Raw genomic sequence first — 72,089 nt, 5'->3', positions numbered from 1 at the left:
ACTTCACATACCACATATACTTTCACGTATACACACTGTCTTGGCTGAATCTACATCTATCATTTTCCAATATCACAATTTAGAATTCACGTATGGGTTTAATCAATAGCTTATGAGCAACTAAAACAAGTTTATCAAGGTTTACAACATAATCTTAAATTCAGCACAAGCTGTTTTTCCTGAGCAATAGTCACTAAATTATTTATAACTGGAGCTACAAAACTCCAAATCACTTTTCGTTAATTTTTCCTGAATATAGACTCGTATATCTTCCATCCATAAAATTTCCAGAATTTTAGGTTTGGCCAATCAATACCAGATTTTTCTTAAAGTTTCCCCTGTTTCACTGTTTGACTAATCTGACCACTCTTCACTACGAATCAAATTTCTCATTTTACAGAATTCAAAATGTGTTGTATTTGATTTCATTTGAAACTAGACTAATTAAGGAGTCTAAGCATATAAATTTTATCTTATAACCATTTTTGTACAATTTATAATGATTTTCTAAAAACCGAACAGGGGATTTCGGAGTCATTCTGACACCGTCTCACACAACTTTAAATATCTCTTTATAGGAAATTTCTTTGCTTCCACGGTCTCTTTTATAAGAAACTAGACCAACTAAGCTTTGATTACATATTTTATTCAGCCTATAATTCCACACCAACAATTTATAGTGATTTTCTAAAGTCACATTACTGCTGCTGTCCAAGCAAATTATTACAATTTGCTCTTAAATTTCCAAGTCCAAACACTTATGAACTCACCATTTGAGTTTAAGACATATCATGGCCACATCATATCTTATTAAATCAACTCATCATGTCCTATTATGATTGAATTTACTCAACGCTTAATCACTTAAAACTTACCTCGGAAGTGGTCGACGATTAGATGTCCACGGCTATTCGTTTACTTTCTCTTTTCCCCTATCCGACTTTGATCCTCTTTGCTCTTAAGCTTAAGTAAAACAATAGATTTGCTTAAGTACTTAACTAATATTATTCACTTAACAATCACATTTGGCAATCACATATCATTTAATCTTTGATTGACCAATTTAACACATACCAAAATCCAATCATACATCTAACCTTTATCTCAATACCAAACCGAGTTATAAGATCATACATTATACTAAGCATATTATTAAACATACCTATTCAATTTAGCTAATTTCATAGCCAATTAATCACCTTACCCCACATTACTCAATGCCGAATATTAACCCAACATCACAAGCATAATCACCATGAAACTTACCTTAATACACATTTTATCCCATTGCCGAATACATATATATATATCATCAAACAAATCAACTAGTTTAGCATTCAAATTCTTCTAACCATTCCTCAATCATTTACTCAATGAACAACAATCCATGCACATCAAAGCATAGTCGAATGTATCATTCTTCTTAAATTCAAAAATAAATGCATGGGCTAACTTCAAAATCTATTTAACAACTCAACTTTATAAACACATATTCGGCTAGGAAGAAAGATTGATAATTTAACAACCTTAGCTTAACATATAATTTGTTGTGACACATCTTTAAGCATTCTTTTATTCCATCAACTCAATAACTAAACTCATATTCGGCAATGGCCTCCAATATAGTGACCGATTCTTCTCAACTAGCACCTAGTGTACACACATGATCATTTGTTTGATTCAAGCACCTATCCACCAAAAATTCATCCAAATTAACAAGAACAACAACCACATTCTTTGTTATCTACCATGACCGAAACCCATATTCATTCACCAAATATCAAAATTTTATCATCAATTTGACATATAAGGACATAACCAAATGTTTCTTGCAACACAAACTCAAAAATTAACACATGGGTCATGTTATGAGCATCAAAACAAACTCAACTTCACAAAAATTCCAAAAGAATCACATGATATCATACCTTAATTCCCCCCACACAAGATGGTCGAATGCCTTAGGTGTGCTTTCTTCCATTTCTTGGTTAGTTTCGGCTTGAGAGAGGTAGGAGAAGAAGATGAACATTTTTTTTTCTTTTGTTTTCTTCCTTCAATTCACGGCAATGGAGGGGGGGGAACATGGATGAGACAATTTTTTTCATCACTCCTCCCTTTGCATTATTATTTTATTACTCATACTCCTTATTTTATTTTTCCTAACATAAATCACTAACATAACATGTTTATGACATGTTTTGCCCATAACATTTTGTCCTCCTTCCTTGTCATGGCCGGCCACTACTAAATTAAGGGGGAAATTGACATGCAAGTCCACCCTTTTATTACATGCACTAATAGATCCTATAGATTAACCTATCACATTTCAAAAGTGTCACACATAAGTCCTATTAGCTGAATTCACATGCAGTCGACTAAATCGAAGCTTAAAACTTTCACACATTCATATTCACATATTTTAGACAATAAATATCATATTCAAATAATTTGGTGACTCGGTTTAGCGGTCCCGAAACCGCTTTCCGACTAGGGTCAATTTAGGGGTGTCACAACTCTCCCCCCCTTTAGGGATTTTCGTCCTCGAAAATTTCTACCGATGCATAGTTTATGATAACGTCCTCTTATTGAATTATATCCATATAAACATTAGCTCATCGATAGCAATTGTAATGCATTACTGATTTCGCATCGATCCATAAAATCATTTTCTTATCTTAAAACAAATACATAAACATTTCTACAAGTATGCACATATATCTCATTTTCTTGATTTCATAAGCAATAATCACTTAATTTAATTCACAAATGCATTTCAAACACATATTAAGCACATATTAACATGTATAATTCACATCATCAACCCACATATTTGTAACCCACATTTTCATTCATGTATAAGCTGTAATCTGACCGAATGTACACATATACTCAAACATCCCAATAAATATCCTTTATAACTCCATCATATCTCACTATTCAACTTAACCTATTTCCAACAGGAAATCAACTTCCACATACCTGAACATTGAATTCATTTAGCACATTCAATCACCGTTAACGATACCCGTATACAATCGATTTGGCATAAAGCCTCATATAGTATACCGGCATGGGATTTATTTTAGCACATAACCCATATATCCAAAATTATCAGCATTCATCAAAAATTCTTACAGACTTTCAAATGTCGAACTTAATCAAAATAATTTCTTGAATATGATTAACAAAAAAATAGGGGTCATTTAGCAATAGCACATATGATTTCATATACCAAGCATTCCATAGACTAAATCCGTAACACATTTATAACATGAATTCATTTCTTAACAACATATCCACCATCTTTTTACGTATTCACTTATTTAGTATACATGACATAATATAATATGAACTCACAAATTTTTACTTTCATTTGATTTTCACATACCTTCCGTACATACCTGTATCACTTATTCTGATCTTACTTTATTTATCATCTTAAATATACCCGTTGAATCCTTCGAAATCATTACGGATACTCATTAAGCACATATAGCTCTTACAATGTCATATTCTAGATATGGTCTTACATATTCTCACATATCGAGCCGATGCCATGTCCCAGACATGGTCTTACACACTATCTCAAATCAATGCCTTCGTCCCAAACGAGGTCTTACATGAATTCCACTTCACACACTTACTGCCCACTGACCGATCTCGCACTCATAGTGCTCGGTTAAAGGAATTCGCACACACACAGTGCCTCTAATCATTCACACACATAGTGCTCTTATTCATTCGTTATTACACATTGAAATGACTTAACCAAGTCTATAAACATCATGTATGTACACTTTTAAACATATCATCTCATTTAAATTTGAATTCGTATAGTGATGAACGCTTAAACTTTGCTCAAATTACCGGCACGAAGCCTACTAGGCACGAAGGCCCGAATACACGTCACCAGCATGATTGCTCTTTGGGACCTAGCCCGGATATAACACCAGCACGAATGCTCTTCGGAACTTAGCACGGATATATCACTAGCACGAATACTCTTCGGAACTTAGTCCGGATACATCACTAGCACGAATGCTCTTTGGGATTTAGCCCGGATATATCACTAGCACGAATGCTCTTCGGAACTTAGTCTGGATACATCACTAGCACGAATGCTCTTCGGGATTTAGCCCGGATATATCACTAGCACGAATGCTCTTCGGGATTTAGCCCGGATATATCACTAGCACGAATGCTCCTCGGGACTTAGCCCGGATATATCACTAGCACGAATGCTCTTCGGGACTTAGCCCGGATATATCACTAGCACGAATGCTCTTCGGGACTTAGCCCGGATATATCACTCTCAATTCTCATGTACATATACACATATAGCAATACACATTAGTATATCATTTACAATACTTGAATACAAACACAACATGCTTATCGACCATTCAACTTCCAGTTCCATAGCCACATACAAAAATCACATTTATAGTCATAACACTCTTTCAAAATTGCATCACTTATACCCTTATAATTCAATCCAAATCGAAATTCAAATACGAGTACATGATACGTACCTGATCAACTTAATAATTTAGGCATATTTAAGTGAAGTTATATCGCAAATTCTCATAGTCAGAAGCTTGCTACAGCTCGATCGGGATCAAGATTCATTACAATACAGCAAACACATTTTAATAGCCAAAAATCATCACACTATCATTTTATCACTTTATGGCATGTATAAATAGACTCACGCGTGCTACGTTAGTCCTAGGATCGAATAAACCGTAGCTCTGATACCAATAAAATGTAACACCCCTATCCCGTAATCGTCGCCGGAATAGGTAAGGGGCATTACCGGACTTGTAACTCATGTCAGAACAGTAAAATTTTGAACTTTTTCTTGAAATAAAGATCATTCATTTAAATAAGTACTAAGCACAGCCAGGGATAAAATTTAAACTTCTCTAAGTAAACATTCAAAAGATGCCATTTTCGCATGGCTTATATACATTAACCAAAAATATTCTTCCGCCACTAGTCTATTCTATACATACCATAAAATAATTCTAAACATAACAGTACCAGGCAGTGGATAATGATAGTGTGACTAGTTGCTGACGATCCCCGAGCCTGTAGCTTCGCAATGAGATCTATAAAATAGAGAAAACAAAGTAAACGGAGTAAGCATTACAATGCTTAGTAAGTTTTAAGCAGTGACAACAGATAACAATCAAATTATAACATAGTTGTTCATATTTTTATTTCACTTTCCCTTCGGGCATACCATCCCTTTACTGAATATGCACATCTCATCATGTACAATAGGCAGATAAACTTTCACATAAAAGTGAGCTCATGTGACATAGATATATTGTATGATTTCACATATCCTCTCACACTGATCCGAAGTCACATAATCATAGGAATAGTCTCATAGATTGCTCTCATATGCATCACATAACTACCTTATGATTTAGTTCAAATCAAGCTCAAATATAAACTTGGAGTACATACCTGTTTAACCTTTCGCATTGAATATATTTATATGCAATTCTTATTACGAAGTCTTATAGCTCTAACCTCTACTCGGATTATCGGCGAGGCCTTTAGCTCAGATGAAATCTCCATATGAAGTTATCGGGTCTTACACGGACATAATCTCCACACGTAGTCATCGGGTCTTACCCGGACATAATCTCCACACGTAGTCATCGGGTCTTACCCGGACATATTTCCAAGTTTCATGTACATTTAATAACATGTTACAACATTTACATCGACTGTCATATTTGTAATTCATTTGCCTCATCCAAAATCTAATAATACACACCTTTCACCGTTTGTCATTTGGCCACAATATATATATACACATCTCGTACATATCTCACATTAGCCATTTGGCTTTACCACATATCCATCTCATACACGTTTCGCATTAGCCATTCGGCCTTACCACATATATTCATGTTCACATTCATCACATTGGCCATTCGGCCTTATCTCATATATGCATGGTCACATTCATCACATTGGCCATTCGGCCTTATCACACATACGCATGTTCACATTACATTGGCCATTCGGCCTTATCACACATACGCATGTTCACATTTCACATTGACCATTCGGCCTTATCACGCATATATATATACAGGTTCACGTTCATCACATTGGCCATTCGGGCTTATCACACATACACATGTTCACATTCATCACATTGGCCATTCGGCCTTATCACACATATATATACGGGTTCACATTCATCACATTGGCCATTCGGCCTTATCACACATACGCATGTTCACATCCATCACAGTGGCCATTCGGCCTTATCACACATACGCATGTTCACATTCATCACATTGGCCATTCGGCCTTATCACACATACGCATGTTCACATCCATCACATAAAATCCTAAATCAAAATATAAATTTTCATGTATTCACATCACAATTATCCAAATATACTTCACATACCACATATACTTTCACGTATACACACTGTCTTGGCTGAATCTACATCTATCATTTTCCAATATCACAATTTAGAATTCACGTATGGGTTTAATCAATAGCTTATGAGCAACTAAAACAAGTTTATCAAGGTTTACAACATAATCTTAAATTCAGCACAAGCTATTTTTCCTGAGCAATAGTCACTAAATTATTTATAACTGGAGCTACAAAACTCCAAATCACTTTTCGTTAATTTTTCCTGAATATAGACTCGTATATCTTCCATCCATAAAATTTCCAGAATTTTAGGTTTGGCCAATCAATACCAGATTTTTCTTAAAGTTTCCCCTGTTTCACTGTTTGACTAATCTGACCACTCTTCACTACGAATCAAATTTCTCATTTTACAGAATTCAAAATGTGTTGTATTTGATTTCATTTGAAACTAGACTAATTAAGGAGTCTAAGCATATAAATTTTATCTTATAACCATTTTTGTACAATTTATAATGATTTTCTAAAAACCGAACAGGGGATTTCGGAGTCATTCTGACACCGTCTCACACAACTTTAAATATCTCTTTATAGGAAATTTCTTTGCTTCCACGGTCTCTTTTATAAGAAACTAGACCAACTAAGCTTTGATTACATATTTTATTCAGCCTATAATTCCACACCAACAATTTATAGTGATTTTCTAAAGTCACATTACTGCTGCTGTCCAAGCAAATTATTACAATTTGCTCTTAAATTTCCAAGTCCAAACACTTATGAACTCACCATTTGAGTTTAAGACATATCATGGCCACATCATATCTTATTAAATCAACTCATCATGTCCTATTATGATTGAATTTACTCAACGCTTAATCACTTAAAACTTACCTCGGAAGTGGTCGACGATTAGATGTCCACGGCTATTCGTTTACTTTCTCTTTTCCCCTATCCGACTTTGATCCTCTTTGCTCTTAAGCTTAAGTAAAACAATAGATTTGCTTAAGTACTTAACTAATATTATTCACTTAACAATCACATTTGGCAATCACATATCATTTAATCTTTGATTGACCAATTTAACACATACCAAAATCCAATCATACATCTAACCTTTATCTCAATACCAAACCGAGTTATAAGATCATACATTATACTAAGCATATTATTAAACATACCTATTCAATTTAGCTAATTTCATAGCCAATTAATCACCTTACCCCACATTACTCAATGCCGAATATTAACCCAACATCACAAGCATAATCACCATGAAACTTACCTTAATACACATTTTATCCCATTGCTGAATACATATATATATATCATCAAACAAATCAACTAGTTTAGCATTCAAATTCTTCTAACCATTCCTCAATCATTTACTCAATGAACAACAATCCAAGCACATCAAAGCATAGTCGAATGTATCATTCTTCTTAAATTCAAAAATAAATGCATGGGCTAACTTCAAAATCTATTTAACAACTCAACTTTATAAACACATATTCGGCTAGGAAGAAAGATTGATAATTTAACAACCTTAGCTTAACATATAATTTGTTGTGACACATCTTTAAGCATTCTTTTATTCCATCAACTCAATAACTAAACTCATATTCGGCAATGGCCTCCAATATAGTGACCGATTCTTCTCAACTAGCACCTAGTGTACACACATGATCATTTGTTTGATTCAAGCACCTATCCACCAAAAATTCATCCAAATTAACAAGAACAACAACCACATTCTTTGTTATCTACCATGACCGAAACCCATATTCATTCACCAAATATCAAAAATTTATCATCAATTTGACATATAAGGACATAACCAAATGTTTCTTGCAACACAAACTCAAAAATTAACACATGGGTCATGTTATGAGCACCAAAACAAACTCAACTTCACAAAAATTCCAAAAGAATCACATGATATCATACCTTAATTCCCCCCATACAAGATGGCCGAATGCCTTAGGTGTGCTTTCTTCCATTTCTTGGTTAGTTTCGGCTTGAGAGAGGTAGGAGAAGAAGATGAACATTTTTTTTTCTTTTGTTTTCTTCCTTCAATTCACGGCAATGGAGGGGGGGAACATGGATGAGACAATTTTTTTTTCATCACTCCTCCCTTTGCATTATTATTTTATTACCCATACTCCTTATTTTATTTTTCCTAACATAAATCAATAACATAACATGTTTATGACATGTTTTGCCCATAACATTTTGTCCTCCTTCCTTGTCTTGGCCGGCCACTACTAAATTAAGGGGGAAATTGACATGCAAGTCCACCCTTTTATTACATGCACTAATAGATCCTATAGATTAACCTATCACATTTCAAAAGTGTCACACATAAGTCCTATTAGCTGAATTCACATGCAGTCGACTAAATCGAAGCTTAAAACTTTCACACATTCATATTCACATATTTTAGACAATAAATATCATATTCAAATAATTTGGTGACTCGGTTTAGAGGTCCCGAAATCGCTTTCCGACTAGGGTCAATTTAGGGGTGTCACAAAATCAACCCCATGTATCTTCCTTTCACTGAGCTCTATCCAATATAACGGTGTTCTACATTTTCTACCATACAAAGCTTCATACGGAGCCATTTTAATACTAGACTCATAACTGTTATTGTAAGCAAATTCAATCAAAGGTAGATACCTCTCCCAATTACCTTCAAACTCTAGTATACAACATCGGAGCATATCTTCCAATACTTGAATTACACGCTCAGATTGACCATCTGTCTGAGGATGAAATGCAGTGCTGAAATACAACTGAGTACCCAAGGCTTCTTGCAATTTGTCCTAGAAACGAGACGTAAATCGAGGATCTCTATCTGATATAATGGAGACAGGCACTCCATGTAACCTGACAATCTCAGATATGTACAGTTCAGCTAGTTTATCTAAAGAATAATCCATACGTACCGGAATAAAATGAGCTGACTTTGTCAATCAGTCTACAATCACCCAAATAGCATCTTTTTTCCTCGGAGACAAAGGTAGCCCCGATACAAAATCCATAGTGATTCTTTCCCATTTCCATTCCGGTATAGTAATTGGTTGAAGTAACCCCGAAGGTACCTGATGTTCAGCTTTAACTTGTTGACATATTAAACACCTTGATACAAACTCAGAGATATCACGTTTCATTCCCGACCACCAGTACATCTTTTTCAGATCATTATACATTTTATTACTCCCCGGATGTACAGACATAGTACTACTGTGGGCCTCGCGTAGAATCTTCTGTATGAGTTTTGAATTCTGAGGTACACATACCCTACCTCTGAATAATAAACAATCATCAGAACCAATCTGAAATTCAGAATCATTACCTGACTCACACTGTGCCCGTTTAACCTGTAACTTCTCATCATTCTTCTGAGCTTCACATATTTGCTGTAAAAATGTCAGTTTAGCTCTCAATTCAGCTAGGATTAAACCATCATCAGTCAATGATAACCGGGAATTCATAGCTCGTAAAGCAAACAGAGATTTCTGGCTCAAAGCATCAGCTACAACATTAGCCTTACCCGGATGGTAATCAATAATCAAATCATAGTCCTTTATCAGTTCAAGCCACCTGCAATGTCTCAAATTCAAATCTTTCTGTGTCATCAAATATTTCAAGCTTTTATGATCAGTATAAATATGACATTTCTCACCGTACAAGTAATGCCGCCATATCTTCAGCGCAAATACAATAGCAGCTAATTCAAGATTATGTACTGGGTAATTTCTTTCATGTGGTTTAAGTTGTCTTGAAGCATAGGCTATTACTTTACCTTCTTGCATCAAAACACAACCTAAACCATTTAATGAGGCATCACTGTAAATAACAAATTCCTTACCCGGTCTAGGCTGCACTAATACAGGTGCTTTCGTTAATTGGTCTTTCAATCGGTTGAAACTTTGTTGACATTCATCAGTCCACTCAAACTTTACATCTTTCTGCAATAATCGAGTCATTGGAGAAGCTATCATAGAGAATCCCTGTACAAATCTCTGATAATAACCAGCTAAACCCAAGAAACTTCTAACTTCAGATACATTCTTCGGTGGACTCCAATTGACAATAGTTGAGATTTTACTTGGATCTACTCTGATGCCTTCGGCAGATACAATGTGTCCAAGAAAACTCACTTCTCGAAGCCAAAATTCACATTTACTGAATTTAGCATACAACTGTTTCTCTCGTAGAATTTGTAACACAATTCTCAAATGTTCTGCATGTTCTTCTTCATCCGTGAATAAACCAAAATATCATCAATGAATACTACTACAAATCTATCTAAGTACGGTCTAAATATCCGGTTCATCAAATCCATGAATACTGCAGGTGCATTAGTTAGCCCAAACGGCATAACTAGAAACTCATAGTGCCCGTACCTGGTTCTAAAGGCTATTTTTGGCACATCTGACTCCTTTACCCGTAACTGATAATAACCTGATCGAAGATCAATCTTTGAAAACATAGTAGCACCTTTCAGCTGATCAAATAAATCATCAATCCGGGGTAACGGGTACTTATTCTTTATGGTTACTTTATTAAGCTGCCGGTAGTCGATACACAATCTCAAAGACCAATCTTTCTTTTTCACAAACAGAACCGGAGCACCCCAAGGTGAATGACTTGGTCGAACAAAACCCCTGTCAACAAGCTCTTGCAATTGTGTCTTTAACTCTTTTAATTCTATAGGAGCCATCCGGTACGGAGCTATGGAGATCGGAGTAGTTCCCGGAATCAAATCTATAGAAAATTCCACTTCTCTTTCTGGTGGCAATCCTGGTAATTCTTCTGGAAACACATCAAAAAATTCACATACCACTGGAACTGCCTGTATCTTTGACTCAGATACCTTGGTGTCGAGTACATAAGCCAAGTAAGCATCATACCCCTTTTTGACATACCTCTGTGCTGCCATTACTGAAATCATATCAGATAACTCCTCTGTCTGATCAGATTTAACCCGGAGCAACTCACCATTCTGACATTTTAACACAATATATTTTTGTTTACAAATTATTACCGCATCATGCTAGGTTAACCAATCCATACCCAATATCACGTCAAATTCATCAAATGGCAGTAACATCAAATCAGCCGGGAAACAATAACCTCTTACTATCAATGGACAATTTTTATAAATTTTATCCACTAACACAGACTGGCCTAGGGGGTTCGAGACTTTAACCACAAATTCAGTAGGTTCAACAGATAAATTTTTAACAATTGCAAGTTTAACACATATATATGAATGCGTAGAACCAGGATCAATCAATGCAGTAATATCAGTATCAAGTAAAGAAAATGTACCAGTAATAACATCGGGTGCTGAAGCATCTTCTCTGGCACGAATGGCATATGTCCTAGCAGGTGCTCGTACCTCAGGCCTACCTATAGTATCTTTTGTAGCTCCTCGACTACCACTGACATTACCGGATGGTCGAGGTGGTCTGCCCCTCGAAACTAGATTACTCGGCTTTGATATATGTTCAACTTCCTTTTCAACCCTTTCTAGACAATCTCTGAGGAAATGGTCAAAAGAACCACATCGGTAACAAGCCCCACTCTTAAATCGGCATTCACCAAAATGAGCTTTATTACAGTACTGGCATCTCGGTTTAGGAGTGCCAACACTGCCAACACTGGTCACTGATGGAGTAGAAGGCCTTGGATTAGTGCGTTGAGAACCTTGTTCTTTGCCCGAATACCCAATGGCTGAAGTAGAACGATCCTGATATTTCTTCAATTTTTTTGAAGCAGAAAACTGGGATTTTCCCATCGGTATTTTACTAAAAATTCGAGCTTCCCTCTCAGCCTGTTTCTTTTCTTTGCTCAATTCTTCTGCTTTATAAGCTCTCTCTGCCAATGTAGCAAATCTCGAATTTCAAGAATTCCGATCAGTAACTTAATGTCTTCATTCAACCCTTCTTCGAATCGTTTGCACATTTCAACTTCTGACTATACCCATTCTCGAGCATATTTACTCAATCGAACAAATTCTTTTTCATATTCAGATACTGATCTATTGCCCTGTTTTAGCTCAAGAAATTCTTTTCTTTTCTGGTCAAGGAACCTCTGGCTAATATATTTTTTTCTGAACTCGATCTGAAAGAATTCCCATGTAATTTCTTCTTTCGAAACAACTGAAGCTTTAGTATTCCACCAATGGTAAGCTGTATCTTTTAGCAGTGAGACGACACATTTCAGACATTCTTCTGGTGTACAAGATAATTCTTCCAGAACTTGAGTAGTATTTTCTAACCAGAATTCAGCCCGTTCGGAATCATCATTAACTGCTGCTCGAAATTCTTCGGCCCCATATTTTCAAATTTTATCTACTGGAGCTTTCCCTTTTCTGACAGATTCAGTACCTGTACCTTGTGGGATCTCGGGAACCGGTGAAGGAGCAGGAGGGGGAGCTTGAACTTGCTGCACTACAGGGTTAGTTCTTAAGTATTGATTAAACCATTCATTCATCATTTGAAAGAAGGCTGTTTTTGCCTCCTCCCCTCGACCCTCTGTCTCAGGCCTTCTACTGCTAGTTTCTTCTCTTTGTACTGAAGCCGGAGCATGACTCCCAGCTTCCTCAGATTGAGCTCGGTCGAATGACATTACTATAAGAAAAACACATTTTAAATGGTCAGGAGATATCACACTATCAATAATAATTTAAATGGCATGTATAGCTAATCCCGTATTTGCTACATTGGTCCTAGAACCGGCTAAACCGTAGCTCTGATACGAATAAATGTAATACCCCTACCCGTATTCATTGCTGGAATAGGGTACGAGGCATTACCGGAGTTTACGAATTAATTTTTTTTTTCAATTCAACATATTTTCATGATAGATTCATGCATTTATATAAGATAACGTCATCACACATCTATAACCAGGTTTGTTAACCATACTAATGGCTAACTTTACATTCATTTCACGTTAACATTTACTTTGTTAGCTTATACATGCCATTGATTTCCAAAATAAAGTTTCTTTATATACCGAAATCCTGAGGTTGACAGTGTGATGTGTCTCCGACCAAATCCGACCTCCGAGCTCTTAACACTACAAAACAGGGAAAAAGGAAACGGGGTAAGCACTTTGTGCTTAATAAGCTCATGTAACAAGAATTATACTTACCTAATATTTTCAATACAATATAATAAACATTCATATATCCAATCAATGCATTATTACCCTAACATGCACAAACTCAACATTCAAGTTAGTACAATAATTTCCATGTAGCAATAATATATATATACCATGATTGATGTACTCATCAATACCATGATTTTCATTCCCTTATTATTTTTCATATTTATCCCGTTGAATTTATCGGAATTTCGATGGATTTTCAGAGGTACACTTTTAGTGTACAATTCCGGGTCCGTCAATTCATATTCATGTGCGCACATTTCCATTTCAGAGAGCACACTCCCGCGAACCTCAACCTTGCAGCGGGATTACCAGTCCAGGCTAAATCCCCTGCAATATAAACTCATAGAGTATTGTCGAGATTACCAGTCCAGGCTAAATCCCCTACAACGACAATTACTCTAACGAGCTTGGATCTGAATTACCAGTCCAGGCTAAATTCAGACCCTAATTCGGATTACCCATCCGGGCTAAATCCATTTTACACATATTCTTCGGGAGGGCTATATCAGGATAGGATCACCCGTCCGGGCTAGATCCTTTTTACCGTCAATTTCTTTTCAGAGATCAATCAAATTTTCCTTTCATTCAACCGGAATTTCTTCCCATTTTATCAAATATATCAATGTTTTATCAATTTTCATACAATGAACATTCAAATCATATTCATATAAAAAAAACATGCATTTCAAGCATTTAAGAATATAATTCAAGTTACATGAACTTACCTTGATACTTGTTTGTAAACAGTAAAAAAATCTATTAATCCCGAACTTTTTCCTTTCCTCGATCTAGCTTCGTATTTGAATCTTCTGGATCTAAATAAATAAATTTAATTATCAATTTAATACATTTCATGTTCATGTGCAACATTCTCTATAATTCAACTATTATTTATAGTTCATTCAAAGCTGTCTACTTGAGTCATAGTCGCTAAATTATTTATAACTTGAGCTACGGAACTCCAAATTAAGATCTGTTAATTTTCCCTAAAACTAGACTCATATATATATTTACCATAAAATTTTAAGAATTTTTGGTTTAGCCAATCAGTACAGTTTATTCTTCAAAGTCACCCCTGTTATGTTGTCTAACAGTTCTGACCCATATTAACTAAAAATAAATTATCTATTTATACAGAATTCAAATGATGTTCTTGTTTGTTTCTATTAAAAATAGACTTATTCAGAATTCTATACATATAAATTTAAGTCCCTAATTAGTTTTATTCAATTTTTTATAATTTTTCAAAGTCAGAACAGGGGAACCCGAATTCATTCTGACCTTGTCTCACAAAATTCATTATATCTCAAAATTTACAAATCCATTGCTTACAATATTTCATCTATGAGAAACTACACTCAATAAGATTTAATTCAATATTTTGTTCTTCTTCTAATTCGTTTCCTACAATTTTTGGTGATTTTTCAAAGTTAGTCTACTGCTGCTGTCCAAACTGTTTTAGTGCAAGCTGTTTATTACCATTTTTCCCTTAAACTTTTAATAAATGATAATTTCGTCCCTACTCAATTAGCCTCTCAATTGAGATGATTTTTCTCAATTAACATTTTATTCTATCACCTTAAACTAGTTTACAACCTTTAGGAATCAGAATTTCAGCAATAGACTTTAATTCCAAAAATTTTCACAATTAGGTCCCAAAAATCAATTTCCATTGAAATTGCCTAATAAAATCATCTCATAAACAAATTAAAGCTTTAATTTCATTCTATTTCATCATAAACTTACAGCACTCAACCATGGTGACTTTCAATTTCATCCATGAAATCAAAAACTAATGAATTTAATAGTAGGACCTAGTTGTAAAGTCTTAGAAACACAAAAATTACAAGAAAAAGGCAAGGATTAACTCACTTGGTGCAAAAATTATGAAATACCAGCTTAGAGAACCCTCCTATGGCATTTTTAGCTGCTGGAATTGAAGAGAAATGAAGAGAAATATAGATATTTTCTATTTAGTCTTAGTTTTATTTAGTTAATTTTGCAATATTCCAATTTTACCCTTAATTTATCAATTTTTCTGCTCATTTCATACCCTTGCCGTCCAGCCCAAATAACTTTTGGGTCTAATTGCCTTTTATATCCTTTCTCATTAGACTAATAAGCTATTTAATCACTCTAGCAACTTTTACACCTATTACAATTCAGTCCTTTTCATTTAATTGACTACCCAAACATTAAAATTTCCTAACGAAATTTTAATACCACATTAATAACATTTAATAAATATTTATAAAATTATTTTTGACTCGGTTTTACGAGATAGAGGTCCCGATACCTTATTTTACACAATTTCTTCAATAATTTCTTTTTCTAACTAATCACTAAATTGATAAAATTTTCCTATCAATATTTTCATACGATTTTCCTATCATATAAATTTTCAAGCAAAAATATTGAAATAAATTTCTCTTTAAATCGGATCTATGGTTACGAAACCATTGTTTCGATAACCTTGAATTTAGGCCATTACAGATATCATAGGGAATGGGGGAGAGCTGAGGCCTTTGAGCAACTGGGGTCATAGGTGGAAGAGTGATCGCGTGATTCATAATAAGTAATAAATATTTATAATGAAGATCAAACCTAGACTAACTATTATCACGACAAAAAGCAAACGCACCTATCGAAAAATAGTATAGAAACGACAAGACCGTGATATCGTACCAAAGGGAACCAAAAGTACCAGTAATAACTATATTTTTATTATCTATCCTAGGAATAAAAGGATTCGTTTATTAAAATAATTATCTAAACTAATTAACTAATTTAATTAAAGCGAAGATAAAACTTGGAAAAATACTTGAAGAGAAGCAATTGATAAAGACGACACCCAAGGAGGAATCCACCTAGATTTCACTTATTATCTGACTTTGAACGAGACGGTTTATTCACTTGACTTGATCTGTGAGACTCCCTAACCTATGTTGTTATCCCTTTAGAGACTAATAACGTCTAACCCTCAGTTGAATTAATCAAAATTTCTTTCTTAATTAAAACCCCCAAGGAAGCAGTAAATCACTCTATGGACTCCCATATTAGGTTTCACCCTAATCCGGCAAAATCTCGTAACCCTATTTCTAGGCATTCGATCAGCTCCGCTTAATTATGCCAAATCTACTCTTAGGCAGGGTCTATTCCTCCTTTGCATAAGCACATCAAATCTTGAATTAATACCCGAAATATTAACTCAAGCATTAAGAACAAATCAAGTATTTATCATACAGTTCAGATAATAATAACAAGATCCATCATAGGTTTTATCCCCCTTAGGTATCTAAGGGGTGTAGTTCATAATAAAATAAGAGAACATCTCAAAAGTATAAAAATAACAAAACATGAAGAAAACTCTAAAACCCCTGACGGAATTCTGAGAGAGATCTTCAGTCTTGGAGTAGCTCCGGCTTTTGGGATGGATCGTCTGGCTTCCTTCAAGTAATTCCTGGTGTGTTGTTCTGTATTCCAGAAAAGTTCTGGAAGAGGCCTCCTCTCTGGGTCATACTTAGGGTGTTTATATAGGCTTTGGATTGGCTTTCTTCCTCCCTAAGTACCCTTTTCTGTGTAAATTACAACTCTTTGAAAAAGGGACATGCCCGTGTGCCACGGCCGTGTGATGTGATTGCCAGGTCGTGTTCGATCCGTTAAATTTCCACGGCCATGTGGGCTCAATGGCCAAGCTGTGTGAATCGTGTAAACCTTGGTCAACACCCCCGAAGGCCACGGGCGTGTGAGATGTCGGTGTGACAAGGCTTAGGCCATGTGATCTTCTCGATTTGGTCCATTTTGTCCCTTTTTAGCTCGTTTTTGGCTCCTTTTGACTCTTGGTGCTCTACCAAGTACAAAACATGAAATAACCAGATTAAGAGCACCAAAATCCAAAAATCTAGTAGTAAACATCCATAAATATGCTAAGTATTTGGGGTAAAACTATGTATAATTTGGCGTTTATCAGGTATCACTCAAAGATTAATCTAACATACTTATTGAATACTTTACCAAAAGCCGAAATCTCACCTTAACCTTACCTTGGGCGATAAGTATAACAGCCCCTTCACTAACCACGATCAACTCCTAGATCTACACCAATCATAACTATTAAAATCAGAAAAATAGGTGCCTCATATCCAACACAGGCCTTGTAACACCACTAGCCCGAATCCAACACCAGGACAGGGCTCGAGGCATTACCGAAACTTTACACTTTCAGTACACGAACTCAGGTCACAAAATTTCATTTAAATTTAAAACCTTTCAATCATGAACATCTCGTCACTTGTATAGGCCTTTGAGACCTATAACATATAGGAGAGCAATGCGGGACAAATACGGGCACGTTTGATTTACCTTGGGCTACTTAGAAAATTTTCCTTAACATAAAGGGACACACGCCCTTGTAGGTGGGCCGTGTGGACTCACACGCCCATGGGCTCATCCTGTGTCCAAAACTTGAGCATTCTGTTAAATTAACATGGCCAAGACATACGCCCATGTGTCCTACCCGTGTGCTATTTTAACTTAAAGTTTTAGGTGTAGGGGACACACAGTCATACCAAACGCCCATGGGGATGGACCGCGTGTCTCACACGGTCTAGACACACGCCTTTGTGTGTAACCATGTGGACCTTAATAGGCTATTTTCCAAGCCTTTAGTCACCCCTTTCTACCTTTTATGCTTAGAAATTTCCAAGTTTGAGAGAAAACACAAATTTACACTAGTAAATAATCTTAATAAAACTCATTGTATGGAAACCTCATATCATTGGTTTCATACATGATAGGTTATTTCCCATTTAGTGTTTATGGGTTCCCATGCTGCATTAATCCATCCGAAATTGGCTCGTTCAAGAGAGTCATTGCCAATTGATAACAACCCATCGTTTGTAAATAAAACCATGCATAAAAATCATAGGTCATAGCCTACTTAAATTAAGCCAACTTTCATGGCTATATAGAAAGAGATAAATATATTTCTACATGCCTTTATTTGGCAAATCAAATGACACATATAACAAAATACTCAAAAATCCTATACATGCCATTAACAAAGTAGAAGTGTCCTTATACCAAAGCTTGGCTAGTTGATAGTGTGTTGCTTCTCCAACTGTCTTCCACTCCTTATAAGTCCTTGAGCTCTGTAAAATAGGGAAAAATAGAGGGGCAAGCATTTACATGCTTAGTAAGCTCGAATATCCGGAAAGTAAACTTACCAAGTAATTAGCATACATCTAGGCTCAATTCATGAAGTCCTCCATTATGAAATGATTTCCTATCACATGCACTCAATCAATGAGTTAGTCACATTTTCATATATCATGTAATTTAACTAGATGAGCTCATCATTTAATATTTTATTCACATATATATATGTATCCAATGTTAATCTTGTTGAGTTTCTAGGAAATCTCGATGGAATACCCATTATCTGTCAATTCATACGAATGATCATTCCATATATGCACTCCCGCGAATCTCACATCTCATGGCAGGATTACTAGTCCAGGCTAACTCCCCCATATCATAAACTTATAAGGTGATGTCGGGATTACCAGTCCAAGCTAAATCCCTTATAGAGACAAACACCTTTAATGAGCTCAGATTTGAATTATCAGTCCAGGCTAAATTCAGACCCAAATAGGATTACCCGTCCGGGCTAAATCCTCAATGCACATATATTCTTCGGGAGGCTTGATCATTCAAGGAACACCCATCTGGGCTAGATTCCTTTTCATACTTGAGATCACGGATGGCTGAATCCTTAATGCAACACATGCAGGATCTCATTCCACATGTAAAACATGGTTTATCCATCCAATTCCCTTTTTAACCTCAACCAAGACGGTTATCAACAATTCATTATCAAAGATGCATTTCATACATTTTCATGCAATCAATAATTGTAAATATCATGCATTCATAAATCATGCAATTATACATATTAGGGGTTTACTTTAAGTTATTCGAACTTACCTGGTATTCTTTTTGGGATTATGTTTCGGTTACTCCAAAACCTTGTGTTTACCTCGATCGACCTCTGGAATTTGTTCCTCGGGGTCTATAACAACAAAATTAACTCATTATACACTACATTATGCATTTTGAGTTTAATATCTACCCCCGATCCAAATGATCATTTTGCTCTTAACCTATCACATTTTTACGATTTAGTCCCTAGGCTCGGATAATGAAATACATACACTTTCTATCTTACCCAAGCCTAGCCAAACACTTTTTCTTCTTATGGTAGCCCACATTATCCATTAATTTCTCATTTCTGCCACACATTTACATCTTTTGAAGAATGGTCCCTATAAGGGTTTCTTATGAAAATCAACTAAAAAAAGATGTTTAACACACATTAATCTTTCATATTCCTCCATAATCTATCAAAATACAAGCAACTCATGCATGGGTAAATTTTTAAACATGAACCTTAGCATGAAATTTGGGTAGAAATGGAGAGATCAAGCTACCGGGATTTCAAAAATACAAAGAACGTTAAAAACAGGGCTTGGGGGCACTTACTATTAAGTTTGAAAATGTTGAAAACCCTAGCTATGGTGTCTCTTCAATTTTCGGTAGCCATGGAGAAAAAAATGGCTGATTTTGGCTTGATTTTTCCCATTTTAATTTCTTTAAAATTTCATGCATGCAAGCCCATTTTTGTCCAAAAATTTAGAATTTGGGCAAATTGCTCTCCAAGACGTTCTAATTCATATCTATAGCAATTTCATAGATTTGCTTCTAGAAACCAAGTTTGCAATTTATTTAATTTAGTCCAAATTTCCAATTGGACATCTTATGCTCAGAATTTCTTCATGAAACTTTAACACATGCATATACTCATATTCTAGGCCTCATAATAATCATAAAATAAATATTTTGATGTCAGATTTGTGGTCCCGAAACCACTATTTTGACTAGGCCCTATTTCGAGATGTTACATTTCTCCCCCCTTAGGGACTTTTATCCTCGAAAGTCTTACCAGAAAACAAATTCGGATATTGGTTTCTCATGGTTTTTTCCGGCTCCCATGTAGCTTCTTCACCACCATGTCGATGCCATAAAACTTTTACAAGAGCCACATCTTTATTTCTCAACCGTTTAACTTTGCGAGCCAATATCTTAACCGGTTCCTCTCCATAGCTCATGTCCGGTCGAAGTTCAATCTCAGTCGACGAAATTACATGAGAGGGATCTGATCGGTATCTCCTTAACATGGATACATGGAACACGTCATGAATCATTTCCAGTTCGGGTGGCAACGACAAACGATAGGCTAACGACCCAATTTTTTCGATATTCTCGTAAGGTCCAATAAATCGCGGACTCAGTTTACCTTTCCGATGAAATCTCAATACCTTTTCCATGGAGATACTTTCAAGAATGCTTTATCTCCAACTTGAAACTCAATCTCCTTTCTTTTCAGATCAGCACAAGACTTTTTCCTATCTGATGCCGTTTTCAAACAATCCTGTATCACTTTAACTTTTTCTTCGGTTTCTTTGATCAGATCAACTCATGAATCTAATGTTCCTTGAGTTCTGTCCAGTACAATGGAGTTCGACATTTCTTACCATACAAGGCCTCATAAGGTGCCATCTTCAAACTTGTTTGGAAACTGTTATTGTAGGCAAATTCTACCAATGGCAGGTATTTTCCCAACTACCCTAAAAATCAAAGATGCAACAATGCAACATATCCTCAAGAATCTGAATCATCTGCTTATTGGCCATCGGTCTGAGGGTGAAAAGCTATGCTAAACCTCAACTTTGTACCCAAGGCTTCTTGTAACTTCTTCCAGAATCTCGAAGTGAACCTCGGGTCTCTGTCTAAAATAATCAATAGTGGTACTCCATGCAATCTTACTATCTCAGAAATGTACAAATCGGCCAATCTATTATGAGAATAATTCATCCTTACCGGAATAAAATGAGTCGACTTTGTCAATTTGTCCACTATAACCCAAATGGCATCTTTCTTTTTTGGAGTCATAAGTAGTCCTATCACAAAATCCATAGTAACTCTGTCCCACTTCCATTCGGGGACCATTACAGGCTATAACAAACCTGAAAGCAAACCTGAAGGCACTTGATGTTTAGCTTTAACTTGCTGAAAAAGCAGGCATTTCGATACAAATTCAGAAACATCTCTTTTCATACCGTTCCACCAGTATATCTTCTTTAAATCGTTGTACATCTTGGTATTTCCCGGGTGAATAGACAAACGACTGTAATGTGCTTCTTGCAAAATCTTCCGAATAAGTTCATTGTCCTTGGGTACACAAACCCTATCTCTAAACATTAAACATCCATCAAGACTAATTCAGAAATCTGACTCAACCCAGACTTACATTGAGCTATTTTTGCTTGCAATTCATTATCATTAAGCTAAGCATAAGAAATTTCTTGCAGAAATGTGGGGCTAGCCTCCAGCTCAGCCAAAATTGAACCATCATCTATAGCTCTCAAAGCATACAGGGAATTTCTACTCAAAGCATCGACGACCACATTCGCCTTTCCTAGGTGATAGTCGATAACTAGATCATAATCCTTAATTAATTCTACCCATCTCCGTTGTCTCAAATTTGATTCTTTCTGAGTCATCAAAGATTTCAAACCTTGTGGTCTGTGAATATATGACAAGTCTCGCCATACAAATAATGCCTCTAAATTTTCAAAGCAAAAACAATAGAGGCAAGCTTTAGGTTGTGGGTTGGATAATTCTTCTCATGAGGCTTCAATTGCCGCGAAGCATATGCTATCACTTTGCCATCTTGCATAAGCACACACCCCAAGTCATTTAAGGATGCATCACTGTAGACCACAAATTCTTTTCTCGGTTCAGGTAGCACTAAAACAGGAGCTTTGGTCAGTAATGTCTTTAACTTCTCAAAACTTTACTAACACTTATCCTTCCATTCAAACTTAACATCTTTCTGTAGCAACTTCATCATCAGAGTCGCTATCATAGAAAATCCTTTTACAAACCTTCGATAGTAACCTGCTAAGCCCAAAAAGCTTCTAACCTCAGTTACATTCTTAGGCGATTTTCATTCAACAATTGCAAAAACCTTACTTGGATCAACTCGGATGCCTTTACCCTAAACTATATGACCTAAAAATCCAACTTCTTGGAGCCAAAACTCACTCTTGCTAAATTTAGCATATAGTTTCTTTTATCGTAAGGTCTGTAACACAATTTTCAAGTGCTTCGCATGCTCTATCTCATCTTTAGAGTAGATCAAAATGTCTTTAATAAACACAACAACAAACTTATCCAAATATGGCCAAAAGATCCTATTCATTAGATCCATAAACACAGCAGTGCATTCTTCAGCCCAAACAGCATGACAAGAAATTCAAAATGGCCATACCTCGTTCTGAAAGCTGTTTTTTGGTACATCTGAGTCTTTAACTCGCAGCTGATAATAGCCAGACCTCAAGTCTATCTTAGAGAATACGGTGGATCTTCTCAACTAGTCAAATAAATCATCGATCCTTCGCAATGGATACTTATTCTTGATAGTCACCTTATTCATCTGCCGATAATCGATACATAACCTCATTGAACCATCTTTCTTCTTTATAAACAACACGGGGGCACCCAAGGTGAAAAACTTGGCCTAGCAAATCCTTTATCCGTCAGCTCTTGCAACTATGCTTTTAACTCCTTCAGCTCAGTAGGTGCCATTCTGTACGGGGCAATTCTTACAACTTAAGGTTAGCCGGAAAATAATGACCTTGAATCGTCAAAGGACAATTCTTACAGACTTTATCAATTAGGACTGGTTTGCCTAGTGGGTTTGATACTCTAATGATGAATTCTAGAGGTTCAACAGATATGTTCATACTAGATGCCAATCTTATGCAGATATATGAATGCATCGATCCCGGGTCAATTAAAGCAACTACACTTGTATTAAAAAGAGAGAGAGTACCCGTAATAAGAGCGGAGCAGAGGCTTCCTCTTGAGTACGTATCGCATATGTTCTTATCGGGGCTTGAACCTCTAGCTTTGCAGCGCCTTTCATCTTGACTTGACTACCACTAGCACTCCAAGGATATCTCGGAGTTCTACCTCGTGAAATGGAAGCATTTGTCTTTTGAGCTAATTCCTCATCTTTTTCAGCTCGTTCTGGGTAGTCTCTAAGAAAACGATAAAGAGAACCACATCTGAAACATGTGCCGCTTTTCATTTGGCATTCTCTGAAGTGAAATTTGTTGCAACTCTTACACTTTAGTTTTTGATCGTCTACACTCCCCACACTAGCTACCATCGGGGAGGAGGATTTTTTACCTCGTCGCTTAGAGCTTCTTGGTCTACCCCAATATCCCACTGACGAAGTGGAACGTTCATGCAGGCTCTTGACTTTCTTCATGGAGAACGAGAGTGTCTTACCACTAGACCTTTTGCTCGCAACTCGAGCGCCTCTCTTAACTTGTGTTCTTTCATTGTTAAGTTCCTCGGCCTTCTTAGCTCGAACGACCAATGCGGTGAACTCCCGTATTTCCAAGATCCCAATCAAAAACTTGATGTCCTCATTCATACCTTACTTGAAGCGTTTACACATTTTCGATTCCGTTTGGACCCATTCAGTTGTGTACTAACTTAGTGTACGAACTCTCTCTCGTATTCCGCTACAGTCCTGTTCCCTTGTTTGAGTTCCAGGAACTCCTTTCGGTTCGAGTCTAAAAATCGTTTGCTACTGTATTTCTTCCTAAACTCTGCTTGGAAGAAATCCCAAGTAATATTTTCTTTTGGCACTACCGAGGATATGGTTTTCCACCAATTGTATGCAGTATCCTTCAAAAGGGACACAAAACACTTCAAACACTCTTCGGGTGTGCATGACAAATCATCTAGCACTCGCGTAGTGTTCTCGAGCCAGAACTCAGCTCTTTCAGCGTCATCATCAACTTTCACTCTGAATTCTTCAACCCTATAATTTCTAAGCTTATCTACCGGGGTTTACCAATTCTCACTAGTGCCATACCTCGTGGCACATCCTCATCAAGTTGGTTAGGGAGTGGGGTAGTCTTGGTATATTGGGGTTATTTCTTAGATAATCCCCAAACTATTCATCGATCATATCAAAGAAGGCAGCTCAGGCCTCTTCTCGGCCTTCTGACATCAACCTTCTACTACTATTAGATACAGCTCGTTGTACGGAAGCTGGAGCATGGCTCTCAGCTCCCTCGGACTCATCTTGTGCCGGATTGGAAGACATTTACTATATTGAAAACAATTTAAACAATTAGGAGACATTACACTATCAACACTCAAACAATGGCATGTATAATGAATTTTAACAATTCTCTACGGTAGTCCTAGAACCGACTAAACTGTAGCTCTGAAACCAATAAATGTAACACCCCTAGCCCGAATCCAACATCGGGACAGGGGTCGAGGCATTAGCTGAACTTTAAACTTTCAGTACATGAACTCAAGTCACAGAATTTCAATTAAATTAAAAACCTTTCAATCATGAACATCTCGTCCCTTGTATAGGCCTTCGAGACCTATAACATATCGGAGAGCAATGTGGGACAAATACGGGCACGTTCGATTTACCTTAGGCTACTAAAACAATTTTCCTTAACATAAAGGGAAACACGTCCGTGTAGGTGGGCCGTGTGGACTCACACGCCCGTGGGCTCATCCCGTGTCCAAAACTTGAGCATTCTATTAAATTAACACATCCAAGACACACGCCCGTGTGTCCTGCCCGTGTGCTAATTTAGCTTAAAGTTTTAGGTGCAGGGGACACACGATCATACCACACGCCCATTGGGATGGACCGTGTGTCTCACACGGCCTAGACACACGCCCGTGTGTCTAACCATGGGAACCTTAATAGGCTATTTTCCAAGCCTTTAGTCACCTCATCCTACCTCTTATGCTTAGAAATTTCCAAGTTTAAGAGAAAACACAATTTTACACTTGTAAATTATCTTAATAAAACTTATTGTATGGAAACCTCATATCATTGGTTTCATACATGATAGGTTATTTCCCATTTAGTGTTTATGGGTTCCCATGCTGCATTAATCCATTCGAAATTGGGTCGCTCAAGAGACTCATTGCCAATTGATAGCAACCCATCGTTTGTAAATAAAACCATGCATAAAAATCGTAGGTCATAGCCTACTTAAATCAAGCCAACTTTCATGGCTATATACAAAGAGATAAATATATTTCTACATACCTTCATTTGGCAAATCAAATGACACATATAACAAAATACTCAAAAATCCTATACATGCCATTAACAAAGTAGAAGTGTCCTTATACAAAAGCTTGGCTAGTTGATAGTGTGTTGCTTCTCCAACTGTCTTCCAATCCTTATAAGTCCTCGAGCTCTGTAAAACATAGAAAAAGAGAGGGGTAAGCATTTACATGCTTAGTAAGCTCGAATAATCGAAAAGTAAACTTACCGAGTAATTAGCATACATCTAGGCTCAATTTATGAAATCATCCATTATGAAATGATTTCCTATCACATGCACTCAATCAATGAGTTAGTCACATTTTCATATATCATCTAATTTAACTAGATGAACTCATCATTTAATATTTCATTCACATATATATATGTATCAAATGTTAATCTCATTGAGTTTCTAGAAAATCTCAATGGAATACCCATTATCCGTCAATTCATACGAATGATCATTCCATATATGCACTCCCGGGAACCTCACATCTCATGGCAGGATTACCAGTCCAGGCTAGCTCCCCCATATCATAAACTTATAAGGTGATGTTGAGATTACCAGTCCAGGCTAAATCCTTATAGAGACAAACATCCTTAATGAGCTCAGATCTAAATTACCAGTCCAGGCTAAATTCGAACCCTAATAGGATTACCCGTCTAGGCTAAATCCTCAATGCACATATATTCTTCGGGAGGCTTGATCATTCAAGGAACACCCGTCTGGGCTAGATTCCTTTTCATACTTGAGATCACGGACTACCCGTCCGGACTGAGTCCTTACTACAACACATGTAGGATCTCATTCCACATGTAAAACATGGTTTATCCATCAAATTCCCTTTTTAACCTCAACCGAGACGGCTATCAACAATTCATTACCAAAGATGCATTTCATACATTTTCATGCCATCAATAATTGCAAATATCATGCATTCATAAATCATGCAATTATACATATTAGGGGTTTACTTTAAGCTATCCGAACTTACCCGGTATTCTTTTCGAGATTATGTTTCGGTTACTCCAAAACCTTGCGTTTACCTCGATCGACCTTCGAAATTTGTTCCTCGGGGTCTATAACAACAAAATTAACTCATTATACACTACATTATGCATTTTGAGTTTAATATCCAAATGACCATTTTGCCCCTAACCTATCACATTTTTACGATTTAGTCCCTAGGCTCGAATAAGGAAACACATACACTTTCTATCTTACCCAAGCCTAGCCAAACACTTTTCCTTCTTATGGTAGCCCACATTATCCATTAATTTCTCATTTCTACCACACATTCACATCTTTTGCAAAATGGTCCCTATAAGGGTTTCTTATGAAAATCAACTAGAAAAATATGTTTAACACGCATTAATCTTTCATATTCCTCCATAATCTGTCAAAATACAAGCAAGTCATGCATGGGTAAATTTTTAAACATGAACCCTAGTATGAAATTTGGGTAGAAATGGAGAGATCAAGCTATTGGGATTTCAAAAATACAAAGAACGTTAAAAACGGGGCTTTGGGGCACTTATTATTAAGCTTAAAAATGTTGAAAACCCTAGCTATGGTGTCTCTTCAATTTTGGGTAGCCATGGAGAAGAAAATAGCTGATTTTGGCTTGATTTTTCCCATTTTAATTCTTTAAAATAACAAATGACCAAAATGCCCTTATGCCCTTTCTTTAAAATTTCATCCATGCAAGCCCATTTTTGTCCAAAAATTTAAAATTTGGGCAAATTGCTCTCTAAGACCTTCTAATTTATAATCTATAGCAATTTCATATGAATTGCTTCTAGAAACCAAGTTTTGCAATTTATTCAATTTATTCCCTAATTTCCAATTAGACATCTTATGCTCAGAATTTCTTCATGAAACTTTAACACATGCATATACTCATATTCTAGGCCTCATAATAATCATAAAATAAATATTTTGATGTTGGATTTATGGTCCCGAAACCACTATTCCGACTAGGCCTTATTTCGGGATGTTACAAACCCCCTTACCTTACTATGGCTATTCGGCCAACCTTAGCCAATGGAAGAGGAGTACTTACCAAAACCACAACACCTAAGGAGAAATTCCGCAATGAGCTAAGATCAGAGATCCGATACTAATTCCCTACCACAGTTGATTAGAAAGAGTGAGGGACAATATTTGATATTTAGCAAAGAAACCGATTGAAATAACAACATTTACTCTAGATTTGACCGAAGTAGAAGGAGTACTGATTGCACCAAGGGTATTCGGCCAAAGAGGTTCAACCCTTTATGATTTGTATGGCAAAAGAGGGTTATTCGGCTCCAAGGAAAAAGAAAGAAAAGTTAGCAATGAGGTAGAGGAAAAATAGAATTCGACACAAGGAAGAAGAAAAAGAAAAGAAGGCAGAGAGTTTTCGGCTTTTAGAGAAAAGAGTTTCTGCTAACAGGGTGGAGGAAATTCGGCATTAGCTTCATACCCCAGCATTCGGCACCTATTATAAGCCTTATAGCTGAATTTTCCCATGCCCAATTCCCTATTCGGCTCCATCACTTCTCCCTTCTCATCTCCTCATTTTTCTCCCTGATAACCCCTTGATCCTTTCCTTAATTTTCTCTCCTGAACACTTCCCTTGGAGTCCACTTTCACGCCACTTCCATCCTTCTAGAAGGTCAAAATTAAGCTTCTAAAAACACTAAGCTAGGATTCGAACCTTGGACCTCTTTGCTAGCTATTAACGCCACCTCCCTACACTCCATGTGGCGTCACTTAGCCACTCCTCCACGAGGATTTTTGATGCTATTTTCCCTATCTTTATTTAAAAGTCCAACTACTTGCCAACCCTGATACCTTTAATAATTAAATTATAATTTCTTCTACCCCTTAATTTGAACTCAAACCTTGACCAAGACCTACCTTTGCGTAATTAGCACATAACCGAAATTATTAAGTACAAAAAGAAAAAATTCAAGATTTCAGGATTTTTAGATTTTGAGATTTTTGGGACGTTACACATGAGGCCCAAATCACATTTATATGGCCCATTAGGCCCAAATCACATTCATATGGCCATTAGGCCCAAAACACATTTACAGTCATCCTCACATACGATTTTCCATCACATAGCATCAATTATCAATTTTTGCTTATTATGGGCCCAACAGCCCATCGGGCCCATTTATCCTATGCTGGCCCGGTTGGCCTATTCACAGTCCAAATCCATGGAATCGCCCATGGGGCCCCAAATAATCTATCGGTTTCCCCCTTACGAGTGTTCGTGCACTCGCAAGACTACCGTAGCCGAACTTTCAGCTTTTGGCATTTCGGGATTTGCCGATTTACTCTGTGTGTGTGTAGTGTATGTACACACCTTCGGCTTTATATCAAGCTCTCATAGGGTAGAAGTACACATCTTATCACCTGGAGTACTAAATATTCATAATCGCCCAAACCTTGACTAGATTGATCGACTGTGATTTGCCTATGTAACCCAGAATCTGATGTAGTCCCATTTCGCATCCAGGCAGAAAGTCCCAAACGGCTGACATCTTACGTCCCTTAAACTTGGGAGCCTCTATCCCAACTTCTCTGCTAGAACCCCCTTTTCCATCAACTAATACTTAGCCAGCGGTCACACTCTTGAATGAGAGGGAGAAAGAGAAATAAATGGAGAAATCACAGGTTAACAAAAGTATTGGAAAGAATAAAGAAAAATTAGCTTTTAAGAGAGTAGAAACGAAAGAACTTAGAAATATTTAACAAAAGCCGAAGAAGATCTAATTCACTTACCAATTGCGAGATCGCTTGCCAACAAGAAATCAAACCCCCAAAGTGTATGACTTGACTTTTAAATGAAAAAGAAACAGTCAGCTAAGTTGAAGAGGAAAGAGGTTGATTCGATTAAAATAGGGAAGAAAAGATCAAGAGTTTGGTTTAAAAAAAAGAAGAGATGTTACACGACTGAAGCACACAAAAACAAAAAATGCCCTTACTTGCTCATATGACACACATATATATACTAAAAGAAAAAAAATAAATAAAAATACAAACCTACACTCCCAATCAACTTAAACTAGTTAAATTCCCTTCAATTTCTCCAATTTTTATCCTCATCATATTCACACTTAATCCTCATCCTTATCTCCTTGATTTTAGCCAAAAATTCCAATTTGAATGAAATTCAAATTGCTTCCACTGACTGGCCATCCTTCCCTGCGTTGAGTAGCAAAATTAAATCCCCTTTTTGCACATGGAATGACTCGAACTCTTATCCTCCAACTTTCCAACACGCTACTGGCCACTGCACCGCTACCTGTCTTGTGCTAACATTCGATCACAATTAACTATAAGGCTTATGTGCCTACGCCTTAGTTCTCTTAAGGAATGAAAATTTAAACTTTACCAGGCCTGAGATTCAAACCTGCAACCTCTCATATCTATAACATGCTTCTCGCCACTGCACCACAAGCGCTCTTGTGCCATATTCCATCCCTAACTATTTTTAAGGCCTATTAACCCACAGCCAGGTTATCCTAAAAATACTTGCTACCATTCAGATTCGAACCCCCAATCTCTTGGTTGCACTATGCGTCCCTTGCCACCACGGCACCTACCTTATTTGTGTCATTCTTCCTCCCAATTATTTATAAAGTCTTTCTGCCGACCTTCAGGCTATCTAAAAAACACCCACAACGTCTGCTCATGCCGCGACCTGAACGCAGCACCTCTCCTTACTCCCAACGCCATCATACAACTTGGCCAAGCGCATCATTTGTGTCAAATTTCCACTAAACACATTTATAAGGCCCAAATGCTAGTACCCCTACTACTCATGTGCGCAATAAAAATTTTCGCCAAGGCCAGGACTCGAACCCTAGACTTCCTGCTTGCTACTAATGCCTCTTGCCACTAGGCCAAGCGTTTCCTTGTGTCAGATTTTACCAGGCCTTATTAATAAGACTTCCACCTAATGCTCAGGGCCTTTTTTTGAAAAAAATGCAAAATTTTGCTAAAGCCCTGGATCGAACCCAGGACTTTTTTCCACACTACCAACCCCTCCTAAATCACTTAACAATTAAACTAAACATGCAGTTATAAAATATTTAAACACATTTCATTCATTTAAGCCACCTTCTAACCGATCCTAAACTCAAGGCCCATTACGTCTAGGCTCAAAATTCAAGGTGTTACATAGCTAGACTCTCACATACACTATTTTAGTTCTAGAATCGACTAAACTGTAGCTCTGATACCAATAAAAGCAACACCCTTCACCTATATTCAATGCAAAAATAGGGTCACGGAGCATTACTGAACTTACAACACATTTATACATACTTTTCACATACATTTAATTAATTCATACAATCATCATTCAATCTCAAGTAATTTGTCCCTAATACGAGCCTACTAGGCCCTAAACATGCTTTGGGAGTAGTTCGGGACTAAACCATAACTTAAGAAACTTTCACGAAACTTTGAAAATTTTTCTCAAAACAAGGGACACATGCTCGTGTGTCCAAGCCGCGTGTCTCACACGGCCACCAGACATGCCCGTGTCACAGGCCGTGTAGACATTCAAAATGGAAGCACATGGCCGTGTTCCAGCCCGTGTCCTACCCAGTGTAACTCTCTGACTTGGGTCACACGCCAACACACACGCCCATGTGTCCTAAAAATGGCCTTACACGCTCGTGTACCAGCCGTGTGGTAAGCTGTGCCAAACCTGTAGGGTATACTGACTTATGCCACATGGCCAAGTCACACGCCCGTTTGTAAAGCCGTTAGAGCATGCTGACTTAATTTCAAAATCAACACCAAGGGACACATGGCCATGTACTTGACCGTGTATCATACAAGACTGAGACACACGCCCGTGTCTCTGCCCATGTGGACAAAAATAGACTATTTATCAAGCTAATTTACCACCCAAATTTATAATCACCTACATCAATTCAATTACACCAATATATTGCATCAATAGGAATTTTAAAACATTCAATTCAAGCCTAATTCATGCATGATCTAAACCATTATCTCAAAACATAAATTCTCCAAATACACCATACCATTTGTGCTAAAATTACATATACAATTAAACTAGCTAAACCTTTCTCAAACATACATCATTTTGCACCAATTCATAAACACAATTCATATCTAATATCATCTATTTAACATTTACCATATCAATATTAACAAGACTCATAATATAATCTATTCACATCTCCATTCATGAGCTTTCTATAACAACCATATATACACATATATGCACATAACCAAAATCCACCAAATTAAGCCAAATCTCGTGGCTATATTTATGAACCAAACTTAAATATTTACAATGCCAATTCATATTGCCAAATTCATTAACAGACATAACCAAAATGACTCAAAATCCCTATGCATGCAATATATTTAAAATACCAAGTTCATAGGTACTGAAAGATAGGTGGATAGTGTGAGGCGATATCCGACGATCCTCAAATCCTAGCTAGCTTTGTTATCACTATAAAACATAGAAAATTAAACAATTTAAGCTGTAAAGCTTAGTAAGCTCGTATGAAATAAACTTAATACAATCACATAACATAAATCAATAATTTGAGTACATCAATATGTAACTTTCCTTAACTATCAAACCTTTCAAAAGCTCATTCACAAAACTATATACTTTCATTCTCATTTCTTTAATTCAACGCTAAAATAGTTTATACACATACCTGTATCATCTTGTACCAACCTCATATACATTCTCGTTTCTCATTTACCCATTGAAACATTCGGTATAGAAGTCAGATACTTAAGGATCTCACACGATAAATACCTATACCATGGCCTGTAACCAAATCAAGGTAACTTATCTCCGAAATACTGATATCATAGCTCGAAGCCAAATTAGCAGATATGCATGGCCCAAAGCCATATCGGTTTATCACGCACCCTAAGTGCTTTATTATAGCCCAAAGCCAACTCAAAATATCCCTAATGACATGTCACTAGCATACTAAACTATTCCTAAGGTTCAACCAAGCTTCCAACTGTCGAATCATTCCCAAACATGTTTGAAGTCACATAATCAAAATTTACGCTATATCAAAGCATATAGAATACATTTAAAATGAAACTATAACATACGAACTTACCTGGGATGCTAAAACGATGAATCGAGTCAACCGTTCTGTAACTTTATTCTTTCTCCGATCTAAGTTTGTATTTCTTCTTTCTTGATCTAAATATATTCAAAATTGACTTATTCAATCATCTATTCATTCAATTTAGTCCAAATTAAACTTTAAAACACATTTACACTTTTTTCCTACATATTTCATATTTTTTACAATTTAGTCCTTATTACACAAAATCACAAATTCATGCAAATTTCAAGACACCCATGCTTAGTCAAATTACCTTTATACCCTAGCAACCCATATATTTTTTTATTTCATATTTCAACCAAAATGTTTTAACATTTCTTAATTTAATCCCTATTTTGCATTTTCACTAAAAATCACCTAACAAAACTTGTATATCTATCAACAAGCATTTATAATCTACAAAAAAACTTCAAAATACACATGTATTCATCAATGACATCATTCAAAGTATTTAATAGTTTTGTAAAATAGTCCCTAGCTAGCTAGTACTAGTTGCAATGATCTCAAAAACATAAAAATCATTAAAAACTGAACAAAAATGGACTTACATGCTCAATAAAACAAGGCCGAAAGCTTGAAGCTTTGTTAATGCATTCCTTTGGTTAAATTTTGAAGGACGAATGATAATAGAAGATGATACAAAATTTTGTTTTATTATAAATAACCTTTAATTTCCAAATTACCTAAATAACCTTATTAATAAACCATTTCAACACCTAATAATGTGTCCATATAAGTCCACTCATGCCATTAATGGTCTAATTACAACATAAGAACCTTAACATTAAGGTTTTATAGCTATTAGACACCTTTAGCTATTAGAACTCAAGTTTTACACTTTACGCGATTTAGTCCTTTTTATCAAATTGACCATTCAAACAATAAAATTTCTTAATGAAATTTTCACACAATCACTCAATCATGCTGTAAACATTAAAATAATAATAATATAAATATTTTGACCTCAGATTTGTGGTCCCAAAATCACTATTCTGATTTGACTAAAAATGGGTTGTTACATGAAGATCTCGAGTTAGAACGCTGAGAACCTCGCTCTCTTCCAGAATATCCCATAGAGGTGGTAACACGATCATAATAATTCTTTAATTTTTATAAGTAAATGTTTATGACTTACTCATGGTTCTTTTTCCAGAAACTCGAGCCTTTTTTTCAGCTTGTCTTTTTTCTTTACTCAATTCCTCAACTTTGTGTGCTCCGTTGGCTAACACCGCAAATTCCCTTATTTCAAGAATTCCAATCAATAATTTGATATCCTTATTTAAACCCTTTTCAAAGTGTTTACACGTCTCAGCCTCGGTTAGAACCCATTCTCTGGCATACTTACTCAGTTGAACAAATTCTCGTTCATATTCAAATACTGTCATATTTCTTTGTTTAAGCTCTAGAAATTCTTTCTTTTTTTGGTTCATAAATCTCTGACTCACATACTTCTTCCTAAATTTAGCCTGGAAGAATTCCCATGTAACATTCTCTATCGGTACTACTGAAGTTGTCGTATTCCACTAATGATAAGTTGTATCTTTCAGTAGAGATACTGCACATTTCAAACACTTAACAAGTGTACAAGATAATTCATAAAAAACTCGAATAGTATTTTCTAGCTAAAACTCAGCCATTTTTTGGTTCATCATCTGCGGTAGCTTTAAATTCTTTTGACCCATGTTTTCGGATTTTATCTATCGGAGGCTTACCAATTCTAATAGGTTGAGCACCCTGTGGTACCTCGGGAACCGGTTGAGGAGCAAGTGGGGGAGGTCATTTTACAATAGGGTTCATTCTCAGGTACTGTGTAAACCATTCATTCATCAATTGAAAGAATGCCTATTTCGCCTCCTCACTTCGGCCCTCAGACACGGGCTTTTCACTACCAGGCGCAGATGCAGCTCTTTTAACTGAAGTTAAAGCATTGCTCTCAGCTTCCTCAGATTCAACTCTAGCTTAGTTGGATGACATTACTATATGAAAAACATATTTAAAATGATCAGGAGTCATCACACTATCACAATTTATATAATGACATGTATAACTAAACTCATGTTTGCTTCATCAAATTTGAAAATCGACTAAACCGTAGCTCTGATACCACTAAATGTAACACCCCTAACCCGCATTCATAGTCAAAATAGAGTTTCAGAGCATTACCAAAACAATCAGAAACATTTACAAATAACTTATGTAAATTAGTATTCATTTATCGATATCATGCATAACGTCCCTTGATTGGGCCCTCGAGGCCCAATACGAGCATTAGAATTGAATCAGCACTTAATTGGGAACTTTAAGAATTTTTCACGACTTTTCAAAATTTTTTCAAGATACAGGGCTCACACACCCGTGTGGTCCATAGGACATGCCCGTGTGACCTTGGGACACGACCGTGCTGGAGGCCGTGTTCGACCTTGTGTAACTCTCTGACTTGCACACACGACCATGCCACATGCCCGTGTGCTAGGCCGTGTGGTTAATTAATTCAATTCAAATTTAGGTGCAGGTTTCACACGGCCAATACACACGGGCATGTGTCTAGACCGTGTGTGACACACGGCTAAGACACACACCCGTGTCTCTACCTGTGTACTCAATTTTGAGCATTTTGTTTCTCAAAATTAAGGCGCAGGGGACACATGGCCTAACCACATGCCCATGTTACCAGGCAATGTGTCACACATGGTCTAGACACACGCCCGTGTGTCTGCCTATGTGGACAAAATGAAGCCATTTCTAGCTTCATTTCTCACTCAAAATTTCACCCAAGACCTACACTTGAAACCCATAAGCAATACCAGCCATTCCAAGCATTCAAATTAAACCAAATTCTTCATTCAACAAGACATATCATTCCATGCATAGGTGGTTATAAACTTACCTTAGATTAACTTAGGCAATAACAACCTTTGATAACATATACTCAACTTAACACATGTGTATATATATATATCAAAATAACCTACTTAATCATACTAAAATAAGCCATTACTAGCCATTCCAATGGCTAGGTTATAAAACATCATTATCAAGCTACCAATAGTCAAGTTCTCCTATACATGCCATTATACCAAAATGATTTTACTAAGTATACCCAAAATGACTAGTTGATAATGTGACAATTCTCTAATGATCTTCCAACCTTCGTGAGCTTTCAAGTACTATAAAATAGGGAAAATAAAATGGAGTAAGCATTACATGCTTAGTAAGTTTGTATAATAGAAACTAAACTTACCAATCTCGTTATTTAAATCTAAACATACTAAATCATATTTTGCATCCATTAGCAATATTTCCTAAACACATGCATTCAATCAAACTTGTTAGTCACCAAAAATCCTCTTAACAATCAAGTAAATATAGATGAGCTCATCATGCAATATTTATTTTCAAGTCATTATCATTTCATCTCATAATTCTCATGTCATGTCAAGAGTTTTATGTCCGTTGAATCACTAAAATTTTGATGGATACTCAAGTAGTACACTCGAGGTATACGATTCAATAATTCGTCAAGTCTTATTCGAGGGTACCCATTAGGGCACTTAATCAAGGAACACACTCTCGAGCAACATGTCGTATAATAGGATTACTAGTCCAGGCTAAATCCTTTATATAATGTAAGCTCAAAAGAGCTCAATTAGGATTACCAGTCTAGACTTGTGACAGCTCTAATTTGGCCATAGTCAGAAAGTGGTTTCGGGATCACAAAATCGAGAACCAAAAATAATCAAATGTTATATTATGTGTTTATTTCATGTGAAAGTGCATGTTTGAAAATCCCATGCTTTGATTCTGCCATTTGTGAGTGAAATTATGAAATAGGACCTATGTGAAAATTTTTGAAAATGCTATAGGCTAATATGTAGTGGCCTAATAAATAGTAGTGCAAAATAGGAGGATTTCCATGTCAAACTCCCCATTTTATGTGTAGTGGCCGGCCATGGTGTTAAGAGTAGACAACATGTGCAAAATTTTTTTATTGAAGTTATGGCATAAGTATGGCACAAATAATCTATGTTATTTTGTGTCATAAAATGTTTAGTAATAGAATAACAAAAAGGAAGAAAAGGAAGGTTTTTGTTGATTCTTGTTCATGAAAGCTGAAAATAGAAGAGAAAGGAGAGGAAAAGAGCTCTTGAATGTTCGGTCACTTGGGGAAGAAAAATCCAAGCTCAAGAGCATAGAGGGGCAAAATTTGGATAAGGGAAAAGAGAAAGTAATCGAATAGCTGTTGTAATCGTTCGGCAACATTCAAGGTAAGTTCTTAAGTGTTTAAGCTTGATTCCTTTTTATATGCCCAAGAGTTAAATTAATATGGAAAAGGGAATGTAAATTTTATTTAGTTAATGTGCCGAATATGTAATGATTTAAGGCTACAAGCCGATTATGGCTATTATGCTTAAGTTGAATTGATTTGGAAATTTGATGCACTAAATGAGTGTTACAATGAATAAACTGTGCCGTATATGTGCTGGTGGAGATATCACGATTTGTGATTATTAAATACCTAAAGGAAACCATGATGTGTATAAAATTATTATTAGTCCTTTGTGGTAGCCGAATATGGCTTGGCACTAAAGTGATTAAATGTGAACTTCGATGAGGTAAACTATTAAAAGTATGGTGCTATAAGACTATGGCTAATACGATATGTGGATTCGTTCCGTAAAGTAAATTATTAAGGTATGTGATATGTACTTATGCATGTTAAATCGATTGGAATTGAATCATGAATGTGAATTGCGAAGCATAGTTAAAAATGCCTATGACATATATGTGAGTAAGGGTAAAACCATCGTAAATTATCGATAAGGATGGGCTATGTGCGGAACCATCTTATAATTGCTAATTTGAAAGGTTGTGTGTGAATCAGTGAGCAATATGTATATATTAGATGAATCGTGACCTTTTGGTTCTACTTGAATTAAGTTGTGCGATAAAAAACTTATGTATATGACTTATAGTCGAATGGTCACTATGGGTTATGTTTGAATAGTGAAATGGATATGTGATATTTATGAATGACTTTTGAACTGAAATGTAAACGATGGTGTTCATATGGAGCTTATACCCGAATGTTGCAAATGACTACGAATGTGTATTGTTGAATGAGATGTATTAATATATGATTAAATATGCATGATATTTGATGTGTATTCGGGTTAAATCCCGTAGGCTTCGTGTTGGTATTATATTCGGGCCTTCGTGCCTAGCAGGCTTAGTGCCGGTGATGTGTATTCGGGCCTTCGTGCCTAGCAGGCTTCATGCCGGTGATGTGTATTCTGGCCTTCGTGCCTAGCAGGAGTAATGCCGGTGAAATGATATGTTATGTGAATTCGGTGTTCCTTATAAGATAAGGGTTTAGCCGAATGTTAAAGATGAAATGATAGTGTATTGTATCATGCTTATATGGCCTAATGGCAAGTATAACATGTTGGTAAAAATGCAATATGCTTTTATAATCTAATGATAAGTTTGAAATGAACGTGAGTGAAATGTTACGCATAAGTTATCAAATGCTAAGTGTGAAAATGAGATGAAAGAAAAGTGTTTGAGATGTATAATTATATACGTTCGAATGATGTTAGTACTTAATTGATATGAATATGTTATATGGAACTTGTTGGCTTGATTATTCGAGCCTTTGAGCTTAGCAAACTATAATACTGGTGAGATACTATTCAGGGCTTTGAGCCTAGCAGGCTATAATGCCGGTGAACTGATATCGGGCCTCGAGCCTAACAGGTGAAATGTCGGTGATTTGAGAAAAGTTCATGACTAATGTACCTCGTGTTAGGTTGACAAATGAATACATTCAATACGTTAAGTGGGCTAGGTACGCATTATGTACTCATATGTGAGTTTGATCTGCAATGAATCATAAGCATGCATTGTGATACATACGTGAATAAATGTTATAACTATATCTATGATCATGATACACCGAGTCAGGGTGTGAAAGTATGTGAAAGTATTCGATTTAATTATGTTATACGAATTCAGATTAAGTGTGATAAGAATGCTGAACGTGCATTATGTGTTTGTGTGTATTCGGCCAGTTGGCAATATACCTAGAATATGGCAACTTAAGAAATTGAATAATCGAAGTATAATTGCATTTATTGGTTTGCATTTCTTAAGACTTACTAAGCTTATGAAGGCTTACTCCATTGTTACATTCCTCTGTTTTATAGATTGTTGACTTCGGTTACTTGCTCGGGTTGGAGTTCACCGGAGATATTATCACACTGTCGAGCTCACGCTATTGGTGTAAGTAAATCCTAGTATTTTGAGTCTATGGCATGTATAGGGTTTTAATGTTGAGTATGTGATATTATAGTTTAGCCAAAGGTGTTGGCGAGTTATGTTTTGGGCCTCATAAGCCCATATATGGGATAGATTGCATGTGAAAAGAAAAGTTTTAAATTGATCGAAATTTTTCGGCACTGTTTTTGTGTGATTGACTGAGTTTAAGTCGGGCAACACCTCGAACCCTGTTCCGGCGAGGGATACAGGCGAGGGGTGTTACATTTAGTGGTATCAGAGCTATGGTTTAGTCAGTTCTCAGACTAACATAGCAAGTATAAGAGTCTAGATGTACATGCCATAAGTAAAGCGTGATAGTGTGATATCTCCCGGCTCTTATAAATTGTTTTGCTCAGGTAATGATGTGTTCCAACTGAGCTATTATTAATTGATCCGAAAATTCTATTGAACTGATTGTGATATATTTGTGATATGACGGAATTGAAAGGGAATGAGTACAATCGTTCACTAATGAATTGACGGAAAAGATCATGGTTGGACCATGGCAATACATGAGGCAGATGAACTAGTGTAAGACCCATCGAGGACGTGGCATCAGCTCAACTTGTACAAGCATAAGACCTATCTGGGATAGGCATCGGCACAGCCCAGTGAGTGTTAGTGTAAGACCTATCGGGAATAGTTGGACTATGGCATCAAGTAAGCGATGTACTCAAAACCGTAAGATGTTTTCTGATTTGATAAATATTGACAAGTGATTAATACTAAAAGTGGAAACTTGATAAGACATTATTGGTAATTTGAGTAAGAGAAATGAAAGTGTGAATTGTGATAAATTCACTTATGTTTTTCTAATATTCACTTGAAATAAAGTTGCGTGTATTACTGAGATAGGCGAAATTGTATCTGTAACAAATTGGAATTTTGAAATGTTTGAATCAATGTGCGTAATATTATGATGAGTGATAAAGTTATCTGTGTATACAAATATGAAAGTTCCATTCGAGGCTTAACGACCCCACCCCCTTATCGGTGTTATTATTATAAGATTTCATTGTAGTATGATCGGAATAAATTCAAGGATAAATTCATACGATGTTATTCTTCTGTTTCTATTGAATGGTATTCCATCTTATAAAAGTATATGAGATGTGATAGTTCAAAATGAGTTCAGAGTAACAGTTATTTGATTTTGGATATCTGGACATATAAGATTTCTGTTAATGTTATTATTGTTTTGATATGGAATAAGTATACAGATGGATTAATGGTTATGTAAAGGATCTTCATATGAACTCTGATTGTGAAATGTTTGTTTATCTGGGTTGTAATAGATTATACAAGTATATGGAATAAAAGAAATCAGTGGTATTATAGAAGTGGTTGTGAGATAGAATTTCTATCCAAATTGAATAAAAAATTTTATTATTTTCTAAGAGAGAAATCTTATTCGATTATGATTTATCATCTGACGAGAAAAGATCGGTAAGATGGGGTTTGCATGTGCAAGGTTTTATTTGATGAAGTAACTAAAGTATCTATGATATGATCTGTTGGTGTAGACCAAAGTTCCGGATTTTTTTGGTAAAAAGAGATACATGTGAAGAATGGAAAATTGTGATTCCGAGAATTTTGCTAAAATGTTTTTAGAGTGGGAACTATTTCTTCCGGTAAGATTTTCGAGGACAAAAATTCCTAAGGGGGGAGAGTTGTGACAGCCTTAATTTGGCCCTAGTCAGAAAGTGGTTTCGGGATCACAAAACCGAGTCCCAAAAATAATCAAATGTTATATTATGTGTTTATTTCATGTGAAAGTGCATGTCTGAAAATCCCATGCTTTGATTCTGCCATTTGTAAGTGAAATTATGAAATAGGACCTATGTGAAAATTTTTGAAAATGCTATAGGCTAATATGTAGTGGCCTAATAAATAGTAGTGCAAAATAGGAGGATTTGAATGTCAAACTCCCCATTTTATGTCTAGTGGCCGGCCATGGTGTTAATGGTAGAGAACATGTGAAAAAATTTTTTATTGAAGTTATGGCATAAGTGTGGCACAAATAATATATGTTATTTTGTGTCATAAAATGTTTAGTAATAGAATAACAAAAAGGAAGAAAAGGAAGGTTTTTGTTCATTCTTATTCATGAAAGCTGAAAATAGAAGAGAATGGAGAGGAAAAGAGCTCTTGAATGTTCGGTCACTTGGGGAAGAAAAATCCAAGCTCAAGAGCATAGAGGGGCAAAATTTGGATAAGGGAAAAGAGAAAGTAAACGAATAGCCATTGTAATCATTCGGCAACATTCAAGGTAAGTTCTTAAGTGTTTAAGCTTGATTCCTTTTTATATGCCCAAGAGTTAAATTAATATGGAAAAGGGAATGTAAATTTTATTTAGTTAATGTGCCGAATATGTAATGATTTAAGGCTATAAGCCGATTATGGCTATTATGCTTAAGTTGAAATTGATTTGGAAATTTGATACACTAATGAGTGTTACATTGCATAAACTGTGCCGTATATGTGCTGGTGCAGATATCACGATTTTTTATTATTAAATACCTAAAGGAAACCATAATGTGTATAAAATTATTATTATTAGTCCTTTGTGGTAGCCGAATATGGCTTGGCACTAAAGTGATTAAATGTGAACTCCGATGAGGTAAACTATTAAAAGTGTGGTGCTATAAGACTATGGGCTAATACGATATGTGGATTCATTCTGTAAAGTAAATTATTAAGGTATGTGATATGTACTTATGCATGTTAAATCGATTGGAATTGAATCATGAATGTGAATTGCGAAGCATAGTTAAAAATGCCTATGACATATATGTTAGTAAGGGTAAAACCATCGTAAATTATGGATAAGGATGGGCTATGTGCGGAGCCATCTTATAATTGCTAATTTGAAAGGTTTTGTGTGAATCAGTGAGCAATATGTATATATTAGATGAATCGTGACCTTTTGGTTCTACTTGAATTAAGTTGTGCGATAAATAATTTATGTATATGACTTATAGTCGAATGGTCACTATGGGTTAAGTTTGAATGGTGAAATGGATATGTGATATTTATGAATGACTTTTGAACCGAAATGTAAACAATGGTGTTCATATGGAGCTTATACCCGAATGTTGCAAATGACTACGAATGTGATATGTTGAATGAGATGTATTAATATATGATCAAATATGCATGATATTTGATGTGTATTTGGCTTAAATCCCGCAGGCTTCGTGCTGGTATTATATTCGGGATAAATCTCGCAGGCCTAGTGCTGGTATTATATTCGGGCCTTCGTGCCTAGCAGGCTTAGTGCTGGTGATGTGTATTCGGGCCTTCGTGCCTAACAGGCTTAGTGCCGGTGATGTGTATTCGGGCCTTCGTGCCTAGTAGGCTTCGTGCCGGTGATGTGTATTTAGGCCTTCCTGCCTAGCAGGCTTCGTGCCGGTGATGTGTATTCGGACCTTCGTGCCTAGCAGGCGTAATGCCGGTGAAATGATATGTTATGTGAATTCGGTGTTCCTTGTGAGATAAGGGTTTAGCCGAATGTTAAAGATGAAATGATAGTGTATTGTATCATGGTTATATGGCCTAACGGCAAGTATAACATATTGGTAAAAATGCAATATGCTTTTATAATCGAATGATAAGTTTGAAATGAACGTGAGTGAAATGTTATGCATAAGCTATCAAATGCTAAGTGTGAAAATAAGATGAAAGAAATGTGTTTGAGATGTATAATTATATACGTTTGAATGATGTTAGTACTTAATTGATATGAATATGTTATATGGAACTTGTTGACTTGATTATTCGGGCCTTTGAGCTTAGCAAACTATAATACCGGTGAGATACTATTCGGGCCTTCGAGCCTAGCAGGCTATAATGCCAGTGAACTGATATCGGGCCTCGAGCCTAACAGGCGAAATGCTGGTGATTTGAGAAAAGTCCATGACAAAGGTACCTCGTGTTAGGTTGACAAATGAATACATTCAGTACGTTAAGTGGGCCAGGTACGCATTATATACTCATATGTGAGTTTGATCTGCAATGAATCATAAGCGTGCATTGTGATACATACGTGAATAAATGTTATAACTATATCTATGATCATGATACACCGGGTCAGGGTGTGAAAATATGTGAAAGTATTCGATTTAATTATGTTATACAAATTCAGATTAAGTGTGATAAGAATGCTGAACGTGCATTATGTGTTTGTGTATATTCGACCAGATGGCAATATATCTAGAATATGGCCACTTAAGAAATTGAATAATCAAAGTATAATTGCGTTTATTTGTTTGCATTGCTTAAGACTTACTAAGCTTATGAAAGCTTATTCCGTTGTTACATTCCTCTGTTTTATAGATTGTTGACTTCGGTTACCTGCTCGGGTTGGAGTTCACCGGAGATATTATCACACTATCGAGCTCACGCTATTGGTGTAAGTAAATCCTAGTATTTCGAGTCTATGGCATGTATAGGGTTTTAATGTTGAGTATGTGATATTATAATTTAGCCAAAGGTGTTGGCTAGTGATGTTTGGGGCCTCATAAGCCCATATATAGGACAGATTGCATGTGAAAAGAAAAGTTTTAAATTGATTGAAATTTTTCAGCACTATTTTTGTGTGATTGACTGAGTTTAAGTCAGGCAACACCTCGAACCCTGTTCCGGCGAGGGATACGGGCGAGGGGTGTTACAAGACTAAACCCTAATCGTAACGTATAGGTATTATAACAGGATTACTCATCCGGGCTAAATCCTTTCTTTAACAAGGTAATGGGATTACTCGTCTGAGCTAAGTCCTGTCCACAACAAATGCAGGACTCTATTTATTTCAAGAAAGTTCATATATTCATCGATACTTAATATTCAACCGGGACTTAACCCTTTTTCCTCATTTCAAACATGAATTGAATTTCTCGTGATAGCAATTCAAGTAATGTACATCAATATAAATCACATTCCATACAACACAACATTCAATTAAACATATTTACATGCCGGCTTAAGTTACACGAACTTACTTCGACACTTGCTCGCGTTAGAAATCTATTAATCCGAAACCTTTTCTTTTCCCCTATCTAACCTTGAATTAGTGTTGTCTAGATCTATATAAATGAATTTAACCATCAATTTCAAACATTTCATATTTAAATGGACTCAATTTAAATCCTAGGTAAAATTACCATTTTGTCCCTACCTTTTCCATAAATTTTGATTTGTCCCTAGGCCTTGAAAATGAAACTTGTGCAAATTACTCCCTATTTCAAGCATAACCAAAGCCCTATTACAAAATTTACAGTACATGTACTTATAAAAATTTAGAATTTTTCATTAAATTTTACAACTTTACTTTTAGTCCCTAAATCATGTTTTCATCAAAAATCACTTCGTAAAAGTTATTTATCTATCAGCAACCTTTCATTTTCTACCATAAATTTCTAATTTTCAGAATATACATCATTGACCCATTTTCCAAACTTTGATAACTCTTCAAATTAATCCCTCAAATAGAGAGATCAAGTTATCCCGGTTTCAAATATATCAAAATTACTCAAAACGGGACAAGGAAACTACCCAATTAGGCCTTGAAAGTTTCTTTTCTCTCACCTAGGGTTTCCATGTGTGTTAGGTTGAAGATGATATATTTTCTTTTCATCTTTTAAGTAATTAAGTATTTTGCTATTTTCAATTTAGTCCTTGCCCTTTTTCTATATTTCTATGGATGAGTCACCAAGAAAAATCTACATACTGTTAATGGTCTAATTACCGTATAAGGACCTCTAGTTTTGACTTTCATAAATATTTGATCCTTATAGCTACTAGAATTCAACTTTCACATTTTATGCGATTTAGTCTTTGTAATTAAACATTTAATCGATAAAATTTTCCTATCAACATTTTCACACGACATGCCTATTATAATACAAACCATATAATGAAATAAAAAAAAACTTATTTTTTAATCGAATTTGTGGTCTCGAAACCGCTGTTCCAACTTAACTGAAAAATGGGATGTCACAGTGGATTAATTTGAAAAGTTATCAAAGTATCAAAATTTTTCCGAGGATGAATATGCTGAAAATTTGAAATTTATGGTAGAAAATGAAAGGTTGTTGATAGATAAACAACTTTTGTAAAGTAAATTTTGATGTAATTATGATTTAGAGACTAAATTATAAAGATGTAAAAGTTATGGAAAAATTTTAAATTTTGTGAAATACAAGTGCTGTAAATGTTATATAAAAAATTTGGTTAGGCTTGGAATAAGGATTAAATTTCATGAATTTCATTTTCTGAGCCTAGGGACGAAATTGTCATTTATGAAATGTATAGGGGCAAAATGGTAATTTTTCCTAGGATGTAAATTGAACCTAATTGAATATGAAATATAATGAATTGATGATTAAATTCATTTATATAGATCTGGAAAGACTAAATACAGAATTGGATCGAGGAAAACAAAAAGTAACAAATTAGTAGACTTTTATACACGAACAAGTGTCGAGGTAAGTTTGTGTAACTTAATTATGCATATTAATATGCTTGAAATTAATGATGTTTTTGGGTGGATTATATAATTTTTTAATGTATGAAATTAATCATATGCTCGATATTACTTGATAAATGATCAGTTCTGTTGAATAATGAATTTCGATGGATACATAATTTCCCATATTGTAGTGATACTGCATATGTTTCGGACAGAATATAGCTCAGACAACAATCCTATTATAGCTGCCTTGAGCATCCTATTATATAGTTCCTGTAGTGATTTTACATGTGTTGCACACTACTGTAGCTCTTTTTGAGCGTCCTGTTACATGATTTGATCGGTTATGATCCAGCATATATTGCAGACACAAACGTAGCTCTATGTGACTGTTCTAATATAGGCTCTTATGAGCTTCCTGACAAGGCTCGCTTGAACTATCTGTTACCTTATCTGGTGCTCCCTGATAATAACTCTTCAGAGTTACCTGTAAAGCTCTATGAGCTCCCTGATTAAAACTCTTATGAGTTTCCTGTTTAGCCTGGATAAGCATCCTGTTACATGCCTGATCTGAGCATCTTGATATATGTGGCTCGAGAATATGCTCCTTGATTATGTGCCCTAATAGGTACCCTGGAACATGAATTGATGGATCACTGAGTTGTATACCTCGCGTATGCTACCTGAGTATCCATCGATATTTCAATAATTCAACGGATAAAACTCCTGACATGACAAATTATGATATCCACGAAATTATGTCTCAAATACTTCTGAAATAGCTGAAAATTTGTAACATGATGAGCTCATCCATGTTTATTTGATGTACATTTGAATTATGTGACTAACTTGCTTAATTGAGTGTATGTGATTAGGCAAATTACCAATTTGTTAGGAAGCATGTTATTATTATGCTTATTGTAACAACCCGATTTTGGGCTTAGTTGGAACAGTGATTTTGAGACCACAAATTTAAAGTCAAGAAAGTTATTTTATTAATTTTTTGGGGTTATAGCATGATTATAAGGGTGTATGAAAATTTTGGTGAAGTAATTTTAGCGTTTGAGGGCTTAATTTTGAAAAATGACTAAATAGCATAAAGTATAAAAGTCCTATTTTAATATCTAAAGGTGCCAAATAGCTAGAGAACCTAAATTGGGGGTCTTTAAAAGACAATTAGACCCTAAGATAGTGGATGGCCGACCATAGGAGACAATTTGGTCAAAAAGTCCAAGTTTGGTGGGTTTGGTGGCTAAATTGACTAAAATAGAAATAAAATAAGAAAGAGATGTTATCACATTCTCATCTTCTTCACTACCACCGATTTTTTAGCCATTTTTAATGGTTTTGAGCTTCAAAACTTTCAACAACTTGTTCCTCTTGCAAGTAAGTGATTTACATACTTTTTGTTGATGATTTTTACGTTTTTGGACCTCTTAAAGCATAAGCTTTCTATTAAGGGGACTATTTTGCAATGGTTGATAGTTTAGGGTTTTTTCATGGAAGCATATATGTAGTTTTCTGAAATTTTATGGAAGAATATGAGTATTAGATGTGTAATAAACAACTTTTGTGAAGGGATTTCTCATGAAAACCCTAATAGGGACTATTTTGCATAAGTTGAAATTTTTATGATAAATGTGTGTGATAGTGGGTTCAGCTAGGCTTTTGATATGAGGGAAGTTGATAAAAATAATTTTCAAACCTAGGGGTAAAATGGTCATTTTGCAAAAGTCTAGGGGCAAAATGGTTATGTTACCCAAGTCTAGATTATTGAGTGCCTTGATCGATAAAGTGATTAAATTTGTGAATTTTTTTTATTATAGATCAAGAAATTTAAACTCTGAACTTAGTCCGGGGGAAGGCCAAGCAAATTGATTAGACTGACTAGACACCATATTTTGTAACCGAGGTAAGTTGTATGCAAATAATACAACTACATTCTCATTATATGTGATGAGTTAATTTAGCATGACTTACTTGGCTTTGGAAATGAGAATGTATGATAATAATTTAGATAGTGGAATTCTCGTTTGAACCATAAGAAATAAATCAGATATCCATGCCATGATGTATGGGTTATTGTGAGCTAGTGCAAGACATGTCTGGGACATGCATCGGCTACATTACGAGAGCCAGTGTAAGACCATGTCTGGGACATGGCATCGACATTGAAACGAGAGCTAGTCTAAGACATGTCTAGGACATGCATTTTCCTCGAGATGTAAGCTAGTGTAAGACAGGTCTGGGACATGCATCGATTACTAGTTGAGCTAGTGTATGACCATGTCCGAGACATGGCATTGACATCCTACCCCATGTTGAGGCTCATTGAATATCTGGTAGTGTTCCGAATGGTTCAACGGTGAGAGTTATAGTTTAAAATTAAGAGAAAAGTATAACCGTGTTGTGAGTGATAAAGATACCTATTCAGTCTGTGTGAGACGCGAGTTCAATATATATTATATGATGAGTATTGGATTGTGATGAGTAAGTTTTGTTTATTCCTAGTTATATCAATAGCATGTTGATGAATGGTATAGTTGTTGCTATGTGTTTGCATACTTCTTACTAAGCTTTATGCTTACTCCCTCTTTTCTCCATTTTCTTATAGTGTTGCCTAAATAGCTCAAGGATCAACAGACTTCAGAGGCCACGATCACACTATCATTCAAAGCCCTCAGTATAGTTAGATTTCTTATTTTTGTGTATGGCATATATAGGGCTAGAATTGAATGTTTTGTGTCATTGAGAAATAGCCAAATGTGTTGGCTTGGGATAAATACATTTATTTTGTATAAGGCCATGGATAATGGTCAATGATTATTTTGATATTTATATAGAAGATATTATTTTCATGGATGAGTAAAACGCACAAATAAAATGTTGTCCATCGTGGTTAGTTTGGCTATGTGATGTGCTCTTCTTTTGGTATAGATTGATTTTATTTAGGTTATGTAAATAAGGGTGGCAAAGAGGCTTGGTAAATAGCCTTATTTTGTCCACACGGGTAGGCACACGGGCGTGTGTCTAGGCTGTGTGTGACATACGGTCTGCCACATGGGCTTGTGATCCGACTGTGTGTCCCCTGGACGTAAAATTTGCAAGTCAATTTTCATGGTAGTAAACACATGGGTAGAGACATGGCCGTGTGTTTCAGCCGTGTGAAAAGTACGGCCTAGCATACGGGCGTGTGCCTTGGCCATGTGTAATATCCTGAATTAGGGCTTAATCGAAATAGTGGTTTCGTGACCACAAATCCAAGATAGAAATAATATATTACAATGATTTTGATGTTTATGATATGATTGAATGATTGTGTGAAAATTTCGTGATGAAATTCTATGCCTAAAGTGCTTAAATTGAAAGTAGGGACTAAATCGAATAAGTTGCAAAACTTGCATTCTAGAAGTTTTTAGTATGAAATTGTTTTGGAATATTAACGAGGAGGTCTTAAATAGCAATTTGACCAATTTTAAGTTCATGGACAAAATTAGGACATGGAAGGAATTTTTGGAAAGTTTAGTAGTAAGGGTATTTTGGTCATTTAGTTATTAAAATGAATTAAAAATAAAATTAAAAGCCATTTTTTGTCCATATTCTTCATTAGGCCGAAAATTCAAGGGTTCTCCATAGCTAGGGTTTGTTTCAAGCTTCCAAGCTCCATAGTAAGTGATTCCAAGCCCCGTTTTTAATGTTCTTTACGTTTCTGGAATCCCGGTAGCTCGATTAAGCTTATGTTAGCAATAATTCAACCTAGGGTTTATATTTGGAAATATACCCATAGGTGAAATTTGTGTATTTTGATGTTTTATGATAGAATATGGGGTTTTAAATTATGTTAGACAACTTGTGCTACTCGGTTTTTAGTGAAAACGAGTAAAAGGGCTTAATCGGTAAAAATACCTAATAGTTACAAGTATATGTTAGAGAGAGAATTTGATGTTGCCATAGAAGGGAAAAGTGATCAGCATGTTATAAAACATAAGAATAAGGAATAAATTTTAATTCCCGAGCATAGGGGAAAAAGTGTAATTATGCAAAAGTTTAGGGGCAAAAGTGTAATTTTTTAAAAGTTCGTATTAAATGCTGTTTTGATAAATGTATGTATTAAATAAGATTAATTTGGTATTATAGATCAAGAAAAACGAGATTCAAGTCGTGATCGAGGAAAAGAAAAGATTGTGGACTAAATTGCAAAATCTTTATATTTTGGTACCAAGGTAAGTTCATGTGTAAATAATGTAGCATAAATGTTATTTTTAAGTTATTAATGTTAATTATATGATATGCTGATTTTTAATCGTGAAATATTATGCTTTGTGGTTAATGTTGAGTAATATGCAAATTATGTTTACTACTCGATAAATATGAATTGCTACTGAGTATCGGTTCCGATATTCCATAGAAGACGGCAAATGTGAGATCGAGGGAAAAAGCCCGTTTGAACCCTAGGAATAGATTAGGATACAAGTGACATGTCAATAGGATGGTTGAGCATCCGAACTCGTTGAGTTGAGTCCGAGTTCACTTATGGATGCAAATGTCTGAACTCGTTGAGTTGAGTCCGAGTTCGTGAAATGTAACTAGGCATCCGAACTCGTTGAGTTGAGTCCGAGTTCATTTATGGATGCGAACGCCCGAGCTCGTTGAGTTGAGTCCGAGTTCACTTATGGGCGGGTTACATGGTAGCTTGATTACATATGAGGCACTTATGTGCAAATTATCCGTGTATCCGAGTTGTATTCCGATGTGTTCAACAGGTGAAATTTCTAGTGAAATGGAAGAAGACTTAAGATGCAAGGGACGTTTTGGTAAGTGTTGTGAAATGGACACTTTGGATAGGTATGTTCTTAACCCTCGGGTTGAAAATAGATACAACAATGATAAGGTGGTAAGATGAGGAATGATGTTTAGAAATGTGATATATGTTTTGGTGATACCATGCTAAAGTTGTTGGGTATATTTGTATTGTTATGTTACTTGTTATTTACATATGAACTTACTAAGCATTTATGCTTACTCCCTCCTTTTTATTTACTGTAGTTTTGAACAAGCCAGCTCGGGAATCGAGACGGGTCGAAGGTTCGATCACACTATCCAAAGGACTTTATCTTGGTAAATGGCTAGTACAACTACTTAAGTATGGCATGTATAGCAATATACTTATTTTGTGTAAATAATTTTATGATATGGCCATGTTTGGTTGAGAAAATGTTTGATATTGATAAGCCATGGTGATGGCTAATTTAGATCATGTTTGATATTATGGAAGTTTAATAGGTTATCTAGTTCATAAAAATTCATGGAAAGATGAAACTTGCCTTAAAACAGAATATTGCTGCAGCAATGACATGAATTTGAAAAATCACTAAAAATAGTATAAATGGAACTAAATAATGAGTAAGTTATGAAATTGAAGCTTAATGAGTCTATTTTCATGTGGATTGAACAAAAAAGGCATATAAATTATATTTTATGAGATATTTAAACTTTTGTGAAACTGGGCCAGAGTGATTTCTGGATCCCCTGTTCTGACTTTAAAAATTCATAATAAATTTTACAAAAATAATTAGAAGTTTTTATTTATATGTAAAGGTTTTTTATTGAGTCTAGTTTTAAGATAAACAAACCTCATAGTCATTTAATTTCTGTATAGAGAAATATCTGATTCGTAATACACAGAGGTCAGAGCAGTCAAACCCTGAAACAGGGGAGACTTTAATTAATAAAATGTACTAATTGGACCAATAAAAAATTCTAGAAAAAAAATTAGTAAATAGATATATGAGTCTAGATTCATGGAAAATTTACGGATCTTGCTTTCGAGTTTTGTAACTCGAGATATGATTTTTCTTGTAACTCTGACGCGAGTAGCTAGAAAGCTGTGAATGTAAAAACAAATGATTTGAAGTTCTTAAATTGATAAATTATGTTCAGTAACCCCTCAAGATCGACTCCGGTGATGGTCTCGGGTGTGGGGGCGTTACATTTAGTGGTATCAGAGCAGGTTTATCGGTTCTCGGACTACGTGTTGTATGTACAGATTTTGCTATACATGCCATATGTATGAATTGTGATAGTGTGACGACTTCTGACATTTTTAAATGATTTTTACATAGTAAATGGATCCCGATCCAACTGTGGCAGATGAAGTAGAGAGTAATGCGCCAGCTCCGGCTAAAGGGGCAGCGCCGACTAAAAACCCATCCCCTACTGTTGGTCAGGAAGGAGGAGAAAGGGATCGGAAAGCCTTTCTCCAAATGATGAGTGCATGGTACACTAAGTTCGTTCGTACGAACCCAAATGTACGACCTCCCCCACCTCCCCCAATTCCTCAACCTATGCCTCCAATGCCTCAAGGAGTGGATATGATAAAATTTCACAGAACCCCCGTTGATAGAATTCGTAAACAAGGGGCTGAAGAATTTAGAGCAAATATTGATGATGATGCAGAGAAAGCAGAGTTCTGGCTTGAAAATTCTATTAGGGTATTTGATGAATTATCTTGTACACCTGAAGAATGTTTGAAATGTGCTACATCTTTGTTGAGAGATTCAGCCTATATTTGGTGGAAGACTTTGATTTTGGTGGTACCGAACGAGAGGGTAACCTGGGAATTCTTTCAAGAAGAGTTTCGGAAGAAATATATTAGTGAAAGATTTATTGATCAGAAATGTAAAGAGTTTCTTAAGCTGAAGCAATGTAATATGACAGTCTCAGAATATGAAAGAGAGTTTGTTCGATTGACTAAGTCTGCCAGGGAATATGTTCCTACAGAAGCCAAGATGTGCCGACGATTTGAAGACGGGCTCAACGAAGACATTAAGGTATTTGTCGGGATCCTTGAACTGAAAGAAATGGTAGTACTGGTTGATCGAGCTTGCAAGGCTGAAGAATTACTGAAGGAAAAGAAAAAGGTAGAATCTGAAACACGAAATTGGAAGAAAAGAAAAATGAGTAATGCACCTTCACAGCAACCCAAAAAGTCAAGAAATATGAATCCTCGTTCCCAAGTTTCAGCTGGGCAATCATATGGAAATTTTAAGAAGCAGAATGTGGGTCCTAAATCTCAAAATACTTCTGCAGCCAGTGTAGGGAACTCGAGATTTGTTAAACCCGAGTGCCAGTGGTGTGGTAGAAATTATTTTGGTCCGTGCAAAGCAAATGAATGTTTTTGATGTGGTTCTCTGGATCATTTTATTAGGGACTGCCCAGACAGAGCTGAGAAAGAAAAATTTCAGAGTGTAAAAGCTAGTGGTGCAAACTCGAGGGGAAGGTATCCGAGAAAAGCTGGAAGTGAAACAAGCAGTAAGAATGTAGCCAGAGATGCAGCAGTTAGATCTGATACAATTTCTCTTTATGATATTAATGTTATTGCTTTGATTGATCCTGGTTCTACTCATTCATATGTATGCTTGAAACTGGTGTCTAGTATGAATATACCTATTGAGAACACAGAATTTATGATTAGAGTGTCGAATCCACTAGGCAAATGCGTGATAGTTGATAAAGTAAGTAAGAAATGCCCTTTAATGATTCGGGGTCATTACTTTCCGGCCGACTTGATGTTGTTGCCGTTTGATGAGTTTGATGTTATTTTGGGTATGGATTGGTTGACATTGCATGATGCTATAATAAATTGCAAAGAAAAGGTTATAGAATTAAAGTGTGAAAGTGGTGAAATTCTGCGGGTTGAGCCAGACAAATCAGAGGCATTATCTAGTATGATTTCTTTGATGTCGGCTCAGAGATATTTGAGAAAGAGTTATGAAGCTTATTTGGCGTATGTAATTAATACAAAAGAAGTTGAAAAGAAAGTTGAATCAGTGCCGGTTGTGTGTGAATTTGCGGACGTATTTCCAGAAGAATTACCGGGTTTGCCTCCAATCAGGGAAGTAGAATTTGGTATAGATTTGATATCGGGAACAACTCCGATCTCGATTGCTCCATATAGAATGGCACCAACAGAGTTGAAAGAATTAAAGTCGCAGTTGCAAGAGTTGACTGATAAAGGCTTTGTGAGATCTATTTTTTCATCTTGGGGTGCTCCCGTGTGTTATTTGTGAAAAAGAAGGATGGTTCTATGAGATTATGTGTTGATTATCGACAGTTAAACAAGGTGACAATCAAAAACAAGTATCTGTTGCCGAGAATTGATGATTTGTTTGATCAGCTAAAAGGAGCGACATGGTTTTCAAAGATTGACTTGAGATCTGGGTATTATCAGCTGCGAGTAAAAGAGTCAGATGTGCCTAAAACTGCTTTTAGAACAAGGTACGGTCATTATGAATTTTTAGTTATGCCGTTCGGGTTGACAAATGCTCCTGCTGTGTTTATGGACTTAATGAATCGCATATTTCGGCCATACCTGGACAGATTTGTTGTGGTGTTTATAGATGATATTTTAATTTATTCAAAAGATGAGACAGAGCATGCTGAGCATTTGAGGATAGTTTTGCAAACTTTGAGAGATAAGCAGCTGTATGCTAAGTTTAGTAAAAGTGAATTTTGGCTCCAGGAAGTTGGATTTTTGGGTCATATTGTTTCAGGTGATGGTATACGGGTTGATCCTAGTAAAATTTCAGCCATTGTTGATTGGAAACCACCGAAAAATGTAACTGAAGTTAGGAGTTTCTTAGGGTTAGCTGGGTATTATCGGCGGTTTGTAAATGGATTTTCTATAATTGCTGCTCCTATGACTAGACTACTCCGAAAGGATGTTAAATTTGAATGGACAAAAGAATGTCAACAGAGTTTCGAAGAATTGAAAAAGTTATTAACTGAAGCACCAGTGTTGATACAACCCGAATCAGGTAAAGAATTTGCGGTGTATAGTGATGCTTCTCTAAATGGTTTGGGGTGTGTACTCATGCAAGAAGGAAAAATGGTGGCTTATGCTTCGAGATAGTTAAAACCTCATGAGAAGAATTATCCTACTCACGATTTGGAATTGGCTGCGGTGGTATTTGCTTTGAAGATTTGGCAACATTATTTGTATGGTGAAAAGTGCCGAGTATATACCAATCACAAAAGTCTTAAATACTTGATGTCATAAAAAGACTTCAATTTGAGACAGCGAAGATGGTTGGAGTTATTGAAAGATTACGAGCTTGTTATCGATTATCATCCAGGAAAAGCGAATGTGGTTGCCGATGCTTTAAGCAAAAAGTTGTTGTTTGCTTTGAGAGTTATGAACACTTAGTTGAAAATGTCAGATGACGGTTCGATTCTAGCAGAGTTAAGAGCAAGACCGTGTTTTTACAAGAGATTTCTGAAGCTCAAAAAAATGATCAAGATTTGCTAGCCAAAAGAAAACAGTGTGAAGCTGATACGGGATCAAATTTCAGAATCGGTTCTGATGGTTGTTTGATGTTTAAAAATCGGATTTGTGTACCGAAAAATGATGAGTTGATTCAAAAGATTTTGCATGAAGCACATAATAGCTGTTTAGCGGTTCATCCGGGCAGTACGAAGGTGTATAATGACTTGACGAAAATGTACTGGTGGAGTGGAATGAAAAGAGATATTTCCGAGTTTATATCAAAGTGCTTAGTTTGCCAACAAGTGAAAGCTGAACACCAAGTACCTTCGGGATTACTCCAGCCTATTATGGTTCCTGAATGGAAATGGGATCGGATTACTATGAATTTTATATCAGGGTTGCCGTTAACTCCAGGGAAGAAAAATGCCATCTGGGCAATAGTTGACAGACTCGCTAAATCGGCTCATTTTATTCTGGTACGTATAGATTATTCTCTTAATAAGTTAGTTGAATTGTATATCCGAGAGATTGTTAAACTTCATGGGATACCTTTGTCAATCATTTCGGATAGAGATCCGAGGTTTACCTCACGGTTTTGGAAAAAGTTGCAAGAAGCATTAGGTACAAAGTTAAATTTCAGCACTGCCTTTCATCCACAAACTGATGGACAATCAGAGAGAGTAATTCAGATTCTTGAAGACATGCTCAGATGTTGTGTATTGGAATTTCAAGGTAGTTGGGAAAAGTATTTACCGTTGGTAGAATTTGCTTATAATAATAGTTATCAGACAAGTTTGAAGATGGCACCTTATGAAGCATTATATGGTCGTAAATGTCGGACGCCATTGTATTGGACTGAACTCAAGGAAAGTCAGATTTATGGAGTTGATTTAATAAAATAAACCGAAGAAAAGGTGAAAGTGATTCGAGATTGTTTGAAAGCTGCTTCAGATAGACAAAAATCTTATGCAGATTTGAAACGAAAAGAAATGGAGTTTTAAGTTGGTGATAAGGTATTTTTGAAAGTGTCTCCATGGAAGAAAGTCCTTAGATTTGGACGAAAGGGAAAGTTAAGTCCGCGTTTTATTGGACCGTATGAAATAATTGAAAAAGTTGGACCGGTAGCATATCGACTAGCGCTACCACCTGAATTAGAGAAGATTCATGATGTGTTTCATGTATCTATGTTACGTCGGTATCGTTCGGATCCTTCACATATAATTTCACCGACAGAAATTGAACTGCGACCGGATATGACTTATGAAGAAGAACTGATTAAGATTTTAGCTCGAGAAGTCAAACAACTAAAAAATAAAAGTGTTGCACTTGTAAAAGTGTTGTGGCAAAAGCATGGGGTAGAAGAGACTACATGGAAACCTGAAGAAACTATGAGAAACCAATACCCACGCCTGTTTACCGGTAAGATTTTCGAGGACGAAAATCCTTAAAAGGGGGGAGAGTTGTAATATCCTAAATTAGGGCTTAATCAGAATAGTGGTTTTGTGACCACAAATCCAAGATAGAAATAATATTTTACAATGATTTTGATGTTTATGATATGATTGCATGATTGTGTGAAAATTTCGTGATGAAATTCTATGCCTAAAGTGCTTAAATTGAAAGTAGGGACTAAATTGAATAAGTTGTAAAACTTGCATTCTAGAAGTTTTTAGTATGAAATTGTTTGGAATATTAATGAGGAGGTCTTAAATAGCAATTTGACCAATTTTAAGTTCATGGACAAAATTAGGACATGGAAGGAATTTTTGGAAAGTTTAGTAGTAAGGGTATTTTGGTCATTTAGTTATTAAATTGAATTAAAAACAAAATTAAAAGCCAATTTTTGTCCATCTTCTTCATTAGGCCGAAATTTCAAGGGTTCTCCATAGCTAAGGTTTGTTTCAAGCTTCCAAGCTCTATAGTAAGTGATTCCAAGCCCCGTTTTTAATGTTCTTTACGTTTTTGGAATCCCGGTAGCTCGATTAAGCTTATGTTAGCAATAATTCAACCTAGGGTTTATATTTGGAAAAATACCCATAGGTGAAATTTGTGTATTTTGATGTTTTAAGATAGAATATGGGGTTTTAAATTATGTTAGACAACTTGTGCTACTCGGTTTTTAGTGAAAACGAGTAAAAGGGCTTAATCGGTAAAAATACCTAATAGTCACAAGTATATGTTAGAGAGAGAATTGATGTTGCCATAGAAGGGAAAAGTGATCAGCATGTTATAAAAAATAAGAATAAGAAATAAAGTTTACTTCTTGAGCCTAGGGGTAAAAGTGTAATTATGCAAAAGTTTAGGGGCAACAGTGTAATTTTTTAAAAGTTCGTATTAAATGCTGTTTTGATAAGTGTATGTATTAAATAAGGTTAATTTGGTATTATAGATCAAGAAAAACGAGATTCAAGTCGTGATCGAGGAAAAGAAAAGATTGTGGACTAAATTGCAAAATCTTTATATTTTGGTACCAAGGTAAGTTCATGTGTAAATAATGTAGCATAAATGTTATTTTTAAGTTATTAATGTTAATTATATGATATGCTAATTTTTAATCGTGAAATATTATGCTTTGTGGTTAATGTTGAGTAATATGCAAATTATGTTTACTACTTGATAAATATGAATTGCTACTGAGTATCAGACAAGTTTTCCATAGAAGACGAAAAATGTGAGATCGAGGGAAAAAGTCCGTTTGAACCTTAGGAATAGATTAGGATACAAGTGACATGTCACTAGGATGGTTGAGCATCCGAACTCGTTGAGTTGAGTCCGAGTTCACTTATGGATGCAAATGTCTGAACTCGTTGAGTTGAGTCCGAGTTCGTGAAATGTAACTAGGCATCCAAACTCGTTGAGTTGAGTCCGAGTTCATTTATGGATGCGAACGCTCGAGCTCGTTGAGTTGAGTCCGAGTTCACTTATGGGCGGGTTACATGGTAGCTTGATTACATATGAGGCACTTATGTGCAAATTATCCGTGTATCCGAGTTGTATTCCGATGTGTTCAACGGGTGAAATTTCTAGTGAAATGGAAGAAGACTTAAGATGCAAGGGACGTTTTGGTAAGTGTTGTGAAATGGACACTTTGGACAGGTATGTTCTTAACCCTCGGGTTGAAAATAGATACAACAATGATAAGGTGGTAAGATGAGGAATGATGTTTAGAAATGTGATATATGTTTTGGTGATACCATGCTAAAGTTGTTGGGTATATTTGTATTGTTATGTTACTTGTTATTTACATATGAACTTACTAAGCATTTATGCTTACTCCCTCCTTTTTATTTACTGTAGTTTTGAACAAGCCAGCTCAGGAATCGAGAAGGGTCGAAGGTTCGATCACACTATCCAAAGGACTTTTATCTTGGTAAATGGCTTGTACAACTACTTAAGTATGACATGTATAGCAATATACTTATTTTGTGTAAATAATTTTATGATATGGCCATGTTTCGTTGAGAAAATGTTTGATATTGATAAGTAATGGTGATGGCTAATTTAGATCATGTTTGATATTATGGAAGTTTAATAGGTTATCTAGTTCATAAAAATCCATGGAAAGATGAAACTTGCCTTAAAACAGAATATTGTTGCAGCAATGACATGAATTTGAAAAATCACTAAAAATAGTATAAATGGAAATAAATGATGAGTAAGTTATGAAATTGAAGCTTAATGAGTCTATTTTCACGTGGATTGAACAAAACAGGCATATAAATTATATTTTATGAGATATTTAAACTTTTGTGAAACAGAGCCAGAGTGATTTCTTGATCCCCTGTTCTGACTTTAAAAATTCATAATAAATTTTACAAAAATAATTAAAAGTTTTTCTTTATATTTACAGGTTCTTTATTGAGTCTAGTTTTAAGATAAACAAACGTCATAGTCATTTAATTTCTGTATAGAGAAATATCTGATTCGTAATACACAGAGGTCAGAGCAGTCAAACCCTGAAACATGGGAGACTTTAATTAATAAAATGTACTAATTGACCCAATAAAAAATTCTAGAAAAAAATTAGTAAATAGATATATGAGTCTAAATTTAGGGAAAATTTACGGATCTTGATTTCGAGTTTTTTAACTCGAGATATGATTTTTATTGTAACTGTGACACGAGTAGCTAGAAAGCTGTGAATGTAGAAACAAATGATTTGAAGTTCTTAAATTGATAAATTATGTTCGGTAACCCCTCAAGCTCGACTCCGGTGATGGTCTCGGGTGTGGGGGAGTTACACCATGTGACCCTTAAGAATACTGACGTCAAAAATAGAATGTCTAGGTTTTTGCACATGGGTTAGGACACAAGTGTGTCATGGCCGTGTGAAGGACACGGGCTAAGGACACAAGCGTGTGCCAGGCCATGTGAAAACCCCTGTATGTGTGAATTTAGAATTAATTCCATATGTGTGAGGGACACAGGCATTCCCTATATTGCTTAGGCCGTGTGAGTCACACGGGCCAACAACACGACCATGTTGAATTGGTCACACGTGCGTGTTGCCCCTCCTACACGAGCGTGTACCCCTGTAGGCAATAACATTTTTCAGGGTTCGTGGTAAGACTTGAATCATTCCTGAATGGTTTTAAATGAACGTTTATAGCCTAGTAGGCCTTTATTATGGAGTTCTCGATTTAGAGTGGAAAATTTTTTAATTTGACCAAATTTTGATGACTAAGAAACGTGTGAATGTATGTGACCAAGTTAGGTAACACCTCGTATTCTGTACCAGCATAGGGTACTAGTGTGGGGCGTTTCATTTATGGTATCAGAGCTATAGTTTAGTTAGTTTTAGGACTAACCTAGCATGAGTATGAGTCTAGCTAATACATGCCATAACTGTATATTGATAGTATGATGATTCTTGATGATTATAAATTTTATTTCCATATAGTAAATGGATTTGGATAGAGCTATGGCGGATGACGTGGAGAGTAACGCTTCGGCTCCCTCTGAAGGGACCACACCAGTTGAGAGTGAGCCCGTGACTATGGGCCAAGGCAGAGGGGCTAGAGAAGCCTACCTCGAATGATGGATGCTTGGTTTACAGAGTTTGTTCGTGCAAATCTGAACACTCTGCCTCCCCCACCTCCTCCAATTCCTTAGTATGCTCCCGTAGCTCCACAAAGAGTGAACGTGTTTAGGAGGGAGAAGCCTCCGGTAGACAAGATACGGAAGCATGGGGCAGAGGAATTCCGGGCTAACATATATGACGACCTGGAGAGAGAAAAGTTTTGGTTGGAGAATACCATCAGGGTATTTGATGAACTGTGTCGTGCGCATGAGGAGTGCGTGAAGTGTGTGCTGTCACTCCTACGAGACTTGGCCTACCAATGGTGGAATACTCTCGTGTTAGTTGTACCGAGAGAGAGAGTAACTTGAGAATTCATCTAGGAAGAGTTCTGAAAGAAGTACATTAGCCAGAGGTTTGTAGACCAAAAAATGAAGAAATTTCTAGAGTTGAAGCAAGGCAGTAAGACAATGGCAAAATATGAACATGAGTTTGTGAAATTCAGCAAGTATGCATGGGAGTGCGTATCCATAGAAGCCATTATGAGTAAGAGATTTGAGGATGGTCTAAATGAGGATATCCGGATATTTTTCAGCATCTAAGAGTTAAGGGAATTTGTGGTACTCGTTGAGAGGGCATGCAAAGCAGAAGAGTTGGTTAAAGAGAGGAGAAAAGTAGTTATTGAGTCGCGTGACTCAAGAAAAAGACAGATGCGGAAATCACATTAGTCCTCATCTAAGAAATCTATGGAACTCACTACCCGATCGAATGCTTCGGTGGGGTTCTCGAGTACGAACAAGAACCTACAGAACGTGGCTTCTAGAGCCCAGACCACTTCTGTCGCGAGTGTCGGCAATGCTCGGCCAAATAGACTGGAATATTCATAATGTGGTAGGTACCATTTCATCGAGTGCCAAGGTAAAGAAAGAGGGTGTTTCAAATGTGGGCCACTGGACCACTTTATTCAAGATTGTCTCGAGTTAGGTGACAAAGAGAAAAAGCAAGATGTGGGAGCAAGTAGTGCTCCTTTGAGGGGTAGACCACAAAGGAACCCTGGGACAGGGCTATCAGTAGATGTGCACCAAGAGATGCTGCAGTGAGGTCTGAGGGTAGAGCGCCTGCAAGGACTTATACTATTCGTGCCCATGAAGAGGCAGAGTCTCCCGACGTGATCACGAGTACCTTCTCTATCCATGATATGTCTGTTGTTACTTTAATTGACCCGGGGTCTACCCTCTATTATATCTGTATGGAACTGATATCCCGTATGAACATGCTAGTAAAGTCCATTAAATTTGTGGTAAAAGTGTCCAACCCTTTAGGCAGACATGTGCTAGTTGACCAAGTGTGTAGAAATTGTCCCTTGACAATTAGAGGTCATTATTTTTCGGCTAACTTGATGTTCTTTCCGTTTAATGAACTTGATGTAATCCTTGGGATGGATTGGTTAACTTTTCATGGTGTTGTAGTGGACTATAGGACAAAAGCTATCGAGTTGAAATGTGAATACGAGAATGTTCTTTAGATTGGACCAATGAATCAAATAACTTGTCTGTAATAATATCGTCTTTGGTTACTGAGAAATATTTGAGAAAAGGGTATGAGGCTTATCTCACTTTTGTGTTGAAGACTCAAGTGTCTGAATCGAATATTGAATCAGTACCAGTGGTTTGTGAGTTTATAGATGTGTTTCTGGAAGAGTTCCTCAGATTACCTCCAACTAGGGAAGTTGAATTTGGTATCGAGTTAGTCCCTAGTACGACACCTATCTCGATTGCTCCACAGAGGATTGCTTCAATGGAATTGAAAGAGTTGAAGATACAGTTGCAATAGTTAACGGATAAGGGCTTTGCGAAACTGAGCTATTCACCGTGGGGTGTTTTGGTACTTTTTTTGAAAAAGAAAGACGGGTCAATGAGGTTATGTATCGACTATAGACAGCTCAAAAAGGTAACTGTGAAGAACAAGTATCCTTTGCCAAGGATCGATGATTTGTTTGATCATTTGAAGGGAGCCACCTTGTTTTCTAAGATTGATTTGAGGTCTGGCTACTATCAGCTAAGAGTTAAAGAGCAAGATGTACCGAAAGCTGCGTTTCAGACGAGGTACGAGCATTATGAGTTCCTCGTCATGCCCTTTGGTTTGACTAATGCCCTGGTGGTGTTTATGGATTTGATGAACCGCATTTTTCGGTCGTATTTGGATAAGTTCGTACTAGTCTTTATTGATGACATACTGATTTACTCGCGTGATGAGGGTAAGCACACGGAGCATCTGAGGACAGTTTTACAAACTTTGAAAGATAAGTAGTTATACGCCAAGTTCAGTAAGAGTGAATTTTGGCTTAAAGAGGTTGGATTCTTAGGACACATCGTATCGAGAGATGAGATTAGGGTTGGCCCAAGCAAGATCTTGACTATTGTTGAGTGGAAACCACAGAGGAATGTGACAGAGGTTAGAAGCTTTTTGGGTTTGGTCGGATACTATAGACGGTTTGTAAATGGATTCTCCATGATAGCTACTCTAATGAAAAGGCTGTTACAAAAAGGTGTTAAGTTCGAATGGGCAGAAAAATGCCAACAGAGTTTCGAGAAATTAAAGGCTTTGTTGACCGAAGCACCAGTGTTAGTGCAACTGGAGTTGGGCAAAGAATTTGTGATATATAGCGACACCTCCTTGAATGGTTTGGGGTGTGTGCTTTATTCAAGAAGGTAAGGTTATAGCTTACGCTTCGAGACAGCTAAAGTCACATGAGAGAAACTACCCGGCACACGATTTAGAGTTGGCCGCCATCGCGTTTGTATTGAAAATTTTGGAGACACCATTTGTATGGTGAGAATGCCGAGTATTTATCAATCATAAAAGTCTCAAGTATTTGATGACTCAAAAGGAATTGAATCTACGGCAACGAAGGTGGCTAGAGCTAATAAAGGATTATGAACTGATAATTGACTATCACCCGGGAAAGGCAAATGTAGTCGTCGACGCTTTGAGTAGAAAGTCATTGTTCGCCTTAAGAGCCATGAATACTCAGTTGACTATGTCTAACGATGGTTTGGTTCTAGCAGAGTTGAGAGCTAGACTGACATTTCTACAAGAGATCCATGAAGCTCAAAAAGGTGATAAGGAGTTGCAAGCTAAGATGGTTCAGTGCGAGATGGGAAATGAATCCGAATTTCGTATTGATACCAATGGATGTATAATGTTCAAAGATAGAATTTGTGTACCCAATGACAATAAACTTATTTAGAAGATTCTACGAAAGTCACATAGTGGTTGTTTGTCAATCCACCCGGGTAGTGTAAAAATGTACAACAACCTGAAGAAAATATACTGGTGATCGGGAGTGAAAAAAGACATTTCAAAGTTCGTTTCCAAGTGTCTTGTCTGTCAGTAAGTGAAGGCCGAACACCAAGTACCTTCGGCTCTACTTCAGCCTATCACGGTCACCGAGTGGAAGTGGGATCGGATTACTATGGATTTCATGATGGGTTTGTAACACCCCTAACCCATATCCATTGCCAAACTAGGGTTAAATGCATTACCAAACAAAATCAAAACGTTAACATTCATTTCATAAGCATCGAAGCATTAAAGATCAATCATCAATATAAAGTCTCTTATATAGGTCATCGAGACCTTAAACATGTATTAGAAAGGGGTCAGGAGAAAACCGAACACATACAAAATTTCTCCAAAATTTAAACATTTTTCAAACAAGTACAGGTCACATGCCCATGTGAACAGGTTGTGCGCCTTACACGACATTAGACACGCCTATGTGTCTAGGCCATGACAAAATAAGGCATACATACTGACTTGCTCACATGGCCACAAGACACGCCCATGTGCTTTGGCAGAGGTTGAATCTGACTTGGGCCACACAACTAGCCACACGCTTGTGTGCCTTGGCCGTGCTCGAGCCTGACTTACAATTGTAGGGTACCCCAGGGGACACACAGCCGTGCAACATAGTAGTGTGTCACACACGGCTAAGACACACTTCCGTGTCCCTGCCAGTATGGAAAAAAATAAGCCACTTGAGTAGCCAACTTGCCACCCCAATTGGGTCAAACCTACAAGCACCAAACCAAGCATATTTACACAACATTTTATGACCAATTCACAACCAAAACATAAGCCATTCATGACATATCATTGCCAACCAAATTTTCATCTCAATACATCAACCAAATCATAACAAATCTAAAATAAAATCATACTAAACATAAGTTTCAATTTCATGACCAAACCTTATTAATTACCGTAGCTAACACATGCCAAAAGCTTACATATCTTACCATTTCTTATATTCATACACAAACACACGAAATATATCATATTGCCTCATAATTCATATACCAAAACCATATCATAATCGCATCCATACCGAGCCATATCACATGGATAAATATATACAATCACAAAACATAATCTAAACACTTCTAGCCGATACCTGCCATACTTTAATATATACATTTTCAAAGTACCAAAATGAGGTTCAATAGTGTGGTGATGATCCTTGACGATCCCCGAAGTCACAATAGCTTCGATATCTATAAAGCAATGCAAACACACACACAAAAGTAAGATTTCAAAAGCTTAGTAAGTTCGTACCAAAACCAACAATAGTATATAAAATATGAAACAACAACACATAAGTACTTATAAATTCTCTACTCATCTATCAATTTCATGCCAACATCATCCATATATTTACACCAATTTAGTAAACTTTATATGCATAATACCATCTACCACATAGGTATTAAACTTACCTTAGCATTCCCATATTCATTCATTTTCATCCTCACCTCTTGTTCGGATATTTTAAGACTTTTCGAAGATTAACAATGCTTTAAACATCTACACACTTAGTGTTTTAAAGATTAGCCAAAGCTATAATAATTCTGCACACTTTGTGCTTTCTCAATTAACTGAAGCTATCTCGGTATCGCACACTTAGTGCCTCATATAGTCAAAGCTAGATTAAATCACACATTTAGTGCCAAATACCATTGATTTATCATCGAATTAATCCAAACTAAATGTATATGCAATCTATGTATAAACAAAGCATCAAAACATACTTATAACATCATGTTTTACGTACGAACTTACCTCGTACTTGGAGTTGTCAACTCCGATTGTTTACTCAATAACCTTTGACTTCCCTCAGTCTAAATCCAAATTCCTTTTTTCTTGATCTTAAATTAAGCCTTGTGTGTGCCAAAACCCTAGCTCTCTTTTTCTTTTCTTTTACTATGATTTCCGGTTGATTATGAACACAAAATGACCATATTTTCATGCCTTTGTTTTATTTTAATTCATTTAATAAACAATTTACTAATTTACCCTTTTAATAACCATTATAAAATCACCCAATGGATGGTTATTAATGTCTATTCAAACTTGTAATGGTCAAATAGCCACATAAGGACCTCACAATGAATAAGCCAAATCAAATAGGCACTTTTAACATATAGCAAGCAACTTTGACATTTTACTCAATTAGGTCCCTTTATCAAAATAAGCACACAAACAATAATTTTTTCTGACTCAAAAAATAATATTTAACTATTTTTCTGACTCGGATATGTGGTCCCAAAACCACTATTCTGACTAGAGTCTAAACTGGATTGTTACAATTCTCCCCCTTAAACAGATTCAGATATTGTCGTCTCATAGCATCTTCAGGCTCCCACGTGGCCTCTTCAATACCATGTCGATGCCACATCACTTTTACTAACAAAATTTTCTTATTTTGTAGTTCTTTAACCTCACGAGCTAATATACGGATCGGCTTTTCTTCATAAGTTATATCAGACTGAATTTTAATCTCAGACAGGGAAACCACATGCGACGGATAAGATCTGTATCCTCGAAGAATCAATACGTGAAACACATCATGAATATTTTCTAACTCTATTGGTAACAACAATTTATATGCTACCGGTTGAATACGCTCAGTAATCTCACACGATTCAATAAACCTCGGACTCAAATTGCCTTTTCTACCAAATAGAAGCTGTGACAGTCCTAATTTGACCCTATTCGGGAAGTGGTTTCGGGACCACAAAACCGAGTTATAAAAATAATTAATTTTTATATTCTATGCTTATTATATGTGTACATGCATATGTGAAAGTTTCATGCTTTAATTTTGTCATTTGTATGTGAAATTATTAAATAGGACTTATGTGAAATAATTGTGAAAGGTGATAGGTAAATTTAAAAGGGGTCTATTAATGCATGTCACAAAAAGTTTGGACTTGCATGTCAAATATCTAATTTTTGATTATGGTGGCCGACTATAATCATTGTTGATGGGTAATATATGTTTAATTAAATATTATAATAAGAATTTTCATTATTTTGAAATAAAATAATAATTCGTAAAATAAGGTAATGAAAATAAAATTTAAGAATGCTCATCTTTCTTCTTCATTGCCGAAACTAAGAAAGAAAAGATTGAAAAAGAAACCAAGGCATTCGGCCATGGCTATTCCAATTTAAAGGTATGCATTGTGATTTTATTTTAATTGATTATGAGATGAAGTTGATAAGTGTATAGTCTAGTTAACCCATAGTTTAGATTCATGAATTCTTGAATAAATAAAACCATTCGGCAAGTAGATAAATTTGTGTTAATTTGATGAGTTTTTAGAAGATGTTTTTATATGTTAAAGTAGCTTAATTGAATAAGTTGATTTCATTGTTGGGAGGTAAGAATGGAAGTTGCCATATGTATATGTATTTATGCACTTTGGAATGAAGATTTTTGTGTTATTTGAGTTTTTTTTATATATGTGTGTATGTGTATTCGGTTATTAGGAGTAATAAGATGAAATTAAAATGTTGTGGCTTGTTTTTTTAAGGATGGTTAAATGGTTGTTGTTTCATGTTCTTTTGATGAATAATGTTAGATAGGTGAGTTGAGCTAAACAAATTAAGCATATATGTGCATTAGATGCTAAGTAGGAAATCGGCTAACATGTTGGGTGTATTATGGCCGATTGTGGACTTGAATAAAATTTAGTAATGTATGTGCTTTAAATGTGTTATGAACTATTATAGGTTGAATTAGATTGAAGCTTGGTAAAATTGAATAATTGTGGCTTAATTTCATAATGGCAATTGGCTATTATGGTGAAATGCAAATGTTAATATTTAGTTGCTAGTGTTTCTATGTGTATTAGCTGAAATGGAACTTGAATAATGATTTGAGCTCAATGTGTTGTATTGATATTATGTTTAAGTGAATTTATAAATATATAAGATGAAATCGATTGGTGACATACATGCTTAAATAATATGTAAGAGTAATTTCGGCTTGTTAAATATGTGGTACGTGTATGGCAAATTGTATAAACATGATGTATTGAAGTTACCCTATAAGGTCGAAATGAGTAATTAAATTATTAGTGTGTATGTATTTTTATTCATTGTAACTTGGCATGTGAAATGGGTGTACGATAGTTAATATGTGTGCTTAAGGTGATGTGATAAAATAATTAGGTATATGGTTTGGTTTCATTATTGAGTATAAGGGTTAAGTGCTTTAAAAGGCCTTTGATGTTCGAAATGATTAAACAAATTCATTTGTTTAAATTAAGCTCAAGAGCAAAGAGGAACTAGACCAGATAAGGGAAAGGAGAAAGCGACCGAATAGCCTATCCGCAACTGTTCAAAAATATCCTAGGTAAGTTTTGAGTAATTATAATTATTAGATAATTGATGTAATGAGATAAGCATGATAAATGAATTGCAATCTATTGGCTCTACTTGAATGAGGTTGTTTAATAAATAAATTCAGTATATGGAATGCAATCGGATGGATATTAGGAGTTAAGCTGAGATAGTGAAATGGTTATGTGTTCTTGCGTAGAAGTGTTGAACCAAAAGTTATATTGAATGTGTGTTTTCGTTGGATGCTTGTACTCGAATGAAGAAAGTGAAGTACAAATGTGATATGTTATATGAGCCAAATTATCATGCAGATAAATATGCTTAGCTCTCGATATATTGTATATCTGGGTTAAATTCTGCAGGCTTAGTGCTGGTAATGTATATCTGGGTTAAATCCCGCAGGCTTCATGCTGGTAAAGTATATCCGGGTTAAGTTGTGACAGCCCTAAAATGACCCTAGTCGGAAAGCAGTTTCGGGACCGCTAAACCGAGTCACCAAATTATTTGAATATGATATTTATTGTCTAAAATATGTGAATATGAATGTGTGAAAGTTTTGAGCTTCGATTTAGTCGATTGCATGTGAATTTAGTAATAGGACTTATGTGTGACACTTTTGAAATGTGATAGGTTAATCCATAAGGATCTATTAGTGCATGTAATCAAAAGGGTGGACTTGCATGTCAATTTCCCCCATTTAATTACTAGTGGCTAGCCATGACAAAGGGTGATGGGCAAAACATGTCATAAAACATGTTGTGCTAATGGTTTATGGAGAAAGGATAAAATAATTTAATGGGAAGGTAAATGATGACAAAAAAAAATGTGTGTGGTTGCCCCCCCTTCCATTGCCGTGAATTGAAGGAAGAAAACAAAAGAAAAAAAATGTTCATCTTCTTCTCCTACCTCTCTCAAGCCGAAACTAACCAAGAAATGGAAGAAAGCACACCTAAGGCATTCAGCCATCTTGTGTGGGGGGAATTAAGCTTAAGAGCAAAGAGGATCAAAGTCGGATAGGGGAAAAGAGAAAGTAAACGAATAGCCGTGGACATCTAATCGTCAACCACTTCCAAGGTAAGTTTTAAGTGATTAAACGTTGAGTAAATTCAATCATAATAGGACATAATGAGTTGATTTAATAAGAGGCCATGATATGTCTTAAACTCAAATGGTAAGTTCATATGTGTTTGGACTTGGAAAGTTAAGAGCAAATTGTAATAATTTGCTTTGGGCAGCAGCAGTAACGTGATTTTAGAAAATCACTATAAATTGTTGGTGTGGAATTATAGGCCGAATAAAATATGTAATCAAGGCTTAATTAGTCTCGTTTCTTATAAAAGAGACCTTGTGAGCAAACAAATTTCCTATAGAGAGATATTTAAAGTTGTGTGAGACGGTGTCAGAATGACTCCGAAATCCCCTGTTCTGTTTTTAGAAAATCATTATAAATTGTACAAAAATGGTTATAAGATAAAATTTATATGCTTAGACTCCTTAATGAGTCTAGTTTCAAATGAAATCAAATACAACACATTTTGAATTCTGTAAAATGAGAAATTTTATTCGTAGTGAAGAGTGGTCAGATTAGTCAAATAGTGAAACAGGGGAAACTTTAAGAAAAATCTGGTATTCATTGGCCAAACCTAAAATTCTGAAAATTTTATGGATAGAAGATATACGAGTCTATATTCAGGGAAAATTAACGGCAAGTGATTTGGAGTTTTGTAGCTCCAGTTATAAATAATTTAGTGACTACTGCTCAGGAAAACAACTCGTAGTGAATATGTGATTTTGTTGTAAACATGGATAAAACTTGTTTTAGTTACTCATAAGCTATTGATTAAACCCATACGTGAATTCTAAATCGTGATATTGTAAAACGATACATGAGTGTTAGATGGATCTTTGATATTAAAATTTGTGAAATTGTAAGTTTATGAGTATTCGAATATGAAATGATAGTATGGCGTGAAATTGAATTATTCATTGGGAAATGATTAATGTAGATTCGGCCAAGACAATGTGTATACATGATAGTATATGTGATATGTGAAGTATATTTGGATAATTGTGATGTGAATGTATATATATGTGATAAGGCCTAATGGCCGATGTGATGAATGTGAAAGTGTATATATGTGATAAGGCCGAATGGCCAATGTGATGAATGTGAAAGTGTATATATATGTGATAAGGTCTAATGGCCGATGTGATGAATGTGAAAGTGTATATATATGTGATAAGGCCTAATGGCCGATGTGATGAATGTGAAAGTGTATATATGTGATAAGGCCTAATAGCCGATGTGATGAATGTGAAAGTGTATATATGTGATGAGGCCTAATGGCCGATGTGATGAATGTGAAAGTGTATATATGTGATAAGGCCTAATAGCCGATGTGATGAATGTGAAAGTGTATATATGTGATGAGGCCTAATGGCCGATGTGATGAATGTGAAAGTGTATATATGTGACAGAGCCGAGTGGCCAACGTGATGGATGTGAAAGTGTATAAATGTGATAAGTCCCGAAGGGCAATTGTGTCAGTACTATATCCGGGTTAAAACCCCGCAGGCTTTATGCGAGAGTATTATCCTGATTAATGTCCGTAGGCTTCGTGCTCGTACTATATCCGAGCTTTAAAGACCCGACGGCTAAATGCTAGGATTCAAGTAAGACTTTGATATTGAGTATCTGCATTAAGTTACCATCAAATAAGTATTATGTATTCAAGATGTTCAGGTACGTATTACTTACTCATCGGTGGAGTGATTTCGAGGTGAATTATCAGTATCAAAGAGGTAGATAAATGTGATTAATATTATAACTCCAAATGTGAGAATGTGCTTTGGAAATATTTGACCATCTAGGTCATTATTATTCGAAAGTATATATGTGGCAGCCAAGTGTTGCGTTTAATGATATTATAGATCGAGATGAAGCTCTAGATTAACTTCATCGAACAGTTGAAATGAATGACCAATAATAGTGATTGAGAACACTTTGTCTTGCTTAAAACTTACTAAGCATTAAATGCTTACTCCGTTCTTTGAATCTCTGTTTTATAGATTTTGGTTCGTCAGCTATCGGACTCGGGATTATTGAAGTCGAAGTCGCCCACACTATCAAAGCCCTTTTGGTACACTTTTGGTTGAACTCTGAAAATGGCATGTATAGGACTACCCTTTTGTAGTGGGTCATGGACCCTTTGGATTTGTATAATTTTGGATAGCCATGCGAAAATGGCTTATATATGTTTGAGCATAATGTTATAATCATTTGGTATGGATATGGTTATTGAGAGGTGTGGATATGCTTAACAAGGATTGGCCATGGGAATGGTTAATCACTATCATAATTTGTGCTATTTATGCTAAAAGGGCTAGTTGAATCATGGAAACTATGAAATAGGTAAAGTCTACCTTAAAGGCAGATGCTGACAGCAGCAGTGATGTAGATTTGGAAAATCACTAAAAATAGTAGGAATAGAATTAAATAGTGAATAAATTATTTAAATGAACCTTGATGAATCCACTTTCATATGGAAGAAACGAAACGGTCATATGAGTGGTATGTTAAGAGATAGTTAGGTTTTCGTGAGACAGGGCCAGAACGGTTTCTGGATTCCCTGTTCCGACTTTGGAAATTCATTATATATTAACCAGAGATAATTAAGATTCATTCCATATATGTATAGATTCCTCTTTGAGTCTAGTTTCTATAGAAACAAACGGCATCAGCATTGAAGCCCTGTACAGGGAGATATCCAAATCGTAATGCATGAAGGTCAGTGTAGTCGTACCCTGTAACAGGGGAGACTTTAACTAATAAACTGTACTAATTGGCCCGACCAAAAATTCTAGAAAAAAATATGTAGATGAACATATGAGTCTAGTTTCAGGGAAAAATTATGAAACTGATTTTCGAGTTTTAGAACTCAAGATATGATTTTTAAGGTGACAGTGACAAAGTTAGCCAACTGCCTGGAAATTTTTAAATTGGACTGCAAAGAAGTGATTTAAGTCTGCAAACCCCTCGTGTCCGACTCCGGCGACGGACTCGGGTACGGGGTGTTACATAAATACCGCAGGTTTAGTGCTGGTATTATATCCGAGCCTAAAGTCCCACAGGCTTTGTGCTAGTAACTAGATTCGGGTTTTGAAACCTAGCAGGCTTAACGCCGGTGATTCAAATGAGATTTCAAATTCAAATGATCAAAGCAAACTATTATCGAATATGTATGATACATGGAAATGACCAGGTACGTATTATATACTGATATGTGAATTGATTGCAAAGTGAGCCATTAGTATCAAACAACGATAAAATTCTGTGAATGATTAATACATCTATGAGTAAGAGAAATG

Source organism: Gossypium hirsutum, chromosome A04 (genome assembly GCF_007990345.1).
Source record: "Gossypium hirsutum isolate 1008001.06 chromosome A04, Gossypium_hirsutum_v2.1, whole genome shotgun sequence".
NCBI classification, from domain to species: domain Eukaryota; kingdom Viridiplantae; phylum Streptophyta; class Magnoliopsida; order Malvales; family Malvaceae; genus Gossypium; species Gossypium hirsutum.
The sequence above is the reverse complement of the archived record's forward strand: the minus strand, read 5'-3'. Positions refer to the sequence as shown.